Genomic DNA, 72,089 nt, shown 5'->3' with positions numbered 1-72,089 from the left:
ACAAGTACCACAGAAGTCTTAGCTATAATTCTGCACCCACAGAAAAGAGGTGTGGAGTAGCTATAATATACCCATCCTGCCATACCATAACCCCCTACACAAATAAAATTCCATATTTTGCCAACGCTAAAATTACTATAGGTCTATTAAAAATAAACAACCACAAGCCATTATGTGTTTCTGCCCTCTATATTCCCTCTGGTGATAACATCAGTACTCTTGAAAACATCCTCTTCTGGTTTTCCTCCAACATAAAAAATAAAATCTACATCCTCAGGGACACCAACATCAACTGGACCAATATCTACTCCAACACCCCCTCCCGTACTCTAAATCGGGTCTATATTATATCATCGAACGCTTAAAAAAGTGAACGCTGATTGATCGACCTAATTTAAGTGAAAGCTTACAATCTCGAACTGTCAGATCAGCGATTTTTTTCCTAGGGAAAAAATCGCTGATCCAAAACACATACACACAACACAAGCACACCAAACAAACAGAAATCCACACACATACACCTAAAATCTGATACCTAACCCTACTCTAAACTATGCACACACCACTAACTACCCACTTACCTTAACCCAAACCCTAACCCTAGGATCCGTCACCATCGCACACTCACCTCACCCGCTCCCTAACCCTAACTCACTTAAATCCGCCCTAACCCTCATGTCCACTCAATCGCACACGCACCTAACCCGAGCCCTAACCCTAACTCACCTAAATCACCCTAACACTCACATCCACACAATCGCACACTTACCTGAATCCGACCGGTAACTTTCCACCATAACACTGAAAATACCGAAGCAACAGAAACGGACAACCAAATTCTTTCCCTAGGAAAAAAATCGAGTTTCTGCTGCTTTATTATTTTGCAGTTTTGCGAAAATAAGTTTGATCAATCAGCATTTCCTTTTTTAAGCATTCGAGGATATAATATAGACCCTCTAAATCTATACAATTTCACTCAACTAACTCACCCTCCAACCAGAGCAAAAAACATGGTACCTCTGGTACCATGGATGCTTACAACTCACCCAAATCTTATCACCACAACTGGAACCATACCAGATCCTCTCAGTGACCACTTACCAGCTTTTGCCAACTGCTTCCCATCTCCTCTACAAAAACAACACCTCTACATCCAGTCCCAGAACCTTTCCTCTTTCAACCCCCAAAGTTTCTCAGAATGCCTAAGGCATACTGACTGGTCCCTTCTAAAAATCATCCCTCTAAATGATGCCATATCCTATTTCAACCACTCATTTCTAACCCTCCTCAACCAACAAGCCCCCCTGAGAACCAAACAAGTCAAACCCAATCCCTGCCCCTGGTTATCCAAAGAAACTAAACTAGCCATGCATCTAAGAGACAAAAAATGGAAACATTATCAAAATCAAAAACCCCAACTCCCTCCTAGAGTATAAACAGCTTCAAAATGCCACAAAAAAACTAATAAATAAAGGCCACAAAGCACACTTCTCCAAGCTACAGTCCTTGCACTCAATTAATCCCAAAAAATTCTGGGACTCAATCTCATCCATTCTGCACCCTGGTAATAAAGAATGCCCCTGCCCAAATCCCAACCTCTCCGACCTTGACACAGCCATGCAGTTCAACTCCTTTTTCACTGACTGCATTGACAACCTTTCTTCCTCCTTCCCACCCATAACATCCATCCCCAGCCCCTCCCACTCCTCCCACTCCCAGCCCCTCCCACTCCTCCCAGGACCACAGTCTCCTACCTCCCTCCACTCCATTCTGTCTCGAACCCATCCCCACAAGTATTATAAAAGGACTTCTCCTTAAAATTAAATCCTGCCGCAATGCACCTGACAACCTTCCACCCACCTTCCTCAAACAATCAGCAGACATCATTGTACATCCCATCTCTATTCTTATAAATAGATCCATACAAGAGTCATACGTCCCCTCTATCTGGCATCATGACTACATCATCCCCCTCCACAAAGGGGGTAAAAATACAGACACCACCAACTTCAGGCCTATTGCCATCCTTTCCCCCATCTCAAAAATACTAGAAAAAAACATTTGCGCACAACTCATGACACACCTAACCCAAAACAATCTCCTACCCCCAACCCAACACAGCTTCCACCCTGGCCACAGTACCATGACTTCCCTTCTCTCCTTTCTAGAAACTATCAACCTGGAACATGACTCAAGCAAATACATCTCAACACTATTCCTTGATCTTTCAAAAGCTTTTGACACCATCTCCCACACCCTACTCCTATCCCAACTCTCTTCCCTACATCTCACTCCCTCCACCATTGCCTGGTTTTCCAGCTAACTGTCTAATTGCCAACAGGCTGTGCAATGGTAAACCTCAACCTCCCCCTTCCTACCCACTCCCACAGGTGTTCCTAAGGCTCCGTTCTTGACCCTCAACTTTTTAACCTATTCATTAATAACTTCCACCACTCCATCCCAGAATCATCCATGATCCAATATGCAGATGACTCAGCCAGCCTTCTCCCCTTATGGTCTCCTAGCAAAAACCCAGTTAGCCTTCTCCACAACTGAATCCTAGATGAAGTCCAACCATCTAGCTCTAAATGCAAATAAAACTAAACTAATGATTTTTTTCCCCTACCAAAAACTCTGCTATAAACAAAAACTCCTTCACCATACAGTGCCAAAACAACGCCACCCTTGAAATAGTTCCCAATACCAAGCTTCTCGAAATCACCATTGATGAAGAACTAAGTCTGATACCCACATCCTCACTGCAATTAAACAAATCCACCAGAAGTTAGGTCTCCTCTACCAGCACCACCGCTTCCTCACCCCCTGTACTCGACAAACCCTGGCATCCACCTTCCTGCTCCCCTCCTTTTTTGTACAGTGCCCCTCTGTTCACCAGTCTCCAAACTGGCCTACAAACCAAACTTGAAAACTGCTACCACAAAATCTTTCAAATTTGCAACCAATTCTAAGAATTCATCCCACCACTGCCACTCCCTCCGCACCCTGAAATGGCTTGAACTACCCAACTATCTCAGCTACCCACAAGCTCATCTTTAAGCCTTTAGACTGCACATCTCTCACCACCTCCTTAAAAACCTATATACCCAACCGCTCACTCAGATCATTAAACCAAAATCTCCTCCAGGTGCACAAACCATCACGTCCACCAGGCCAACTACTAATGTCCTTCTCCTTAGCTAAAAAGTGGAACTCTCTCCCCCCTCACCTATGCAACCTATCTAACCATACAAAATTCAAATCTCAGCTTTTCTCCCATCTGTCATCTAAATGGAAATGCCCATATCACACTCCAACATAAACCCCTCTAATCCACCTCTCCACCTCACTTATTACTCTCCACTGTAACCAACTATTTTTTTCTGTCCCTTAACCTCTGCTTCTTTTCCATATCTTAACTTTTGATCCCCTTCCACAGTCCAATTTCCCTGTTTAATATCCATCTTACTATGCCTCCTTGCTCATATATTACACTGTTATCCCCTCACAACAAATTTTCACATAAACCTGACAGAACCTAGCAGCCGTATGTTCTACAAACATCCTTGCTAAGTACTCTGACAAAATGTTTTTATATTCTGAAATTTTTCTGTCTACCTAACTACCATGAACTATTAGTCACTGTCAATATGTACACCACGATCTTTGCAAATTGTCTATTCTTATGTGAATATGTCTTTTTTTCTGTACATACTATTGTGTGTTTTGTTTTTGCTATTTCATAATCATTTAAACTGTAAATATTGTAATTGTAAAATATGGAGTTTTCCTCCCCAGGCCTCCACTGAAAATGGGCTCTTTATTGGCCCAGTGGACTACCCCGATCATCAAACTTAAATAAATAAATAAATAAATAATTAAAATGATTTCAGTTTCCCCCAACTCCATTAGGCAGTGGCCTCCTTGCCTAAAAGTTTAACATTCTGATGATTGGCTATGCGCTGAAATTTTTCTCTCTCTATCCATAATAATTTTAAAGTAGAAATTTGATTTGAAAAATATACAAAAGCATTGTGCTCATTTATTTTAGCACAAGCAACTGTCTGAATTTTTTGTATGCCACAATTTGATAATTTGAGTTACTATCATTTTCTGTTTTTTGAAATAATTTTGTTTATTTTCAGATGGTACCATTAGGGATTTATTTTGTTAAAATGCTAGAAAGACAAATGTTTAAGGCAGAGTTCTGCTGCTTCACAAGTTTGGCAGCATGTGTAACAATATAAGCTTAAAAATGTAAGAAAATCTGGTTCATCTGCACTGCACATATGAAAACGACCCATATTTTATTACATGCAGCTGCATAAAATCTGAAATCAGATTCCAAAACAATCTTTGCCCTGGGCAAGATGTACACCAAGTCATAACCATTTCTCAGTGTCTACAAACTCAGCATAGTCCCATGCCCTGAGCAGGTATTATTCTGAAATTCAGGACAAATATCTTAGTGTACTTACAAAGAAGATGCTTCACAAAATGAAGATGACATTTCATCAGAATGAGGACAAAATACACAAATGGAAATTTCAGTTGGAAGCTATTGTTATCTGGTTATGTGTACCATTTCTGAGTGAAAGATGGCTTTCTGTGTAACTAACAAATATGACAGTAAAACCGATACAACCAAAATGATTTTCATGATAAAGAATGTGTGCTTCTTTCTCAGTCAGAATCACAAAAGGAGAATTGATTCAAATACTGATGAATGGTACTGAACTGTCGAGAATATATAAAACATGTAAAAGACCGCGTTGAGAAACACAAAGGATTTTATGTTCTTCAGAAATTGCCTGGTTCTGCATAGAAGTTCCCTGTTGAATAGAAATTACTATGAATGTTCATAGTTTGTTCAGAGTTTCATTTGTAAATACTTTACTTTTAAGGAAGGTATACAGCAAGCACTAGCACTTGAAGTTTTTATAACCTAGTTGTTATTCTATTTAAATATTGTCTAGTCTTTTTAAATGTGCAGCATACATTCTTTTTTTCTGACATCATACAAACAGTGTCCTTCAATAACCTTCAATAAATGTTAGCAACACACACACACACACACACACACACACACACACACACACACACACACACACACACACACACACACACACACACACACTTCACTGCAGCTATTAAATTATTATATTACAGACACATTCCAAAGCAGAGCATGAATGAAGTATGATTATTATCACTATAATCATCCGATAAGTAACACTGGCAATCATTACGAGCAACAACATGTTTCTCTGGAGCCACACACATTTACAAAAAATTACCAGTCACCTGGTATGTTGTGTCTGTACATCAGTTGCAATACCAGTGCCAAAGGGTGAAAGAGAAGAATTACAAATCACAAGCCCATCACCTTGAAATCCATTATCCCCACAAGTTGAAGTAAATACAAGGGACGGACCAGCTTCTATATCTGTTCTATAACCAAGATAAATGAACTAGAATCCCCTGCAGCACAACACAGAGGATTGTGAGAGGGTTGACTATCATAACCAGCTTATTATGAGTTTGAGACATAGATGCCAAGAAATTCACCTCTTGAGAAAATCTTGGAATCCATGTCAAGAACACATATTAAAGGGTTATGATCAGGGACCTGATCATTCTTCTTCATAGTGCATGAAGCTTTGTCTGCTCCACGAGCTACTAGTTACAGGGAAAAAAAAATCACTTAATGCTTTGCCAGCTTTCAAAGTTGTGAAGCATTATGTGAGCGCTGTCAGAAAGATAATGTAAGAGATTATGTTATGTTAGAAAAAGTCAGGGCAACATTATTGGCACAGACAGCAGGCAGAAACAAATCTGTTTTTTTTTTTTTTTTTGTTATAGTGCCTCTGTTATTTGCCGGTCAGTATTATCTGCCTAACACAATACTTGATCTTAAGAACTGAAGCAGGGGATGCTTAACCTTTGTAGAAGTGCTTAATTGATTTGTCTTTTTCCAGATATCAGAGGATAACTTCCCACGCTCCATGCACTTCATAGCTATTATTCTTAGTATTAGTGGAGAATGTCATGATTATGCAAAATGGTTTCTAACAAAGCTCACCAAGATGTTGAAAAGATTCATTTTGATATGTGTGTTATGGCTCAACAAGTCAATGAATGAATAAATGATTTACTGCAGAATGATTTGGCTCACCGGGCAAAGTTAAAAATGCCTGAAAACCACAGTAATCACATAACTTGGAACAGGCAAATACATTTCCACCTATCATATTATGGTTCATATTCATGTGTTTCTTAATATGATTACTGCGTTCACTGCTGTTGATGGGAGGACGAATACAGGTATCACTACTATGAAACTTATATGAGTTGATCACACATTTTTACTCTAATTAGCACAATCTGCGGATGTACTATTAGCATTATTTCTGGTCCTTTCATTTCAGATACAGCTCAAGTATTCGACATGTTCATGAGAGGTAGAAAAGTTCAAATCATCTTTCTGAAATGGACAGTATTTAAAAGTTATAAAATATTAGTCAAGGATCATAGTTGCTATACACTATTAAGTCATTCTCTTAGTACATATTCGGACAGGTCAACACATTTGATATTCTGATACGGAGATGAAATTCTAAAGTTGGTGATATTGTTTAACCAAGCAAGAGTAAAAGGAAATACAGCATCCATATACAGTATGGTGTCCAAACTCATGACCATTAGCTGGTAGAGTAGAGTATCTTGATGATAGGGACATATGTGGTTAGGCTAACCTTCAACAACCAGCTGCACTGTAAAGTGATCGATCCCTGACTATGACCTGTGTTACATGAGTTTGATTAACATCCCCTGCACCTGTTACAGCTGGCATGTAGTACAAAAGGAATGAAGAGGCATAGCCTTACTCATCACTATTCATGAGGAGAGCAGGGGCGATGGATCAGGACACCTTCATAGTTGAATTTCAAATGAAGACCAGGGATGACATACAGGCATTTTTCTACAAGTGAATGATGCTATCTAGTCACATCATGTTATAGAAATGTGCCATAAGGGACCGATGTAGAACAACCCTTTGGATAGTTGCAAGCACGTACAGTGACTGTGAGGCCTTAGTGTCACCATCTATCTGCCTGTCAGTCATCAGTCCCAGACCCTTTGTCATGACCATAGCCTACCAGATCCACTTCCTGATGCTAGGATGATAGTTCATCCTCCACAATCATCTAGATCGGGGCTCTGCCTAGTGAAGGATAGAGCTGGAACTTGTCCCTGATATGAGGTATTCTGGAATATTTGCTATTCTGCTTGGCTTCAGTCCCCACTCAGTAAGGGACAAGGCCAGAATTTGCCTCCGCTTATGAGGGGCAGTGGAAGTAGGATGGAGTTATAGTCTTAGACAAGACTAGTCAGTACAATGCAGTGCTGAAAGCTAGCAAGAAAAAGCTGTGCATAAAAATATGTGTAGCAGAAGGAAAGTGAAACAATACTGTCCACATATCTTACCACGTTTCTTATGTGGAATAAACTAACATATGAGGACAATGTTAAAAGAAGATGCCCTGAAACACTGGCCATACAACTTGGTACATTGAATGCTATCAACATTACTGCTCCACTTTATGCTATTCTTTAAGAATGTAATTACATGTTTGGCAATGGCTGTAAAATCAAATGAGAAAAATGAGATACTAACAACTGCTCAGCTTCTGCTGATTATAAGTTCTCTGATTTTATATGTAGTATTATCTATGCAAAATATTCAGATTGATAGCAACCTACTTCCTCCTCATGTAACATTGTTTAGAGTAAGAATTGTCTAACATAACTCCTATATTGTCATAGAATTTAAGTTGTACAATCTACTTACTATTAGGTTCCTTCCTTGTAGTCAACATTACGATTAAGGTCTGACTTCAGCACTCAGTAAAAGGTGTGATATATGCCAGCTGGAGTAAATCTGCAGTCAGCTGATAACTCTGCAAACTTCAGTTTAAGAAAATATTATTTTCCATCCAAGATATATCCAGATGAAATGGGTTAACTATCTTTACACAATGCCTTGACAAAAAAGGCACTGTAACACAATAAATAGCAGTGAACTTGAGCAAGACTTGCATTTTTAATTAATGCAGTTGTATACACCTCATTAAAATAGTTAGACGTTGGTAGTCATGCTGTTGTAGAAAGTTAACAAAGACCGTACACACTATACATTTACCCAAAACTTAGTTACTGAATTTTTTTCTGGCTTTAAATTAATTAAGGCATTTGCACATTAAGACTGGATGGAGAAATACTGAAGTTGCATTATGAATTCAAATCAATGTTTATTTATTTATTGATTGATTGATTTCAGTTTGATGACTGGAGAAGTCCACTGGGACAAGAAGAGCCCATTTTCAGTGGAGGCCTGGGGAGAAAAGCTACAAAGGCAATTATAGACATACACAAAGCAGTATAATCATTATCGTCAGGTTGAGAATGCAGCATAATACATTTAACGTATAATACAATCATGCAAAGAAATACAGATAATAGGACATCAGTGGAGAATTTCTATGTACAGAGTTAGATACACTTTGATATAAGAAAATCTAACAAGGTTAGATTTGCTCTAAATGCATAGGGGATTCTTTGGATGCATACCCTAAATGCATCCTAAAAAAAGACACAAAATGAAGCAAGTATGTTATGAGCAGCAGAGAAAACAAAGCACTTGTATGTTATTGTATGGTGCCAAAAACAATATCCAGATCATAGGTTCATAGGTTCATAGGTTCATACTAGGCTATCTGCCCTAGGGCATTTATAAGCCTAGCCAGAGTGTGTATGGCTTTCGCCACCCATTTTAAATTAATTTTGCTATGCCCTTTTTCGAGGTTAGTATACTGTGCCTCTGTCTAACAGTGACACAGAAGTGATACCCGGGGTAAACCTACGATCTCCCATCCACTCATCAAGATTCCTCTTGAAGAGAGTCAGTGAGGGACTCTGCCTAACCTGGACTGGGATTTTGTTCCAGAGTGAAGGGAGCCTCTGGGTTATGAATCTGTCCCTCCAGCATATCCTATTTATTTCAGTGCTGAGGTTTAAGTCCCTCGAGCGCGTAGCTCGATGGGATTTGGATTTTCTGAGGTGCAGCATGTCCATTAATTCCGGGTTGGACATGGCTTTATACGTCAGGCACAGATCGCCTCTGAGCAGGCGGTATACCACTGAGTAGAGCTGGAGTTTCTTTAACCGGGCAGCATACGGCATCAGTTTGAGCCCCTTGATCCTCTTGGTGAGGTACTTTTGGGGTCTTTCCAGTTGCTGCAGGTGTCTGGTAAGGTACATCCCAAAAGGGGCATTGTACTCAATTATGGGCCTGATGAGGGATGAGTAAAGAGGCACGATGACCTCCCCTGATCTAGATGTGAATCCCTTCATGATTAGGTGGGCTATATAAAATGTTTTTCTAACCACTTTGGCCACGTGGTTGTCAAATGAGAGATTGCTATCAACTTGGGTCCCCAGGTCCCTAATTACTTCTTCTGTACTTAATGGATTACCACCTATGTGGTAATTTGTGGGCACTTTGTTTTTGCCAAAGGGGATGACTATACACTTTTGGCGTTTAGCTTGAGGCCATGGCTCTGGCACCAGTTGTCTGTTTCTATGAGGCCCTTTTGGAGGATGCTTGTGTCGGCTGGAGAGTCTATTATGGCGCTCAGTTTGCAGTCATCTGCGAACTTGGTCAGCCACAGTCCTTCCATGTTGGCCTGTACCTCCGAGAAATATATACCGAACAAGAGAGGTCCCAAGACTGAGCCTTGTGGGATGCCACTTGTAACTGGTTTGGAGTCTGACATGGCTCCAGCTATTCTAACCATGTGGGTTCTGTCCTTGAGCCAGTTTGCAACCCATCTAGTGACATAGGGGTTTATATTTAAGCTGGTGAGCTTATCTATAATGCCCGAGTGGGGTATTGTATCGAAGGCTTTTGCGAGTTCCATGTAGGCTGTGTGGACCACCTTCCCCTTGTCAATGGCCTTGGTGACTGTTTCAAAGAAATCGACCAGGTTTAAGAGGCAGGATCTGCCCTTAACAAAGTTGAACTGGGTAGGATCCAGTGTCTGTAGGTCCCCAATATCTTTATTTATAAGGTCCATGATGATCCTTTCCATAGCTTTGCAGACCAAGCTAGTGAGACTTATGGGGCGATAGTTTCCAGGATCCGTTGAGGCACCACCTTTGTGGAGAGGGACCACTTTTGCTGTATGCCACTCTTTGGGTACATATCCTGTAGTAAGGCTGAGATTGAACAGTAGTTTTAGGTTTGGGATTAGCTCTTCTTGGAGTTCATGTAGGATGCAGCCCAGGACACCGTCTGGTCCCATTGATGCTGTGTTTCTTGCTTTGGAGAGGGCAGCGCTTACCTGAGCATCTGAGATGTCAGGGGGGCAGCACTCTGCTGGGATAGATATTAGCCCTTTTGGTGGGGAGGGGGGGGAGAAATTTGCGCTGAACCTGTCAGCTAGGATGTTGGCAATGTCTGTGGGTTCAGTGTATTTTTCGTCATTTTGGACTAATTCTGAGCATATCTGGGAATTCCCACCCAGGTTCCTAACATAACTAAAGAAAGCCTTGTGATTATCCTTAGTGTCCTGTGCAATTTTTCTCTCGAAGCTGGCCTTAGACGATTTTATGAGTGCCTGTAGTTTTTTGCTAATACTGATCAGAGATGCCTTCCCTTTTTGGGATTTTGCTCTGTCATGCAGTAGCTTCCTCCTTCTATTGTATAGTTTGTTTATGGCTGGGGTCCACCAGACAGGATGTCTGCCTTTGGAGGATTGGGTCTTGGTTTTATTTGGGATTGCATGATCCATGCATTCCTGAAGGTGTTCATAGAATGCGTTTATAACGGATTTTGTGGTCTGGGCCGTATTATCCACAGGCCCGGGGGCTTTGAAGGATTCCACCTCAGTTTTGAGGAGTGTGAAATTTGCTTTAGAGAAGTTTTTCACTGTGGTTTTCTGGGCATGGGGTGGGGTTGGGATGTGAATATCCAGTGAGATTAGTTTATGGTCTGATCTTACCAGTGAGGGATACACTTCTGGTCTGGAGCATAGAGCCCCCTTGTTGGTTATGATCAGGTCCAGTATGTTTTCCCCTCTTGCGGGAGTGGTAAGAAGTTGTTCCATAGTATTTGAGTTTATAAATTCTAGGAACCTTTGGGCTAGGGTGCTGGAGCTAGAGTAATGCTCCCAGTCTATGGTTGGGTAGTTGAAGTCACCCAATATAATGGTGTTTGGAGAGACCTTCATATTTTCCAGTGTTCTCAGGAAGGCCGAGTGGCGTTCCTGGGTTTGGGAGGGTGGTCTGTAGCAGGCTATAAACTGGAAGGCAGTTTTACCCACTGTTAGTTGCACATGGATAGTCTCTGATGCTTCGTGCTGTGCCACCAACCTGGAGGTGTGTGTATCTTTGACGAATATTGATACTCCCCCTCCTTTTGTGGTTCGGTCCAAGTTTTGGGGCCGAAAAGCATGGTATGAGGTATAACCTGGTAGTGCTGGGGTGCTCTCGAGAGCCTTGAACCAGGTTTCTGTTACTGCACAGATATCGATGTTCTCCATGCTAAGGAGAGTTTCGAGTGTGTGTATCTTGAGGTTTAGACTTCTGGCGTTGAGTAGCATTACTCTTAGATTCTTATCCCTTGTGATACCTATGGAGGTGGGTTTGTCTTTTGAACCTTGCCTAAAGAAGGCACTATGGGGGTAGCAAGAGCCTTTGCCAATATCCGAAAGCCCAGAGGTGACAGATGCAAGCCATCCCTAGCGAAGCATCGTGGCTTGTCGAGCATGTCATCCCAGGCTGACAGGCATTGGATCCCCTTTGAATGACACCAATACTTAAGCCAATTGTTGAAATTGATAATCTTGTCTTCATACTGTGGCATCATTCTTGGTGAGGGTAAGATGCTACTCAAGGTCAGGGTCATACCGGCCTGGGCTACATGCTCAGAGAGCTCCTCTATGTCTCTTTTCATGTAGTCCAGGGAGGTACGTTTCAGGTCATTCACACCAGCATGGACAATGACTGAGTCATATTTGTACTTGCCTTGGAGTGACCTGAGTACTTGTGTTATGTGGCAGATCCTAGCACCTGATAGGCAGTTCACCGTGACCTTCTCCTTGTTCAGCCTGGTGAGTGGGACGTCAGTGTGCCTGATGATAGAGTCACCTATTACAAGTGTATCAGGTGTGTTGTTTAGCCTTAAGGGCCATGACTGTTTGGCACACTGGCTTTGTGAGCTATGTGTTGCACGTTTTTTGTTTTGGGGTAGCTTTTGCTTGGGTGTCTGCTTTGGAGGTCTCTGCTGCTTAGGCAGATTTTTATTTAGAACCTCCAAGTATGTTTTTGTGTGTTTATGTGTTTGGTTTGCTGTTGTGGTAGGTCTATGTGAGACTGGAATTGTAGTGAGTGTGGTTTCCTTCTCCTCCTGACTGGTTACGCCAGTACTGAGTTGAGAGAGCTTAGCCTCCAGTTTGGCTATATGGTTGCAGATCAAGAGAACAACCTTTGTATAAAAAGAACATCAATCATATTTCATATATTGGAAAAATAAAACACGTATTTAGCAGTACACATTATTTAGCACATTGAATGTGGATTGCATTTACTTAAAGCAGCAAATTGCATCACAGTTTGCTAAAACATGAAAATGAATTTATACCAGTGAAAAAATAATGATCTGGACATTTTTAGATCAATACCTCAAGGACAAAGGTGACAAGAAAATCTCAAAGACATAAACGTATTAATAGATTAATAATACCCACAAACAGTTATGAAACATGTATGACAGTGCATTCAGATATTCAGGTAAATAAAAACAAACAATTAAAAATAGATCCTGCACCAGGTAAAATTCCAGAAAGATTTACAGCTCCTTTCATATACAGCTACATATTAATATGGGAAAAAAAATGCCTTTTCCACAACAGTTCTTAACAAAATAAATATCAGATAATGCTAGGCATCTACATGTAACTGAGAGGGATTATATTATGTTGCCATATTCAGACAATCTTGACACTCCTCCACACTAGCCAACTAATCTCAGTAGTAGTCCCCAGGTCATATGGAGTAGAATCATCAAATAAATTGTAGTAGATCCATCAAATAAATGACTGAAGGAAAGGATGAAGGAATGAAGATCTGGGAAGATGGACACATTTGTATTGGTTTTGGCATAGGTGTTCATGGAAGCCCTTTTATCAACACATTAGAAATTCCTGAGAAAGAACTCGGCAGGACTTTCTTCTTTGGGTCAGTGTTAGGGTGCTGGATCCCACTTCAGTACCAACACCTCCATTTGGGAACAGAATATCTGAGGTAAGTCATTATAACAAAGGGGGCTTGGGTAAGATTTTTCATGACAAAATAGGCTTAGAAATTGTTATATTATATATATATATATATATATATATATATATCACCCAGCCACTGGGGATGCACAAGCCAGTGCATTTCTTTGTGCCGGTCCTAAGCCTGGATAAATGGGGAGGGTTGCGTCAGGAAGGGCATCTGCCATAAAATTTTGCCAAATCATACATGCAGACAAAAGTACACATATACATACCGGATTGGTCTATGCCCAGGTTAACAATGACTGTCACCAGTACTGTTGGCCAACAGGGTGCTGGCGGAAATTGGGCTACTGTTGGCCGAAGGAGAAGAAGAGGCGGAAGGCATGGCCGAAGGCAGGTAAAGACTAGGACTGTGATAGTGAGGGTCGGAACTTTGAATGTTGGCAGTATGACTGATATACGGAGAGAGCTATCTAATATGATGGACCGAAGGAAGGTTGGTATATTGTGTATGCAAGAGACCAGATAGAAGAGGAGCAAGGCTAGGTGTATCGGAGGTGGGTTCAAATTGTTTTATCATGGTGTGGATGGGAGGAGAAATGGCATAGTCATTATCCTGAAGGAAAAGTATGCTAAGAGTGTTTCGGAGGTGAAAAGAGTGTTGGATAGAGTGATGTTTATGAAGCTAGAAATTGATGGTGTAATAATGAATGTTGTTAATGCATATGCTCCACAAGTTGGGTGTGCGACGGATGAGAAAGAAAAATTTTGGAGTGAGTTGGATGAATTGGTGATGACTGTACCCAAGGGTGAGAGATTGGTGATTGGAGCAGATTTCAATGGGCATGTTGGTGAAGAGAACAGAAGGGATGAGGAAGTGATGGGTAGGTATGGTGTTAAGCAAAGGAATGCAGAAGGTCAGATTGTAGTGGATTTTGTGAAAAGGATGGACATGGCTGTGTTCAATACGTAATTTAACAAGAGGGAGGAGCATAGGGTGACATACAAGAGTGGAGGAAGATGCATACAGGTGGATTATGTATGGTAGAAGGGCCAATCTGAAGGAGATTGGCAGGGAAAAGTGTAGTTAGGCAGCATAGGATGGTGGTTTGTAGGATGACATTGGTGATCAAGAAGAGGAGGATGAGTGTGAGGGCAGCATCAAGGATCAAATGGTGGAAATTAAAAAATGGTAATTGTGAGGTGATGTTCAGGGAAGAGTTAAGACAGGCACTGGGTGGCAGTGAAGAGTTACCGAATAGCTGGGTAACTACAGCAGAGCCTGTAAGAGAGATGGCTAGAAAGGTGCTTGGTGTGACATCTGGAAAGAAGAAGGAGGACAAGGAGACCTGGTGGTGGAATGAAGAACTACAGGAGAGTATACAGAGAAAGAGGTTGGTGAAGAAGAAGTGGGATTGTCAGAAAGATGAAGAAAGTTGTGTAGAATATGAACAGCCAAAGCATAAGTTTGAGGGAATTAAGTATGTGACAGTCTGTATGTATTAAAATGTACTGTGTACTGTGAACTTTGAATGACCTCTGAGCAATGGAAAAATACTAAAAACAATAGTCTGCTTGAAAGCCGGAAATGTGCCTTATATGGAAGTCTGTCCAATTTTTCTTTATCTGCCTAGAGATATGATGATGTGAACTGCCTCGTGTTTACAGGTAAACCTTTAATTGGTTAATTGCCCTGTATAATGATCTTATTGGTTCATTTTTATATTTTTGTTCTGTCAGCAATATCACCAGTATATAAGCTTGTTTATTCCTTTGTTCTGGGAGTCTCCCTGGTGCTTTCCATGAGGCTCCCACATGTGTGTCCTGTAGTTCATAAATACAGAAAGAACTGTATTTGTTTTCATTTTCAAGGTAATGTGTAACGTAACAATTGGTGCCGTGACTCGGATCTGAATTGCGAACAAGCTGCAGCAGTCAGGAAGTGGACAAAATACTGATAATGAAAGGGCCCATAACATACTTTTCTGTTTCTGTGGTGTTTCTTTCATCTCTCTGTATCTGCCTGCCTTAAAGATTTACATTTTTTTATGCAAAAAATGCTATCATTTCTCTCATTCAGTTGTTTTGAGGTAAGTGGCATGCATTTCTCTTCTGCTATTGAATGTGCATTATGAGTGTGGGTTAATACGAAAATACTGGCGACATACGTATAAAAGGAGGAATGATAGTGGAGTAACAAGATGTTTATATAACGCCTTAGCTAAACCTGTGTTAAACAAGTATAGCTTATTGAGTGAAAATGGGAGCGAGTACAGGAAAAATAAGTGAGTCAGAAAGAGGTACACCAGCTGGTTATATGTTTTACCATGTGTCCCGAGACAGTTGCATGTTTTTAAATCAGTGAATCGCCCTTACTAAAAATGATGGTGACCTTGCTTTTCCCGAAAATGGTAGTTTTAATAAAGATATATTGACTAATTTGCAAAAAAAATTTAAAAAAAAAGGAAAAATACCAGGGTTGTGCTGGGCAGCTTTTAATGATTGGATGTGTGAGGCTAAAGAAAGGGAAAAGGACTCGGTCATCAGTAGCCTTAAGGACAATCAAAAGAAACTAAAAGAGCAGATAAAGGAACTATGGCATACTGTGAGTAATCTCGATATAACAAATGGTAAATGCTTAAGGGAACCACCCTTTAAGGGATTATATCCTGTACAGAAATTAAGTAAATTACAAATAACTGAATAATTTGAGGATGATAACCCCTGGTTCCCCCCACCCCCTACGGCTCCTCCACCGCAATATCAGCCTTCACAGGTTCAAGATGGAGCAGTGAGCTCCACAACAGAGGGCGAAGGCCGGTGGGGAGAAGAGCAGACCGCTCCCGACACTGAAAGCGGAGATCAGGCAATGGGGGGGTCAGCCTAGCAGACCGATTATAGAACAACCTGACCAAACAGATACAGGTAAACCATCACCTAGACTAACCCGTTCTAAGACAAAAAAACAGCAGAAAAAAAAAGCACAAATGCTTTTTAACCCTAGGTCTAGCCAGCCAAAAATATATCATAATAAAAAAGCCGTATAGTTACACAAGGGTAAATATTACAAGCAATTCCCAATTGTGATTGTAGACAATGACGGCTACATTGGTCCGGACAAATCTAATCCAGATTCTGATTCTAAATCGGGCACTAGCCCATCAGATAAAAAAGGAGTATTCCCATTGAGAAAAGTCCCAAACCAGAGCACATGCTAGGGATGCGGGACAACCGGCTACTGTAGTGGTACCTAGGGCATGGTCAGCAGTTGATTTTCAAGCGATCACTAAATCACTCCCACCTATTCGTACTAACCCAGCGAAGTTTCAACTCGTGTTGGCAGGACATATCTGTTTGCAAAATCCTACCATAAAAGAGGTTAGAGCTGTTCTCCAAATACGCTGTCCCAGCTGATCTGATAAAACATATTTGGGATCATGCTAATGTTCCTACCCCAATACCGAAGCACAACATACAAGGGGAAAACTGGATTTGAAGAGGTTAGGCAACGTATAGTTGATACTATCACTGTAATAGTGCCACCTACCCCCAACTGGTCGAAAATTAAATCAGTCATACAAAAAGATGATGAGCCTATAGATGAATACTTAAATCGACTCACTAAAGCCTTTGAGGCATATTCTGGGTACCCAAAACCCACTGAAGGACCAGCACAAAGCGGGCTGTCAGCTGCCTTTGTAGATGGGTTACGCCCTCAGGTGAGGGACAAGTTAAAGAAAGTATGCTTAAACTGGCCTAGTTTGGGCTTACATGAGTTAGTCCAGCAGGTACAATACCTATCTTACCATTTAGCTAAAGAAAAAAATTATTTACAGGAAAAATTAGTAAAAGCACAAATCCAAATGTGTAGCGCTTTTGGTCAGTGGGGTAGAGGACGAGGGCGAGGGAAGGATGGACGCCAAGGAGCAGAAAATCAGAATAGACAAAACTGGCAGGGAACACAGTTGCCCCCCCCCCCCAGAATTCTAGTAATCAGACAGAGTGTTTCAACTGTGGCCAAGCAGGCCATCGGAAAAATGAGTGTCCATATTTGGCTGAGCAACCTGCACCATACACTGATGCGTCACATCAGTGGAATTCCAACTGGATGCCTTCCAATAGACAACAACCACAATGAAGGTTCCCTGAACAGAAACAACAGCAATTGTGTCCTTTTATTCCTGTGGATCAGGATGGACCACATGTTATGTCACTGGTTAAAAATAAACCCTATCCATTTTTAATTGATACCGGAGTGACTAAATCCATGCTAGCTGGCAAAGCAGCCATGAATGTTCCCCTCTCCAACAAAATAACAAGAGGAGTGGGTGTCTCTGGTATACCTATTGAGTATTCCAAAACTGTTCCAGTCCCAGTAACTTTGGGACCTCTGCAGGATAACCATGCATTTTTAGTAGGACCCTCAGCACCTTTAAATTTATTAGAAAGAGACTTGCTTTGCAAAATGGGGGCAGCCAGTTTTTGTACAGCTGATGGAGTTTATCTCCAAGTACCTTCAGACCAACAGGATAGTACCCTGGCAGCTTTAGATGACTCCGTCATTTTACAGATGATGTGTATCCAGCCAAATTCTGACAAAAACAAGTATTTACATTCCTTACCCTCTCACCTGTGGACTACTCATGACAATGATGCAGGGTTTTTGACCTCAGCTACTCCTGTAAAAATAACCCTAAACCAGGAGCAAGGTTACCGCGAGTACAACAGTACTCTTTGACAGCTGTGGCTATATCTGATATTGCCCCTGTTATTTCTGCATTGAAAAAGCAAGAGATCATAGTACCCACCACAAGCCCATGTAACACCCCAATATTACTGGTGAAAAAAACTGGCAAACAAGCTTACAGATTTGTACAAGACTTGTGGGAAGTTAACAAAGCCGTTTTGCCTGTTTTTCTGATTGTAGCAAACCCAGCTACTATTTTGAGCTGTATCCCACCTACTGCAAAATGTTTTATGGTAATAGATATTTCATCAGCTTTTTTCTCTATTCCAGTGCATCCCAACAGTCAGTATTTGTTTGCATTTACCTACAAAGGTCAGCAGTATACTTGGACTCGATTGCCCCGGGGATATGTAGAATCCCCAACCTTATTTTCTAGAGAGATGCATAGACAGTTACAGGATCTACAACTACCATCACGTTCAGTTCTAGTCCAGTATGTGGATGATATTCTTATAGCTTCACCAGACAGTAACTCATGTAGGGAAGATTCCCTTCTAGTGTTAAACGTTTTAGCTACACGAGGGTTTAAAGTAAATAAATCAAAATTACAATTCTGTCAAGAAAAGGTGCAGTATTTGGGACATATTATTGCAATGGGTTCTCATCAAATACTCCCAAATCACATAAGTTCTATTCAAAGTGCTCCACACCCTGTAACCCAGAGGCAGCTTCGAAGATTCCTTGGCCTAGCAGGATGCTGTAGACAGTGGGTGCCTAATTTTTTTGGAAATTTCGCCCCCCCCCCACGTTACAACTCCTAAAAAAGGATATTACAGAACCTTTACCCTGGGCATCATAACACAATGAGGCTTTTCAGGCTATCAAAACAGCCTTGGTAAATCCTCCTGCCTTAGGGTTGCCAGATTATTCCAAACCTTTTGTTTTCTTTTGCTGTGAGAGAAACAAAACTGCCTTGGGTCTCCTAGCCCTGCAATGCTCTGGAGGCTACCGACCTATTGCTTACTATAGCACTCAGCTATATCCGGTTGCCTCTGGTTACCCGGCTTGCTTACGGGCTGTGGCAGCTGCCGCTGTTTTGGTTGATATGGCAGCCCCACTAACCTTGAGACATGATACTATATTAGCAGTCCCACATGCTGTTCAAACGCTACTTCTAAAGACAAAAACACAGTATCTTTCAAATGCACGCCTTACTAAATATAAACTAAGTTTAATAAATAATCCTGCCCTACAAGTCATACGCTGCCCACCACTGAACCCTGCCTCTTTAATACCAACATCGGATGAGGGCAAACCACATGATTGTGTGCTTGTAGTTAACTCTGTTCTTTCTCCTAGGTTACACTTGTATGACACTCCTTTGCAAAATCCTGATTTGGTTCTTTTTGTTGATGGATCCTGCTTACGAACAAACTCTGGAGAATTCCAAGCAGCTTGGTCAGTCTGTACTCCGACTGAAGTTTTAAGGTCAGCACGATTACCCCCAGGCACTTCCGCGCAGGCTGCGTAACTAGTGGCATTATCGAATGCATGCAAAATAGCTAAGGACAACTCTGTTACAATATATACTGACTCCCGTTATGCCCATGGTGTTGTTCATGATTTTGGTATATTGTGAAAGGAACGAGGGTTTTTAACTTCTTCCGGGGCACTCATTAAAAAACATTTTTATATCAATAACTTGCTACAAGACTTATTGTTACCATCTGAACTTGTTGTTGTTAAATGTGCAGCCCATCAATCTAATGACTCTTTTAAAACTAAGGGCAATGATTTAGCTGACTGGGCTGCTAAACAGGCTGCTCTCTCACAAACTGTTCAGGGACATTTTTTGCAGCCTCTGCAACCAATGGTTACTTTTAATACCACAGTGTTAAAAGATTTACAGGATAAAGTTCCAGAATCAGAAAGGAGAACATGGCTGGCTCAAGGTTGTTTTAAACACTCTAATCTCATTTGCCAATATCCAGATGGCAGATTGGTCTGCCCAATGTCCATGTTAAATTCTCTTATTAAAGTGTATCTTTTGCCAGCCCATGTCGGGGTACAAGCATTAATAAAACAAATCCAAAAGGATTGGTTTGCCCCAGAACTTTCTGCTTCTGTACAGCATTTTTTGAGCATGTGCTCCATTTGTCTACAGTATAACATTTCAAAAGACACTATGGCTCCTGCACACCCACTGCCAAAACCATTGGGACCATTTTGTGCTTTGCAATGGGATTTTATTAAACTTCCACCTTGTGCTCATTTCAAATATGTTTTAACTGTTGTTGATGTTTTCTCTGGGTGGTTAGAAGCCTACCCATGTGTCAAAAATTATGCTATTTCAGTTGCTAAGAAACTTTGTTATAAATTGATACCTCATTTTGGTGTTCCCTGTCAAATATATTTGGACTGTGGAACACATTTTACTGCTCAGTTAATTAAATCACTATGTAAAATGTTAGGCGTCACTCTAAAATTTCATTGTCAATATAGACCACAGGCATCAGGTATTATTGGATGCATGAATCAGTCACTGAAAACCAGACTGGCTAAAATTACTACTAAAACAGGCCTCACTTGGGTACAGGCCCTAACTCTAGCCCTACTCTCTATAAGAGCACAAGTACATCCTAATAAAGGTCTTTCTCCTCATAAAATCCTCATGGGCTGCCCTATGCGTATGCCCATGACTCCACCACCACCCTTTTCTAAGTATGATGCATTTGATCATGATATTCTTGTATATTGCACTTCTCTTGTCTCTTTTTTACAGTTTCATCACCGCCAGGTAGCAGCGGCTCAACATATCCCTGATCCTTTCCTGTCCTCTGCACTACAACCAGGAGATTGGGTGTACATCAAGTCATTCTCTCGAAAAACAGCGCTTCAACCATGCTGGATGGGGCCCTTCCTGGTTCTACTGACGACATCATCAGCAGTTCGACTATAAGGCTCACCCACCTAGATTCACATATCGCACGTCAAAAAGGTCATCCCATCTGAAGATCAACAGCCTCTACCTTTTGCTACTCCTAATTCTCCACCTATTGCTACTCGTACTCAAAGCCATACTGTACCAGCACCTGACAATGCCTGACGTTTATCCATTTGGACAGCCTCACCCTCCCGACCCAATACAAGTGCAACCACCATTTCCACAAAAGCACTGCACAACTATTTTGGTGGTTATTCTTGTTGTTTTGTTATTTTTACTGTGGCCATTTTTATTTCCTGCTCCAACTATGCCTCATGCCAAACGAGCTGCATGGCATCCACCTTTCAACACCTACCAAGCCATTAAATACGCTTATGCGTCATCCCTCAATATCTCGGACTGCTGGATTTGCACTGCTATTCCTACTGTTCATGGGGGATTAATGCTAAATATAGTCCCTTTAGGGGTTAATGAAACCTGGATGAATCTGATCTACGATACATCAAATGTTATTTCAGAGGACAAGATAGAATTACAGTTGTCCCTCCGCTAAAACGGAACTGTGTGTTTTCAAAAACTTGGTAAAACTAGAGTAGGGTGGAGCCATTGTAACAAAACAGTGGTATATAACTGCACTGCAGGCAATTTGGGTTGTGTAACAGATTTCTCACCTATAAAAAGACATGTTAAAAACTCTATAGCTAACTTTTCCCAGAAAATAAAAACTGTCAATTGGAAAATATTCCAAGGACTGCAGGATGCCAGGGATTGCTTCAAGTCTATCAACATCACCATTAAAGTAGAAAATTGTTATTTTGTGTGCGGAAGAAAAGCATATAAATGGCTACCAGGAAACTGGTCTGGCAGCTGCTTCCTGGGCTACCTAGACCCAGCTATTCGACATGTATCTGCATTACCTAAAGGAAAAATTCGGAACGTTCGAGAGGTCAAGAAGCCTGCCAATCCAGTAGATCAAGTTGATGCTTCATGGATCTATTACCATGATTTAGCTCATGCTGGCACCAATGGACATTCCCATATGGACTTGGGTGATGACGTCATATCATGGGTTGGTATAATTCCGTCATACGGAGCAGTAAAATCAATTTGGAAACTGAAAGGCTATCTAAATTGCTTGAAATATTAAGCAATGCTACATTTTCTGCCTTAGAACTAGTGACTGATAGTTCAACACGGGCATGGTTAACCAACCTGTTCTCAGGCTGGGGGGGTGGACTGTTGAAGTTAATTTTATTAATTGCAGTATTAGCAATTGTTGCTTTTCTTGTCTTATTCCTAATCAAAGCACTGATCTTAAAATTAATGTCTTCAAAAACTGTGAAGAAAGTGCCTAAGTTTTATATGCCTGCAGCTATAAATGTAGACGATGAAATGACAATGTTTTCCAATGATGAAATGACCAGTAGCCAGGGGCGGCTCGTGGCATAGGGCTGCCGGACTGCAGCCCCCTCAAAAAGAAAAAAAGAAAGAAAAAGAAATGAAAAATAAAAAATATTTTTAAAATTAGACCGAGTCCCGGCTTATCGGTCTATCGCATGCTCAAGCAGCCCGGCCGTCCCATAGGGGACACAAGGCGTCTGTGCACTTTACAGTGCACAGACCCGCCAGGATATGGGGCGTCGGACTGCAAGAGGAGCAGCAGGGACTCGGGACAGTGCCTTAGGGATCTCGTCGGGAAGGAGCATGTGGATCTCGCGGGTCTTCAGTATTGCGCGGGAAGGATGTATGTACGGACGTTAACTCTGGATGTATTCAGGTAAGGTGCCTTTCAATTTACAATGTTTATTTTTCTTTTTATTTGTGTATGGTGCTTGTGCTTTACTGGAGTGTGTGTGTGTGTGTGTGTGTGTGTGAAAATGCCCCAGGTGCTTATGGTGGTGTGGTAGGGAATGCCTCAGGCTTGAACCCTGTACCCTGTATGCAGGTGTTAAAGACTTGAGTTCCCTACCCACCACCATTTGTAAAAATTTCAGATTTTACCTCATATTTGATCTGATCTGTTTCTCATAATATCTGTGGTTTGTAAATGTTGCAATGCTTGATATTTGATGGTGTAGTAGTAGCATTGTTGCCTCACAGCTGCAGGTTCTTGGGTTTGATTCTTGGCTGGGGTTCCTTCTTTGTGGGGTCTGTATCTTCTCCCTGTGTTTGTGTGGGTTTGCTTTTGTGCCTCCCATGTTACAAAGACATGTCTGCATTATTTCTTCCTGGGCCTCCGCTGAAAATTTGTTTATTTGTTCCAAGTCAGACTGTCCTGATTAAAAATGTTAAATAAAATTGATAGGCATTTGAATTTCAGACTTAAGGGTTTCTGAATGTTTAATTCCCTGCGTATTTGATGGTGCAGTGGTAGTATTGTTGCCTCACAGCTATAAGTTTTCTGGTTTGATTCTTGGTTGGGGTGGCTTCTGTGTGGAGTCTGCATCTCCTGCCTGTGTTTGTGTGGATTTGCTCTGGTGCCCTGCCATTTTACAAAGATGTGTCTGCAGTTTTAATCCCTCGTCTCTGCTGAAAATTGTTTTGTTCTGTCCGCAGTAAATTTGACAGGCATTTGAATTTCAGACTTCAGGTTTCTGAATGTTTAATTCCTTGTATAATTGATGGTGCAGTGATAGTATTGTTACCTCACAACTATAGGTTTTCTGGTTTGATTCTTGGTTGGGGTGGCTTCTGTCTGCATCTCCTCCCTGTATTTGTGTGGATTTGCTCTGGTGCCCTGCCATTTTGCAAAGACGTGTCTGCAGTATTAATCCCTGCATCTCTGCTGAAAATTGATTTTGTTCTGTCCGCAGTAAAATTGACAGGCATTTGAATTTCAGACTTCAGGTTTCTGAATGTTTGATTCCTTGCAGATTTGATGGTGCAGTGGTAGTATTGTTGCCTCACAGCTATAGGTTTTCTGGTTTGATTCTTGGTTGGGGTGGCTTCTGTGTGGAGTCTGCATCTCCTCCATGTGTTTGTGTGGATTTGCTCTGGTGCCCTGCCATTTTACAAAGATGTGTCTGCAGTTTTAATCCCTGCTGAAAATTGGTTTTGTTCTGTCCGCAGTAAAATTGACAGGCATTTGAATTTCAGACTTCAGGTTTCTGAATGTTTAATTCCTTGCATAATTGATGGTGCGGTGGTAGTATTGTTGCCTCACAGCTATAGGTTTTCTGGTTTGATTCTTGGTTGGGGTGGCTTCTGTTTGGAGTCTGCATCTCCTGCCTGTGTTTGTGTGGATTTGCTCTGATGCCCTGGCATTTTACAAAGGTGTCTGCAGTATTAATCCCTCGTCTCTGCTGAAAATTGTTTTGTTCTGTCCGCAGTAGAATTGACCGGCATTTGAATTTCAAACTTCATGTTCTTCAAAATACATAGTAGCACAACCTTTTTCTAGCAATTTTCTAAGTTTATAAGATGAATATTTTAAATTTGTCCCTATTTTTGGGACTGTATTCCCCATTATTGGCTTCGTCCAGGTTTTGTGCTAAGGTTGACAGCTATGGCAAGAACTGAATTCACTGAATATGGACTGTAGAATTGTGCATATTTACTGATAAAGGTGCACTGTAGAATTGTGCATATTTACTGATAATGGTGGACTGTAGAATTGTGCATATTTACTAATAATGGTGGACTGTGGAATTGTGCATATTTACTAATAATGGTGGACTGTAGAATTGTGTATATTTACTAATAATGGTGGACTGTGGAAGTCTGAGTAGACTTTTATGATAAATGTTCTCAACTGGGCAGTTTTGCCATTATGGGTGCATATGTTTTGTTTCATTGCTTACTGGAAAAATGTTCAAAACAAATTTAAAACACCCTCTAACAAGTGTACTGTATTGTACAAGGAATATAATTTTTAGTACAATGAGGAAGGTGTATCAAAGAGCACATGTATGTTTCATATGCAAGGGGCCTATGATTGAAAACAGCCCAAAATTAATCTTTATCTGCCACTGGCAAAATGTATTTTCTTTGAATGTGGGTTTCAATGCTGTTTCAATGAATGTGAGTTTCAAGGGCAGAGAAGTTTTAATGCTAAGTTTTCATTGTGAGACTGCATTGCTTTGTTTAACAGATTACTTAATGTTTGTGCTGTAAAATACAAAATAAAACTTTCAAATGAAGTCCAATCATTGAAGTAAAGCAGTATGCACATTAGTGTTTATGGTAAATGGAGTGAAATAGCCAAGTAATGGTTAATTGGAATGGCTGCAGAGGCTCCAGTTCAACCATTATTTTGTCAGGGGCAGCAAACTCAGACAGGCCCAGCTGAACTATACCTCCCAACTGTCCAGATTTTCAAAGAATGAATAGATTTTTGCTTCTTATTTTGGTTTGTTGTTCATAAAATTTGTAGTTTTAATTCCTAAATGATTTGCCAGAAGTCACTAAATAATAAGTTTCAGACTTCATAACCTTCATAAAAATGCATGTTAAAGTAAGAGCCGTTCTATCAACTGTCTCAATTTATACAAGAGCAATTTTAGTACTGTTTATATGTGCCCCAATATATTTGGCCTTGTTCAGATTTACTGCATTAACAGGTTGAGAGGTACATGCAAATAAATTGCTTTATAGAATTAGGCATAGCCAACCTCTCAACTGTCCCCAATTTTTGGCTCAAAATGTTGCTCTTCCCCTAATAATCCCTCCAAAAATAGCAATTTTGGAAGAAAACATGGAGGGTTTACAATTAAGAAATAACTGTAATAATCAAAGTTATAGATTACTTGAAATGCATGTAGATTCTTTTATTTTGTCAGCTGCTCAAGGTAGCAGTACTAATATTAAAGTGTCCCTTCTTTGACAGGTAGAAGCTGTATTGTGTGTCTATTTTATATTTTTGCATCACATTTTTGGTCCATTTTTCATAAAATTGTGTTTTTGGCAAATTAGTGACAAATCACTAAAGACTGAAGTTAGAAAATGACAGACATTTGAGTTTCAGATTTTATACCCTTCAGAAAATTCATACTAATGCAAGACCTATTCTATTATCTTTCTAAGTTTATTAGAGCAATATTTAAAAATTGTCCTTCTTGTTGTGCCTTTGTCCCACTTCTGTGTATGGCTTTGTCCAGATTTCTTGCTCTTGAAGTTGAGAGGTATGACAAATGTGTCAGGGCCATCACAGTCAGCCAGAGAGATTTCAAATTGTGACATGCTTGTTGCACCCCACTCCCCTATGTAGTGACTCTGGATGTGTCCAAGCAAGGCAAGGAGTAGTTGTATCTACCTTGGATGGGGAGGACACACTGCATAAGTACTACAGTGGCTTTTCATCTGTCCTTGATTTTGCAGAATGGTCTGGTTTCTGTCATATTTTTGTACTGTTGATTTATGCTTATTACTCAAAGTGCCTGTTGCTCTGTGTTTAAGTAGCAATGCTTTAATGACCATAAGGTAAGCTTGTCTGACATCGTAAGATGCAAGTAAGCTTTAATAAGCATACTGTTAAAGAATTGCCAACATTGAAAGCCTTTCTGTTGTTGCCATGCAGAGAATACTTGACTAGATAATGTATAAGCCTTGGGTATTAAAGGACAGGATTCCATTATTTTAAAAGCTCATTACACTTGTTGGAGACTTCCAGTCATCTCTACAGGCTTTACCCGTAAACTAAACAGAATGCCAATCATGTGTGGTCCATAACCTGTACAGTAATCCTTTAAGCAATGTATCTTGAGCTTGTTTCTTGTTTGCTTTTCATTTTTACTTTTATCATGTTTTCCCATGAAACGTTGTCAGGCAGCAGGTCTTTTTGGATAAGAAACATTTTTACAAGTGGGGCATCACATAGATTTCTACTTTCAGCATGTTGCTTGGTACTTTAATAAAGCTGAATATATTATAATTAGAACTGCAGTGCAAGGAGAAGTAGTTTGAGTTGAGTGCTTCTGGTTTTCTTATACTTGATTTTGACTGGCATTCCAGTAATGTATTTAAAAAGTAATTTATTTTTTCATGCCTCACAACCTTTTGTTTCCATCTAGATATTAAGTAAGCTGTCATGCAGCCAATGCATTGAAATATTTTTATTCTTCTACACTTATTTTTGTCTTGATTGGACTTTCATAATGATGGTTTGCCACCCAGGGCAGCGTATTTAATTAAAGTTAGTTTTTTTGTGGTTTTGTGCATAGCTCCTCCCCTTTATGGTTGACCACACCCCTTCCCTTTGACCCCGCCCATTCAGCGTCTCCTGCAGCCCCCCTGTGATTTGAAGTCACCAGCCGCCACTGCCAGTAGCATGGTTATGTTAGATTTGGGGCAAATGTATGATAGGTTAAATTGTGATCCTTTCACAGCATCAAATGGGGGATTGTAGAATATGAACAGCCAAAGCATGTGTTTGAGGGAATTGAGTATGTGACAGTCTGCATGTATTAAAATGTACTGTGTACTGTGAACTTTGAATGAACTCTGAGCAATGGAAAAATACTACAAACAAGAGTCTGCTTGAAAGCAGGAAATGTGCCTTTTATGGAAATGCATCCAATTTTCTTTCTCTGCCTAGAGATATGATGATGTGAACTGCCTCATGTTTATGGGTAAACCTTTAATTGGTTAATTGCCCTGTATAATGATCTAACTGGTTCATTTTTATATTTTTGTACTGTCAGCAATATCACCAGTATATAAGCTTGTTTATTCCTTTGTTCTGGGAGTCTCCCTGGTGCTTTCCATGAGGCTCCCACACGTGTGTACTGTAGTTAATAAATACCACTGAAAGAGAAAAAGAACTGTATCTGTTTTCATTTTCAAGGTAATGTGTAACGTAACAGTAGACAAGAGTATAAGGAGATGAGGTGCATGGCAAAGAGAGAGGTGGCGAAGGTTAAGGACAAGGTGTATGACGAGTTGTATAAATGATTGGTCACTAAGGAGAGAGAAAAGGACCTGTACCGATTGGCTAGACAGAGGAACCAAGCTAGTAAAGATGTGCAGCAGTTAAGGTTGATAAAGGATAATGAGGGAAACTTACTCACAAGCGAGGAGAGTGTGTTGAGCAGATGGAAAAAGTACTTTGAGGGCTGATGAATGAAGAGAATGAGAGGGAGAGAAGGTTGGATGATGTGCGGATAGTGACTCATGAAGTGCAGTGGATTAGCAAGGAGGAAGTAAGGATAGCTATGAAGAGGATGAAGAACAGAAAGGCTGTTGGTCTAGATGACATACCTGTGGAAGCATGGAGATGTTTAGGTGAAATGGCAGTGGAGTTTTTAACTAGATTATTTAATGAAATCTTGGAAAGTGAGAGGATGCCTGAAGAATGGAGAAAAAGTGTTTTGGTACCGATTTTTAAGAATAAGGGTGATGTGCAGAGCTGTAGTAACTACAGAAGTATTAAACTGATCAGTCACAGCATGAAGTTATGGGAAAGAGTAGTGGAAGCTAGGTTAAGAAAGGAGGTGATGATTAGTGATCAGCAGTATGGTTTCATGCCAGGAAAGAGCACTACAGATGCCATGTTTGCTTTGAGAGTGTTGATGGAGAAGTACAGAGAATGTCAGAAGGAGCTGCATTGTGTCTTTGTGGATTTAGAGAAAGCATATGATAGGGTGCCTAGAGAGGAGTTGTGGTATTGTATGAGGAAGTCGGGAGTGTCAGAGAAGTATGTAAGAGTGGTACAGGATATGTACGAGGGCAGTGTGACAGCGGTGAGGTCTGAGGTGGGAGTGACGGATGTGTTTAAGGTGGAGGTGAGATTACATCAAGGTTCAGCTCTGAGCCCTTTCTTATTTGTAATGGTGATGGACAGGTTGACAGCTGTGATCAGACAGGAGTCCCCATGGACTATGATGTTTGCAGATGACATTGTGATCTGTTGTGAGGGGAACAGGTGGAGGAGACCCTGGAGAGGTGGAGATATGCTCTAGAGAGAAGAGGAATGAAGGTCAGCAAGACAAAGACAAAATATGTGTGTGTGAATGAGAGGGAGGATAGAGGAATGGTGAGGATGCAGGGAGTAGAGGTGGTGAAGGTGGATGAGTTTAAATACTTGGGATCAACAGTTCAGAGTAATGGTGAATGTGGAAGAGAGGTGAAGAAGAGAGTACAGGCAGGATGGAGTGGGTGGAGAAGAGTGTCAGGAGTGATTTATGACAGCTGGGTACCAGTAAGAGTGAAAGGGAAGGTCTACAAGAGGGTAGTGAGACCAGCTATGTTATATGGGTTGGAGACAGTGGTATTGACAAAAAGTCAGAAGTCAGAGCTTGGCGTGGCAGAGTTGAAGATGTTAAAATTTGCACTGGGTGTGACGAGGATGGACAGGATTAGGAATAAGTATATTAGAGGGTCAGCCCAGGTTGGAAGGTTTGGAGACAAAGCCAAAGAGGCAAGATTACGTTGGTTTGGACATGTGCTGAGGAGGGATACAGAGTATATTGGGAAAAAGATGCTAAGGATGAAGCTGCCAGGTAAAAGGAAAAGAGGAAGGCCTAAAATAAGGTTTATGGATGTGGTGAGAGAGGACATGCAGGTGGTTGGTGTGACAGAGCAAGATACAGAGGACAGGAAGAAATGGAAACAGTTGATCTGCTGTGGCGACCCCTGATGGGAACAGCCGAAAGAAGAAGAAGAAGATATATATATATATATATATATATATATATATATATATATATATATATATATATATATATATATATATATCTATATATATATATATTTATATACTAGTAAACTCTCCCTCTCTTTCTATCTCTCTCTCTATATATATATATATATATATATATATATATATATATATATATTAGTAAACTCCCTCTGTCTGTCTATATATATATATATATATATATATATATATATATATATATACATTACTAATATATATAGATATATATAATAGTATATACATATATCAATATATTAATATTCTTATTCATATTATACTATGTATAATATTATATATTATATAATAGATAAATTATATATTTTCTAATGGAAATTTGAAAAAATGAATTGGCCTAAAAATATAGCCAACATTAACAGCATGATGGCTATTGTGTTATTCTGCCTGACCTTTGTCCTTGCCTAGATGAACAAATGGATCGTGAATGGATTATTCATGGTGTTGGGCGTATCCAGATTGTCAGCTTTGCTAGAAAGGGTCTGCATAAGTAAAAGTATATTAAAATATACTGGAATTTCAAAGTTAAGATACACAGCAAACAAGACAGAGTAGTCGTGTAAGTTTCACCATCTGCAAGAGAGAGTGGACATGTATGTTTTACCATCTGCCAACAAGTAGTAGTCATGTATGTTTCAAAATCTGCCAGTGTCTTCCCATTCCTCATGTGCCAACAACACGTAGGCAGTCAGTGCTGGATTGCTGTGCTGCATACTGCATGATGTAGCTTTTCACATGAGAATATAAGTGCACTGTTGTAATGTTGTTTATCCTTCAGACATGCTGTCCTCCAAACAATCTCCAAGTGTGGCTTTAAGCACTGCAACCTGCAGTCAATATTTATGCGTACCTCTAAAGAGTGTTGATCTCAGCAGAAACACCTACTGCAGTATAATATAGCAGAGTGTCCCTTAAGCAGAAGGTGTTGCATGTACAAGATGCAGAGTGCTCCTGCACTGTGTACCCCCACAGCAATGCTATTCCCAAACAAAGTTTCAGTCTATGGTGTTCAGTGCAACACTGCAGTCTGAATTCTAGAATGCCAGCTGATGGGCACATGGTTATGTATCTGAAATACTCACTTACCACAACCAAAGCCTAGCCGTTGCCAAATATATGGTTAATATACAACACATATTACATGTCAGAATCTAGTTAGCGGATCAAATGCTAGATTACAAAAAAACTCAAAGTCAGTCATATGTGTGAAACAATAGATTTTTTAAAGTTTCAAAACGTTTGCTTAATCTTGGACAGAGCCATGTTCATACTGCCTTTCTGATATCTTTAAATGTCGCAAAAGCATCACAGTTGTGAACACATCACTCCATAACCACCTACATCATTCAAACCACATTGCAATTATAACGAAGTCTGTGTAACTTCTATTCCCATATAAGCAGTTGCTCTTCATTTTCTTGTTCATGTGACCATTTAATCTTCTGCTTTTTCAGGCAAATGTCATTTTGCCCTGCATTTTGTTCATGGTTTCACACGAATTTCAACTGAATATATAGTTGGAAATATTTACTTATTTAAGCTTATTTGCTTTATTCCTCTCTTGTAGTTACTCTTTTTGTATTTTTCATATTAATTCCAGTAAGGAATGCACCTCCCACATTGCAACCTTGTCTCTTTTAAACTTACAATACTTCTAATGGGTGGTAACATCTCCAGAATTGGGTCTCAGGATTTGACTTATAAATGCTCTCCCTCAGGAGCTAATGAATGAGACAGCAGCTACCTTTTGATCTCTGGCTAACTCAACAACAAACACTGAATAATCAAATAAAATCATAGTGCCCGAAAAATGTACCATGGTTCCTTTGACCCTCAAATTCACTACACTTGAACAACCTTAAAAGTAAAACTGACCTCAAGGAATGAACAGCAAGACCAGAAGACCTCTCCTACAGATCTCCAGCATGACACCTCCTTGCTGTTGAAGTGCCTTTATTGGAACCCAGGATACGGGACAATAAACAGGTCAAATCTGAGTAAAACAAGCATCCAGCTCCACCTTTAACAGTATTTTCAGCTATAAAGACAGACATTTTTTTAAGACCCGTCAAACAGATGCAGAAAAGCATGTTAAACGCAAGACACTTGAAGTGGCCACATGATGGAAATGGAGCCTGATAAACTGAGTTTGTTTCTTTAACTCATGCATGATTTCTTAACGATGTATCACTGCTCACGGATTGCCCTATTACAATAGGTTATAGGACTGGATTCATGAACGGATAATCTCTGTGCTGCTATCATGTGTGTATCATGGATAGCTCACTATTTTGTAGTCATTAATCATGTCTACACATGGTGTAGAGCTGCCAAACAAAGGTAAACAGTACAGTATGCTAATGAAAGCGTAATCACCTGAACTGCATGTTAATTAACCAATTCAAGATGGCAGAGGCATTCAGGAAGGTATAAAGTAATCATGTAGCATTGGTGTGGCTTTTTGCCATGAACTCCAAAACCTACTGGAATTCAAATGCCATCACACTTAAAAAAACAGTGTTGGGGCTGCTGCTGTTCTCTTGCATGTGCATGTGCAACAGGCTCTGATCTATGCTGCTGCTGCTGACAGACCACATCCAAACATGTTTGGACCCCAATTACCCTATCATGGACAGCAAGATATTGAAATGTTATAGTGACCCAGGAACTATGCAACCTCTGCTGACCCCACCTCAGACCCAGGGGATATTGAGGAAAACCTATACCAGTGGAAACTATATGTGTAGCATTAAGGGTGTTAAATACTGGCATGGTACATTCCAGAGACCCAAAGGGGATATACTAGGGGTGTCAAAGGCCTCAGCCTCCAGAATATTGCACCAGTGTCTTAATGCTTTGCTAGAACATGTAAGGGAGATGCACACCAGAGGAGAGAGCAAGAACAATGCAGGAATGTTATGCTGTAGCACACTTCCTTGGAGTTTTGGGGTCCACAGGTTGCACTCACATAGAAATAAAAGCCCCATCTGGTGAACAGGGAAGGACATGCATCAACAGGAAGGCGTTCCACTCAATCCACTGCCACAATGTCTGTAATGCATGAGGGATTATCCTCAATGTGCGTGCAAGCAACCCAGGCAGCTGCCATGACACACACATATGGCACACCTCACAGCTTTACACAACAGCCGCTAGGGGTGATATTACACAAGGGCAACAAGTGGGTGCTGCAGGTCACGCACACACACACACACACACATGCATGCACACATGCACACACACACGCACACACACACACACACACACACACACACACACACACACACAAACACAAACGCACACGCACAGACACACACATACATGCACACACAGAAGAAGGATACAATGATACTTATGCTCAAACATGCTGAAGTCATGGTTCTGCTGTCTAGACATATCAGGAAGCTCCCTGCAGTACAACTCAGGCAGCTGCACAGAAATTTTCACAGTCTGTACCATTTTGCACAATATCATCTTCAGGAAATAGCTACAACAGGGACAGCAAGGGCCAGGACCACACATTCCTGGACGACAAGCATGGCCTCCAGCTGCAGAGGGAGCCAGCAGGTGTAGCTGTACACAATATGCCTTTGCTCTGGCTAAGTGGCAAAGGACAGCATACAGACTCACCGGTAGAGTAATACATATAACTACCTAAGCACATACAAATGTTAAAAGTGATGCTATCTGATGTCCACAAACTTTACTTTCTCGTGTAATGACTGTGTACAGAGAGCTTCAGAAAGAGACAGCATCTAAGCACAGAACTCATAACTGTAGTAATATCAGGGTAAATGTGAAACCTGTAGTATGCAAACAAATGTGTAAAAAGATAAACATAAATGATATACCTGCATACTGTTCGTCATAAATGTACTCAATCAAAACCTGGGTGAGTTGTCCACAAATGGCATTCTCGACTTACAGGTATAATATTTTCAATATACAGCTATGCATTTTGCACAATAATTGATATCAAGCCAGTCACTTACCCACTATGCACAAAACAGTTAGCTGGACAATTGTATCAACAGTTTCACAAGTAGTACAATAAGCAGGAATGTAATATCAGTGGTTTGAATGCATGACTTACAATTCTAACTTAAAAAAAGTCTTCTGAAATGAGAAGGTACAAAACATCCCAAATCCTGTTATGTAATAAATATGCATAAAATCAACAAAGTGAGAAAGACTCTGATAGATATCCAGTCTGAGCATCAGAGATATATGCAACCCTAAGTCAATCTCAAATGAACAAAGGGCATGGCACAGTCATCATCATTTGTACAGCTGTGTGTGTGTGTGTGTGTGTGTGTGTGTGTGTGTGTGTGTGTGTGTGTGTGTGTGTGTGTGTGTGTGTGTGTGTGTGTGTTGGTGGTAGAGGGACAGTAGGCTACAGGTGTCACAAAGTAATGAGTGTGTGTGACTAAAAAACACAGAACATTCAGTAAAGTAGGAAATATCTCAGGACCACTAACAGGTGATACACCCAAATCAACATTAGGGTTTTCTTAGCTTGTATGTGTGTGGGTTGGTGTGAAGCCAGAGGTGCTGCCAAGCTAAAAGTAAATGTTTGTGAAATCTGTTTATGCTAGGTTGAAGCAAGCAAAATATATTCCTTTTGTAGTTTTTTATCTTCTGTTTCTGGCATGTTGATTTGCAATGTTTATGTTACCTAGTAAACCCTTTTTTGTCCAGATGTAGGACAGAGTGAGGGGCTTGTTCACAGACATGATGGGACCTTCTCCTAAGATAACAGAATAGGATAAAACAGCATTAGAATGCAATGGTCACTGAAACTGTTTAAGGCCCATTTGAGATGCAATTAAAGAAGAAACAGATGTGAAGTCATTGGGACAAACTCTCACTGTTGTGATGAGTGAGGGGCTAGCTGGTTTATGACCAGTCTTTGTAGCAAAAATGAAATCACACAAGGGCTTTGGATATGTAATTATGACTTAATGAAACTGAGAAACAAGTGTGAACCTACTGTAAGAACATCCTATCTGTGAAAATGATCTAGTATTTTAAGGTATGGTACTCCTCGTAGCAGCCAGCTAGGAAACTTAGATAGCTGGAGTTAGATTTTTCTGCATGCATTCTGTCTATGTTTATTGTACTTTACTTTAATCTTCTTTCTGTGCCAACCTATATACATATTTATTTGGTATTTGGGCTATTTTCTTTATTATTTAAGTAAAATCCAGTTTAATTTTCTTTAAGCTAATGTGGTGGGTACTTATTTATGCACTGTTGCTTAATTGAGAAGTAGATAACCATTTACGCTGGGAATAACAAACTGTAAGGGTCACGACTTCAAGGCTTTGGTCTACTACCTGTAAAACAGATGTCAGGTGGCACAATCAGAGCATACAGGTAACTGGAAGTCTCTAACTTTCTTCAAAGAAGTGGCAGTACTACCAGGTCCAGGAAGAAAGCTTTGTGCAATTGGAGGATTCAACAGCCTTGCCTGGGAATTTTGTACATGTGTGTGTGTATGTGAAAAATAATAGTTTGAGTAAAAGACATTTACTGTGGATAAAGGGGCACTGGAAGAGATTGGTTATTAGAGAAAATGGTGTGGCTGTGTAGGTGAACAGCGTGCAGTCTAATTTGGGTATGGAGGTTGGAGACCTCTATGCTCTTAGTGCCAAGATTGTGTTTTGTGGATTATTCATTGAAACAGACTGGATAACAGCATCTACTTCACATTTAGGGCCACTGGTTGCTGCAAAGTCTTCAGACTTGGTGTCCAATGACGTGGAAACTAGAAACTAAGTTATTCATCCTAAAGCAGTTGTTTTACCAAAGATGTGTGTTAACCTTCTCAGCCACAAGGTAATACATTTATAGAGGTCTGATTGTGTATAGCATTATTTTATTTCCTAGTCAGTTTAGTTAGCAACAGGCAGAAGATGAGTTTGGCTGACAAGTATGGTAAAATATCAGTGTCTCAGCTGGCAAAAAGGAAGTCCAAGAAGCAAATATGTCCAAAGAGGAGATGGTTGCAGCTTTGTGCACAATGCAACATTGAGAGGATCTGCAGGAGTGTGTGCAGCAAAGAAAGAATCTGCAGAGACTCAAGCCAGGACAATCTGTGCTATCTCAGGAGGGCTTGGCAGCCCAGCTAGTTTTATATAGACAGGCACTGGAAATGAAGTGCATGAAACTTGAAGCAGCTGAGCGAATGTGACAATTGGAAGCTGAGGCTGTGGTGAAAATGTGACAAGTGGAAGAAGAGGCAGCAAATCAAATGCAACAGCTGGAAGCAAAAAAGAGAAAATCAACATCAGCATGAAAAGGAGATGATCCTTTAAAACCAGAAGCATGTGAGGCATGGGGAGGGAGAAAGTCTCACCCAAAACGCCCAGGTCAGTAGTCAACATTTTCCTCAATATAAGGAGGGTTAGTGGCCTCTGAGAGGGTGTGTATTCAGCACCAACTTGACCAAGGGCAGTGGGGGAAGTTTTTATTTCCCTTGTTTGTGGGTAAAGCAAAGAATGCAGTTTCCAAACTCAATGATGTTGACTCTGTAAATAATAGCAAAGTTAAAGAATGTTTGCTAGCTTGTTAACAGCTAACTCCAGAACTGTACAGAAAAAACATTTTGAGAATATAGAAGAAAGGCAGACAAAAGTATGGCTGAGTATATTGCAGAAATCAGCACTTATTTTCACAAATGGTTGAGTGGATGTAATGTAACCACATTCGAAAAGCTTGCAAATCATTTGGTCAGGGAACAACCCTTAACACTATGCTGGCAGTGTTATACTGTATCTACTTCACATCTACTTCACACTTAGGTGCATTGGTTGCCACAAGGTTGACACAGTTGGTATGGTCAGTTTTATGAAATGTATGTGTATGTCTGCATAAACACAATCAAGCGCTGTGCTAGCATTATGTCCTGCCATGTTGGCCAACTTTGAGCCCTGCATGGTAGAGTTGTCAATTTAGTGTCTGCTCTCCTGACCACACAATCTGCATCTGCTAGTAGTTGCACTGCCACTTTCACATCCCCAGTTCTAAGTGAGAGAGCTACTTGAAGGTGAGAGATGTCTGCTGGATGAGCTCTCTTCCTGACTACATCCAGGACCATGAACTCATGGCCTACCACATCTGGTTGTGGACATTTCAATCACTGATGAAGTATTTGAAGTAGTGTCACTATGGGAGCAGGATCTTGCATGGCAATGTTGACTAACACCAGCAGGTGTTGCGGAACTATTGACACATGGATGATGGCCCTCCACCAGCAGACATTCTATCACAGACACTGTCTGATCCAGTCCCCACTCATCCTATCCAATAAGTAACCTAAATGGTTGAGACAGTCAGACATGTCAGAACGTGCCACGTTTAGGACTTGCACAAGCTTTTCTGAGGCCCTGTGCCTCCACAATGGTCCTATACATATGTCTGTTGGTACATAATGACACACCAGCATCAGGCAAGGGTGGGCAGTAGGCCTCTTCAAGCACCTCTAATAACCCTCCTGTGTGGTACCACACCCTCACGATGGCTACGGGCAGACTCAGCCAGTTCTGCAACTGGAGTAACCACTCCACCCAGATCAACCTAGTCATCCTCAATCTGTCTTATATCTGAGAGTTTAGTGGCATGGGTATTCATAGGCATATTCACTGTGTCTGAAATAAGGTCAATGGATGTATGAGACACAACCTCAGTGTCATACTGAACCTCTGCACCCCCTGACTGTGTCTCTGTATCACCAGCACCATCATTATTAGTGGCTACAGATACTCTGACATCAGGTGATATGAGTTGTACACTGCCGCTTTCAGGGTCACCTGTGATAATAAGAAATAAACACAAAAAGGAGAGAAATAGTGAGTGGAAATGAAAAAAAAAACTGTGTTCTAAACACTCATGTTAAACAATTTTAGAAGCTAAAGGAATACAATAATTTTACTCTGGCATCAAACTTACATTTAGTAAGGGTTATTACAAACCAAAGAAAGTTTGCACTTACCATGTGCAGGTGTTCTTTCAAATGGTAATTCTGATGTCCCTGGAACATGGGGAAGGCAGTGTAAAGAAGGTTAAAAAGCAATGCAATTAACACAAGGACAAGGGAATAATGCACTGCCTATCTTTTTCTTAAGAAATATCTCAGAAACAATCAGAGTGACCATTCCCCCTGAACACAATCTCTGTTGGACTCCTGTCTCTTCTAAGGCACACATCTCAGTATTTATAGATGTACAAGTAGTAACACATAAAGATGTCTATAATGACAGTAAATGTCATATATATATATATATATATATATATATATATATATATATATATATATATATGTATATATCATCATCTTCTTTCGGCTGTTCCCATTAGGGGTCGCCACAGTGGATCACCTGTTTCCATTTCTTCCTGTCCTCTGCATCTTGCTCTGTCACACCAATCACCTGCATGTCCTCTCTCACTACATCCATAAACCTTATCTTAGGCCTTCCTCTTTTCCTGTTACCTGGTAGCTTCATGCTTAACATCTTTTTCCCAATATACTTCACATTCCTTCCCAGCACATGTCCAAACCAATGTAATCTTGCCTCTCTGGCTTTGTCTCCAAACCTTCCAACCTGGGCTGACCCTCTAATATACTTATTCCTAATCCTGTCCACCCTCGTTACACCCAGTGCAAATCTTAACATCTTTAACTTTGCCACATCCAGCTCAAACTCCTGCCTTTTTGTCAATGCCACTGTCTCCAACCCATATAACATAGATAGTCTCACTACTTTCTTGTAGACCTTCCCTTTCACTCTTACAGGTACTCGTCTGTCACAAATCACCCCTGACACTCTTCTCCACCCACTCCATCCTACCTGTACTCTCTTCTTCACCTCTCTTCCACACTCACCGTTACTCTGAACTATTGACCCCAAGTATTTAAACTCATCTACCTTCGCCACCTCTACTCCTTGCAACCTCACCATTCCTCTATCCTCCCTCTCATTCGCACACATATATTCTGTCTTAGTCCTGCTGACCTTTATTCCTCTTCTCTCTAGAGCATATCTCCATCTCTCCAGGGTCTCCCCCACCTGTTCCCTACTCTCACTACAGATCACAATGTCATCTGCAAACATCATAGTCCATGGGGACTCATGTCTGATCTCGTCTGTCAACCTGTCCATCACCATTGCAAATAAGAAAGGGCTCAGAGCTGATCCTTGATGTAACCCCATCTCCACCGTAAACGCATCCGTCACTCCCACCGCAGACCTCACCGTTGTCACACTACCCTCGTACATATAGTGTACCACTCTTACATACTTCTCTGACACTCCTGACTTCCTCATACAATACCACAACTCCTCTCTAGGCACCCAGTCATATGCTTTCTCCAAATCTACAAAAACACAGTGCAACTCCTTCTGACATTCTCTGTACTTCTCCATCAACACTCTCAGAGCAAACATTGCATCTGTAGTGCTCTTTCCTGGCATGAAACCATACTACTGTTTACTAATCATCCCATCCCTTCTTAACCTAGCTTCCACTACTCTTTCCCATAACTTCATGCTGTGACTGATCAATTTAATCCCTCTGTAGTTATTACAGCTCTGCACATCACCCTTATTCTTAAAAATCGGTACCAAAACACTTTTTCTTCATTCCTCAGGCATCCTCTCACTTTCCAAGATTTCATTAAACAATCTGGTTAAAAACTCTACTGCCATTTCACGTAAACACCTCCATGCTTCCACAGGTATGTCATCTGGGCCAACAGCCTTTCCATTCTTCATTCTCTTCATAGCTATCCTTACTTCCTCCTTGCTAATCCATTGTACTTCATGATTCACTATCCCTACATCATCCAACCTTCTCTCCCTCTCATTCTCTTCATTCATCAACCCCTCAAAGTACTCTTTCCATCTCCTTAATACACTGTCCTCACTTGTGAGTATGTTTCCCTCATTATCCTTTATCACCTTTACCTGCTGCACATCTTTCCTAGATCGGCCCCTCTGTCTAGCCAATCGGTACATGTCCTTTTCTCCCTCCTTAGTGTCCAACCTTTCATACAACTCTTCATATGCCTTATTCTTAGCCTTTGCCACCTCTCTCTTTGCCATGCACCTCATCTCCTTATACTCCTGTCTACTTTCTTCATCTCTCTGACAATCCCACTTCTTCTTTGCCAACCTCTTTGTCTGTATACTCTTCTGTACTTCCTCATTCCACCACCATGTCTCCTTGTTGTCCTTCCTCTGTCCTGATGTGACACCAAGCACCTTTCTAGCCATCTCCCTTACTAGCTCTGCTGTAGTTACCCAGCTATTTGGTAACTCTTCACTGCCACCCAGTGCCTGTCTTAACTCATCCCTGAACTCCACCTCACAATTACCCTTTTTCAATTTCCACCATTTGATCCTTGGTGCTGCCCTCACACTCCTCCTCCTCTTCTTTATCACCAGCGTCATCCTACAAACCACCAGCCTATGCTGCCTAACTACACTTTCTCCGGCCACCACTTTACAGTCTCCAATCTCCTTCAAACTGGCCTTCCTACATAAGATATAATCCACCTGTGTGCATCTTCCTCCACTCTTGTATGTCACCTATGCTCCTTCCTCTTGTTAAAATACATATTCACCACAGCAATATCTATCCTTTTCGCAAAATCCACTACCATCTGACCTTCTGCATTCCTTTGTTTAACACCATACCTACCCATCACTTCCTCATCCCCACTGTTCCCTTCACCAACATGCCCATTTAAATCTGCTCCAATCACCACTCTCTCACCCTTGTGTACATTCATCACCACTTCATCCAATTCACTCCAAAATTTTTCTTTCTCATCCATTGCACACCCAACTTGTGGAGCATATGCACTAGCAACATTAATCATTACACCATCAATTTCCAGCTTTATAAACATCACTCTATCAGACACCCTTTTCACCTCCAAAACACTCTTCGCGTACTGTTCCTTCAGAATAACTCCTACACCATTTCTCCTCCCATCCACACCATGACAAAACAATTTGAACCCACCTCTGACACACCTAGCCTTACTCCCCTTCCATCTGATCTCTTGCACACACAATATACCAATCTTCCTTCTGTCCATCATATCAGCTAGCTCTCTCCCCATACCAGTCATACTGCCAGCATTCAAAGTTCTGACCTTCACTACCACAGTCATAGCCTTTCTCCTCTCTTCCTGCCTTCGGCCATGCCTTCTGCCTCTTTTCCTCCTTTGGCCAACAGTAGCCCAATTTCTGCCAGCACCCTGTTGGCTAACAGTACTGGTGGCGGTCATTGTTAACCTGGGCCTCGACCGATCCGGTATGGAAATATTAACTGGTGACTGCATGAAAAGATTTGGTGAAGTTTTACGCCAGATGCCCTTCCTGACACAACCCTCCCCATTTATCCAGGCTTTGGACTGGCACAAAGAAATGCACTGGCTTGTGCATCCCCAGTGTATTCAATACCTGGAATTTCTTCTTGTGATATGCTTGGCTTGTTGTCCACTCAGCACCAACATCAAGGAGTCTGTGTGAACCCTATGTTCAGCTGTCTGGATCTCTAACAGTGGAAAGAAAATGCTCATTTTTTTTTTCAGTGAGTGGTGGTTCTGTAATAAGAACCCCCATAGGGATCTGTTCTCATGCTACCAAAGTTGTCCCCCTGCATGCCGCTGTAGTAATATCAGTAGCATAGTGCCACAGCTGATTATAATTTCTAGCATGGCCACTGTGTTTATGTCAGCGACCACCTTCGCCATACACATTTTTCTGGCAGAAATATCACCACTGCATCTGTCAAACAGGTAAGATCCATGCCAGCATAAGTATTAATGATGACCTCATTCTCTACATAACTGAATGGTGACTAGTTTGGAACAGATGGTCTGGGTGCCATAATCCTGTATGACATGAAACAGAAAAAACTCAAAACACATCTGTAACACATACATAAATAATTTTCCTTAAAATAAAATTGTGTACCCATCCTCAACATGAAACAATTGAACAGGTAATGCTCCTTTCAGACTACACACAAGCTAAGGGATCCCACCCTAAAAAAGAAACATTGTAATACATTAGTGTTCCATCCATTCTGTTAACGGTTCTGTAATGAGGACAGCAGTTGAGTAACTGACTACTGGATGGCAGGATTATCAATAACTAGGCAAGAAATGCAAAGTTGAACTGCCCAGACAAGTTATTTTGGTGTCTCCACTGTTGTGGGGCTTGCTACTGGACCTCTGAGAAGCCCAACACATCCATTAGCTACACGTGTACACCCCTTGAAGTTGGTAATAAACACAATACAGTTGTCTGCATTAACTGGTGAAATTCCAAGAGCAAATGGTAACACAATACTGTGATATGACTATACCATTTGTTGACTAACTTGGAAAGCACAGCTAGAACTGGCATATATGTAGTATACAAGCAGTGAATAAAAATGTATATTTATCAAAATTGTTTTTCTATTGTATATTGAAATATATTCAAATATGAAAATGTAAGCCAATTCTAAAGATGACATACATACCTTATGAAATATTGCAGTAATATATAGAAAGACTTTCTCCAAGTAACTAGCACTAATGGTCTGCCTCTATCCAATCAGTGTCCCCCCTTCCACTTCCATAGCTACGCCATTACCTTTATACAGTGTAAATTCAGCCCTCTGAGCACTGTGAATATGCAAATGAGCTGTGAAATCATTAGCATTCCTGAACATCAAAAAAAAAAAATCACTTGGTGTAGGGGATGTAAACATTGTGTAAGTAGCTACATTATTGCATACACATGCCCTAGGACTGCAGGGAGGAACAAAGAAATTTATTAGCTGCTAATGGCTTGTATTATAACAACAAGCAATACTGAACATACTCTTCTCTTTGAAGTGTGTGCATCATGCAGAGTAGACTTAAAATAAAAAGTGGAAGAATCTTGAGTGCTATGAGAACAACCATAACAACAATGGTATTTTTATACTAATAGCACACAGTCCAGCTTCTGCCTAAAGATCTTTCTGAAATGCTGATCAGCTGTATTCCATATTGAAACAAAGAAGAACATGACATTACATTTTTGTAATAAAGTTGAGAGGAGGAGAAGATGTTCAGAAAATAAAGAGAAGAAATGGTATGGGTTATTATTAGCCTCGGCTATTTCTCTGGGTTCTCCTGTTCGATTCACGGCTGGAGTGCCTTCTGTGAGGAGTCTGCATGTCCTCCCCGTGGTCAAGTGGCCTCCGAAAGACATGTGTGACTGGGCTGCCTTCGCTGAAGGTTGGGTGTCGGGCTGGCAACTCAACACCATAAAAAATCGACTGCCAATCATTAGCAGACCAGAGATCCGCTGTGGAGAGCCCTAACCAGGAAAAGCCGAAAAGACAAATAAAGACAAACATTTAAGACAGTATGTATTCTGAAGTATGTATGTACAGTACCCCAATCTATATTACTCAGCTCATAAAAGTCTATCCATCTGCCATACATTTCAAAGGACTTGTTAAAGTCACACACATACAGACCCATCTGAAGTATAGCTCCATTTATACTGAATGCAGTTGCATGTAATGATGAGGGTTGAAAGGGAGTTCTCCTGCAATGTCTTTCGGCTTTTCCCCATTAGGGGTCACCACAGTGGAACTCCGGTCTGCTAATGATTGGTAGTTGATTTTTACGTGCCAAGTTACCAGCCCTGACTGACGCACAACCTTCAATGAAGGTATGCCCATTCACACATGTCTCCACACAAAAGACGCTCTAGCTGAGAATCGAACCAGACAGCGTCTTACTATGAGGTGACAACGCTACTGCAGCTCCTGCAGTACTGACAAATAATAATCTTACTTAATATGTATGCATTATTTCTTCCTTAGGTTTGATTCCCACATTGAACAACTAACTTTTTACAGTGTGTAATTCCAGAAAGTTATGTGCCAAGTCATCCTATTTAACCTCCAAAACACCAAGTATAACAAATCAAGCCATTAAGCATGTCAGTGTTGACCATCTGAAAAAGTGTGAATAGGTTGAGTATCACAAATGACAAATCTCATTGCTATGTTTCACACCTTTATTGCTGTTTGATAAAATACCTTCCTCTTTGTCTGCCAATGCTCCTGTCTGCTTTCCATTGTACAAATGCACTTGGCATGGTTGTGTATGTTTTCACACTAGCTGTTAAATGCAAAATTGGGATTAGCACCAATTCAGACATACTGTTCTTGCTTCACTTTTGCAGCATGGCTAGTGTGGGAGATGATAGAGCAGAGAGGTTGGGTTTTGAGGAGACTAGGATTTTTGTGGCACTCCATCTGAAGTGATACAGTTAGTGCAACAGGCATCCCTCTCACTGGAGAGAACTGTGGCCATCACCACTATAGTGACCTGAAATGGCACAGGATGATCCCCTTAGACAATAGGAAGATTAGTTTAGAAGTGCTGACACCCCTCAGTTGCATAAGTATGCACACCCATCAGCATTAAATGATATAAAATGCTGGACACAGCCAAAAACGCTATTCATTATGCTTTTATGTCTCTTCTTCTCTAATGTACAGTTGCTGAAGGTGTTGTGGTGAACAGGGAGGCACATCAAGAGAGGTTGAATTGCCTCAGAGCAGCAAGGGGTATGTATGCATTAGGTCTTCTTGTAAGCCTAATCATTATTGTAGTTACATGCAATATGGAAATACTGAAATAAATAGTTGCATCTATGATATCATAGCAGTGCATTTGATAAATGGTACAATGGAGGAAGAACTTCTCATCATACTTTGATGTGACAAAGGTATATAAATTGGTTAATCAAAAATTAATATTTTCTGGAAGTATATAGTTCATAGGTACATAGTTGTGTACTAGGCTAATGGCCCTGGAGCCTTTACAAGCCTAGCCCATAGGATAACCCTGGCATTGTGCCACCTGACCTTAGTTCCCAGTGCCTTTGTTGAGTAAAGCCACTGGAGTGATCCCTAGGGTGAATTTTCTATTTCCATCCACTCATCAAGATTTCTCTTGAAGAGGGCAAGTGAGCCATGTCATATGCCATGGATCTAATTCTCTATCCCTCCCTTTTTTTGTCTCAGCTCACCTCTTCTCACTCCTTTTTTTTTCCTTTTTTTTTGACTATTTAAATGGCTTAAAATGTTCGTTTGTCCTATATTTATATTTACCAAAATGGATCTGCAGCACAGAGAGGTAGTCTGACCACTGCAGCTCAGCCCGCTATTCCTCCACAGGTAGTATCACTGACACTAAGCACTTCAGTGTCCCAACCTGTCAGTACTGCTTCAACAACCCCTGCCCTACATGTTCCATATATATCAGGTAGTTTTGCCCTGGCAGCTGTTGCAATGGTACCCTCTAGGAGTAGTAGTAGTAGTGAAGGTGGTAATTTTGTCACCCACCAACAGCTGACAGGTTTCTGGAGTGTATCATGCAAAGGAGATTCACAGCCCAAATCGGCTGTGTAGAAAAGGATCTTTGTCATATTACCAAGATGATGCCATGTTGAGCACTGACACAGGAAACTGAGACAGGAGACTGTGATGACAGTTTTGAAGGTGAGGACTAGATTGTCACTGTTTTAAGGCTTGACATAGATCCCCAATCATGGTGTCACCCAACCTTTTGTATTTATCAGCAACCTTGTCACCATCCCTGTCTGTATTTCTTGTCTTGTACATTTGTGCCTGCTTCCTCACCTAACCTACCAACCTGACCCTCACATTCCCAAGCCCCATCCTCAACATTCCTTTATCTTTGAAAGTAAAAAAAACTAAAATAAAATGGGCACCTGTCCCACAAAAAATGCTAAAGACCCATACATAGCTCTCCATTTCACCTATGTATCATCTTGACACACTTGATTTGGTACAATTGGCTTGGTGTGGTGACAGTCCAAGATCACCAAATTCTGTCTACACTTTTGCATTTATGTTGTGAATGAGTTGATAGCTATGATTCTCTCCCCTTCCTTCCTGCAAATTCCTCTGTTCTCTTCCCTGTGTCCTCCCCTTTGCTTGACTCCCCTCCTCCATTTCACCACTTTTCTGTCAACTCCTTTTTGACATGTTTAATCTGGTAAATTAATAGAATCCTATAAAACACATATGGCCAAAATAGCCTATAAGAAAGCCTTCACTTTTCTCCCCTCAGTATCTGCTCTGACATTGATGTTACATACCAATGCCAGCTTTCAGTGAATGGCTGTTCATGTCCTATGATAAAACCTGTTCAGTTGTTGTCATCACCTGCCATAGTCCAGTTATCCTCACTCAAATGTGTTTAGGCATACTGTGCTACTGAAATATAGAGAAAAGGCAGAATAAAGGAAATCATTTGTAACAGTCACTCTAACAGTTGTTGACTATTGGATGTAGCCAAGTGCAACTTCCTTTGTGAAGTGTTGCCATAAATCAGTTGTCTGAAGATTTATTTTTGACCATGGCCTCAAAGGTTCAATTCTACATGTATGTCACAGTATTTCTTATTGTGATGTATTTCTATGATGTGTTTCATGACACATATCTTAATGTTTATTCAGTTATTACCTTTAATTAACAGATTTTGAATAATATTGCTAAAACATTTGCAAACACATCCATGGCCATAATGAAGATTTAGTAAACCACCCTTATTCTACTCTTGTCTTCATCAGGTTTTGCCAGTCCTACAGCATCTTGATCCCCTGAGCCATCAGTTAATGATACAGAGCATGGCAGAGGAACACTGAGGGCATGCTATAAATATGTGAAATAATGACCCACAACACCACCCTTTCATTTGTGTCTGCCCATCTGTCTCTGTTTTCACCCCTTTTCTCTCACCACTTTGTACTGTTGACTGTTCATTGTGCTTATGGATATAAATGTCATCTTATGACATTGTCATACTGTCATCACTTTGCTGAAGAATAATACCTACATCTTCCATTGGTTGAACAAGTTATCACTGTTCCTTCAAAGGTGTGATTTTGAAATGTGTCAAGTGTACTTTCCTTTGTGGTGTGCTGAGGTAATGATCAAGTCTATAAGCTTATTATTCATCTTCACAATGGTTCAAATCCAGCATTAGATAAAACTTTTACTGCCTGTTTTTAAAAGTGCCTTTGTTGTGATGTGTTGTCTATGTATGTGTCTAACTCTTGCTGTTTTATAAGTTGTAGCCCTCAGCATTTGCATGAGGTCTGGTAACAAGCAAGTGTAGCATGTGATGCAAAATGGTATTTCAAGGGTTATTGCAAAATGTGGTGATTTTTTTGCCTTACACTGCTTTGTACAACCAATTAACTTGGGATTTCCCTTGAAGCATGTGTAAGACATAGTAGATATAAAAGATTACTTCATGAGGCATTACTGACACAGTTTGGACAATCAACATATTTAGGATAATCATTGCTATGTATTCTTAAAATCATGATCTAAATTAATTATGAAAATCAAATTCTGACACCCTTTGGAAAATGATTTGCATACTAGATTTAAACCCTGCTTCAACTTTGTTTTTCATTTAGTTCACTGAGCTTACACCTTGTGCCACAGAGAAAGTTGGGTTGATTCAACACTGTCAGACTGCCAAAAGACCACACATCTTTCCAATGTTTGCTCCCCTCCTAAGGTCATGCAAACAGGGAAGACAAGCACACTTGTTTATTTTTTAATTAAGCTTTTTGCCCTAACATGGAAAAGTATAATACAACATGTGAAGCATATGTATGTAACATGCTAAGATAAAACAGGCCTGTTCTAAATTTAATCAGAACAACATTTCTTCTCTGGTGTGAACTTGTGCAAAGGTTGGCATGGAGCACCACTGAACACTACTAAACACTGTTACTTCACAGTCCCAGTTCAACACATCAAAGTATAATCACATATGCACTAACACTTTCCCACCATCTGCACAAATGCATTTCTCAGCATTGCACTTTAGGAAGAGGTTTTGAATAAAACTAAGTATAGTTACTAGATTATATTTCTTCATTACATGGAAACTGCTTAATGTACTCATGTAAAATGCAGTGAACTTTGTGGATTAATGGGCACTTCCTTCTGGACAGTAAGATCTGCACTGCAGCACTGTCTGAAGCACACAACACAGGTACATGTCAGTCTCTGTTCTGCAATATACATTAATGACAACACAACTGACCTAAATCAGCAGTATATATGCATTATTGATCATAACATTGCACTTACTCCATCATATCAACAAATACAGATTGAACATAACCTTCAACATCACAATATCTTCTCTGACACAGAATGAGAAGCTACTCCTATCTATACTGTGAGAAGATACTCCTATCTATACTGTACTGTCATAGTGTAACAGTCAGACTTTTCTAGTGGCTCTTGCATTAAGTACTGTGTCCTCTAGATTGTGCAGTTGGATATATCAGATGCTCCACTCTAAAAGCAGTCAACTTGTGTATGTGTGTATAGAGTTATGTAAATATGACCTTAACTACTGCTGGCCTCAATAAAATAATAACCTGGAGTTACTTTTACACCACAGGGTGAGTCTGCATCGGTGTCAGACCCTACTGCCAACATCATCTTCTCTGCATCACAGTGTTAATGTCATCCTCTATAAAGTGCACTATCACAATATAGAAATCACATTTCTGTGTTGTTGCCTGTGTTATGTATTGTATCTTCTGAATTGTATACCTAAATAAGTAGGAGGTTTAATCTCACAAGAAGCAACATGTGTGATCATGGGTCCATAGTGTCACTGGAAGATTAATTTAACAGCTATGCTCATTTGGCTCCCAATTGTGTGAAAATTTTACATTGTCAGATCAATCCCACATCCCTTTTCAGTCTGTCCACAAATGCATACTGTCTGCAATGCACTGATGGGTTCATTAGTTTAATAATGTACTCTCATACCACTACAGTAAAACCTCTCCTGTGGTACATTCCTATAATACACTTGTTTATAGATTGTGTCGGTCAGTAGGTAGGGAGTTTAAATACAACAGTGAGACTCTCCTGACTGTGTAGGTGTGAATGCAAATGGATACAAAAGTGTGGTGCATCTCTTAGTACTGACAACAAGTAAAATTTAACATAGCTGTAAAAGTCATTTTTGCACACACACATATCCTTTGCATGACACAGCTGATGTCATTCATTTAAAGATGGAGTATGGCTCACATGCAGTCAGACTTCTCCTGTGGCATGTGCATATAAGTACACTTGTATGTAGAATGTGTCAGTCCATAGCTAGGGAGTTCAAATGCAGCAGTGAGGCTCTCCTGACTCTGTGTGTGAGTCACATGCAGTCAGACTTCTCCTGTGGTGTGACAGTGTAATACACTTGCATGTAAATTGCTTCATAGCACATAGGTTGGTAGTTCAAATACAGGAAAGACTGTGCTTCTGCACTGCAAATACATATATGAGGTATATAGTGTGCTGTGCAACCACATTATAGCAGAAGCATGAAGGTAATACATAATGGTGATGTCATCCATTGAAATGTGCAGTGTCACAGTTATCAAATAAATCTGTAGTTCTGCTTATGTTTCAGCAAATCTTAATTAACTTGTGATGTTAGGCATATACTTCAAATTCAGATGTCACTGCTTACAGTCAGTGTACATGTTGGTAACAGTGGTGCCATTTACATGTACAATGTTCATATGTAGATGTTGCTTTCTCTTACAAGAGTTTATTCTGTTTGTCCTTTGGAAAGGCTGCATTGAAGACTGATGCTGTAATTTGAATAGATTTTTATCACATGACAGTTGTAGTGAGACACCTCCTCAGCACTGAGGACATGAGATGATGTAATGTATGTTGTTGCCTAAGTAAGTCATGTGTTCCAATATGGGATTATATCCACACTGTACAGAACTGCTGTTCTGTCTTCACAGTTACAACAGCAGGGGGCCACTTATGTGGTTGGGTACACCTATCAGCAGGCAATGTTGTCAAACATACAGCAGGATTCTTTCCAAGTAATTACAGGGGCATATATCCCTGGGTTCATACACATGATGTAATGCTTTCACATAACCACACACATGATGACTGGCAATGCATTTATACCATGGCACATTCATTGATCCCACTATGTTGTTAATTTTCTCAGTGCTTAGGCAAGTGTTCCAACACAGCACTGAGTGATTGTAAGCATTTCTGTCATTTAATGTTCAGCAAGAAAAACATCCCCCAAATTATGCTGTGTACGTATAGTGTTCAGAGGCCGCCCTCCTCCATTTTAGTCAATAAAAATTATGGGTAAATAAAGTAGAGCTGATTGAATGACATCACAGAGGTGGAGATCAACTGTTGTGATAGCAGTTCCACTGTGGAGGATATGATTAACAGCCATATTGTAGTAGGAATTGTACACCTTGATGTTCATTCTAGCATAGGGATTAATTTTATGTGAACATACTGACATAATACAACCACACGTAGTGGTATTACATATGTCACAATGTGCAGCAACATTTGTAACACCACACACACATCCTTACAGGATGCATAACCATTAGAATATTGAAGTGCATAATTCCCTTCAAGGGTGATCCTCCTCATATATGTGTTAAGCCTATTTCTGTGGTGAAAGCAGCTAATACTCAAGTCAGTGATAACATTGATGAGATGAGGTTGATTCTTGCAAAAGGAGATTTTGGCTTGTAACCCATATATATTTTGCAGTGTTACATTAATGAAATGCATACTATGCAAATATCCCATAATGTATGTACTATTCTTGCTAACTGTCATCTCAACTCAGCATGTTAATGATCTCCGTATATCAAGTAATCCCCTCTGTTACAATGCAACAGATAACATCATGTAACAGATAATATCATGTCTCTTTTTATTTATCTATATTTGCTCAGTAAGGGTGACTACCATTAATTGTTATGGCATATGTATTGCACAATTTTTATATTTAGAAGAGTGAATGTGCCACTGTACCACAGGTGTTATAAGTGTGTGAGACATTTTGGTCTTTGAAGCCATGACTTCATTTTATTTCTACAAGGGATATGTGTGCCTGTCATTTTTGGCTTAAAAATGGCTCACAAGGGCAGTTAGTTTAGTACTAAACTATGAACTATGAACCTATGAACTATATATATATATATATATATATATATATATATATATATATATATATATATATATATATATATATATATATATCTGTCTATCTATCTATCTATTTATCTATCAATATATCTATTTCTCTCTCTCTCTCTCTATATATATATATATATATATATGTATACAGATATATATATATATATATATATATATATATATATATATATATATATATATACTTGTGTTTGTGTTTCTCACACAGTATTGACTGCTGCTAGGTATACCCAGATGTATGTGATGTGTAATGTAGTTGTCTTTGTGACTGGAGAATGGCAATAAGGCACAATGTGCAGAGTACTGTGCATTTGAACATATGCCTTACTTAATCACCAGCATTCAGGAACATAGTCTCATGTCCTCATGCCACAGGAAAAGCCTTAGTAGTTCTCATGGGAAAGTGATATGTCATCCCATGGCATCATCATTATCAAATAAAGCATTTATGTGAAAAAGTAGCAGAAATCATTGTACTAGGAACTTCCATCCATACATGCACTCAGCATATAGCTGCATGACAACATCATCACCTACCGGCACATTCACAGACAGTGACACAAGTGAGTCTAAGGAGTAATGGATGGATTTGAAAAGACTACCTAAGATCTCAAGTTACAGCACACTGCATGAATCACACGTCACACCAGATGTTCTTTTACAATTGTGACAGTACACATTTGAATAGATGACATCACCATTTTTTCATACATTGGTATTCTTCTAAAGATGTTTGAAAGTGATTAATGTGCATATTAACACTACACAGTTACACATACTGCATGCATTAGAAGCCTTCAATACACAGCATGACAGGCAAACACCCACGGACAGTAGTCAGTCATTTGTGGATTCAAACCTCCTCCCTCTGTACCTACACAGTCAGGAGAGCACAGTATCAACAGACAGTGCCACAGGGTAACTCATACACATGCACACTTTGATATGGTTAATTTTGATAGCATGTTGTAAGAATTGTGTCCAGAACTGTTTATTGCCTGATGGCAATACAAATCTATAGACTAATCCTCCGTTAGAGAAAATGCATCTCCTAAGTGGAAGTTTACATAAGGGGTCTTGTCATGGACAAAATTGTACATGACAGTGCACACATTGACATTAGATGCATAATGTTGGATTTGAACCCTCTACCTATTTACACAATCTGTGCAACACAGAGTTAACCATCATAGGAAAATTCTAAGTGGTATGTAGAGAAGCTGTTTGTGGTAAAAGTGGAATAGGGAGATAGGGGCATCCTCTCCAGTGTTAAAATCTTCCATTGACTAGAAGTTGATACAGCATATCTTTTCAGAAAGATATACATAACTGTCATTAAATCCACACACACACACACACACACACACACACACACACACACACACACACACACACAAGTTCCTCACTGTGAAATTTTAACGTCCTACCTATTTAGTTATGCAACCTAAACAACACAGTATTTGTTGCATGCACTACAGAACAAGTGTAACTCTTAAGGGGAGAGAGTGCACTTTCAATAGGATGACATCATCACTGTTTTGCAGATAAGAGGTTTGTGTTAAAAGTGAAATAAACTGCAGATGGAGCTGTGTACAAAGATAAAGCAAAAGTGGAATAAACTGCAGATGGAGCTGTGTCCAAAGATAAAGTAAAGTTGGAATAAACTGCAGATGGAGCTGTGTCCAAAGATAAAGTTTTCTCCTGAGTGGGCACCCAAGTTCATGTCTGTCAGATCTGAACCACCTACTTAATGAGTTACACAATCTAGACATTGGAGTATTAGTCACAAGAAACACAGAAAAAGTCTGACTCTTACATGTAAAGAGAGCACATTTTTGACAGGATGACCTCATTACTGTGTTGCTTTGAATATGTTTATGGTAAAACTGGGACAAGAGGATGGTGAAATACATCCCAGGTTAAAATATCCCCCTAACAAAATGTTGATATAGCACAGCACATCTGTTTAAAAAGGTATATGTACTTGATATTGCAGCCACACACACACACACACACACACACACACACACACACACACACACACACACACGCACACACACGCACACACACGCACACACACACACACACACACACACACACACACACACACACACACACACACAATTCCCCATGTTGAAAACTGAATCTCCTACCTATCTAGTTACCCAATTTAGAGAAAAAATATTAGTCACAAGCACCACAGGAAAAGTCTTACTCTTAAGGGGCAAAAGTGTGCATTGAACAGGATGTCAGTGTTGCAGAGAGGATATTTCTGATAAATGTGGGCTAATGTGCATATGGAGCTGTGTTCAAAGTTAAATGCATTTTCATCAGTGGAACTGAGCACAGCATATTTGATATAGAGGTCTTACTTATGTATCATTTGACCCCCCACCCTTAACATATACAAAGAAGAGTTCCCCTGGTGAGAACTGAACCTCCTATCTAGTTAGACAATCTACAGAGCACAGTATTAGTTGTAAGCACTACAGGAGAAGACTGAATGCATTCATGTGAAAAAGCATATTTTAGTTAGTACAAATTTATTGTTTGGAACAGCTGCTACTGTGCATCACAGGTTTTGGGACAAATGCATGTGTATGGACATGCCAATGTAATGGCACTATGCTTGCCCAGGTAATGATATTCTTCTCTGCTAAGATTTATATACTGTCCTTCATGTATATTCCATTACTGTAAGGGACATTTACCTGTTTTACAGCATGGGATGCCAATGACAATCACAGCTGAAAATCAGCTGATTATCAATCAAGCATTGCTGCCGCTTCATTCTTGGATAATTGCACATAAATAATAAACATGTATAGTGTTACTATTATTTGTCTTGTCTCATGCTTGTACAATGTGCACTTGGAATACAAACAGGAATTTCCTAAATATGACAGTACATTGCCGAAAAACAGTGATGAATTGTGTGGGAACAGGTTACCAAACAAACATTGTTGCAATTATAAGTGTAACCATTGAACTGCAGACATAATTAACAAACTGACTATACCGAGTCATCATCACTCTGAAATCCAGATATCTTGTCCAAATTCAATAGAGATATACAGCTGTTGTGCAACCTAAACAAATAATTCTTTTTTCAAATTGTTTTACTCTCTGCCTGAAGCATGGCACTGCCAAGCTCAATTCTGCTGCTGATGCCAAAGTATTAGACCAACATAACCATATCTTGAAATATTGGACTTAGAATATGAATTAGCAATAGTCTATACTGCACCATGCTGACTTTCATGCAGATAAGTAGTATATACATAGATTACTAGATTATATTACTACTAGGCTAACTGATCTTGTGGGCCATTTTAAGCCACAACCATGTCTGAATCTGACAGAATATAGAACAGATATGTGTTACGGTCATGTTTCAGGTGTCATGATTTACACGTCTGTGATGTCAGCTGTGGTTATTCCATCCTTATATGAATGCTACAGATATATTGTGTAACACATGAGTCAACAACCATGCTATTGCTAGTGGAAACATAGTTTATGGAAACAAGTTTGGAATCAAGGAGGCTTACTGGATGACCCAGAAAGAGTAGGAAGATGTGGATAGCTGATGCCAGGAATGCACATACAGACATACTAACAGATTAGCTTATGTTCATTTCTGCACATATTTGTGTAGTGTTACTGTTTGCTTTATCGTCATAATTATTCATGCAAGATCTGTACAAGACCGGCTTCACAATAGGCAGCAAGTACATTAATACAGCAGTAGGATAATGGTGTGTTAAGAAAAGGTGTAGCCAACATTTACACATACACATGCGCGAGCAAGCCATAAAAAAGCATTCAAAAACATTTAAGCATTTATCTGGATTTAACACTTCAGAGTATTCCAATAAAAATCCATACGCATAAGTAGTACTGAAAACACACCACATAGGGACTCCTACTTTACATAGTTCCCATGTGACATTAAATTGCAAAAAAGGTGACTGTATGTTTTACTCTTCATTACCTTCATGGCAACTGCATGCTGTACATTCAGCTCTTCACAATGTTCAAAAATAGATTAACCTGGTTATACATAGCCATGCACAGTTAGTGTAAAGGGTGCTAGAATACTGCAGCCAAAGGCAAAAACTCACAAGTTTTGCCATAAGCTGTGTACTTCAATTTAGCCTTGGTTGTAGTTAGTGCTCAGCACCAAATATTACACTAATTTAGAGTAGGAAGACTAATGATACAGAAGGGAGAGGATACATACACAGGGGAGAGGAAGGCAAGGAACAAGTACCTTATGACAGAAGTAGCATAATATACTGAACTAAGGTTGGTGACTAGGCGAAGCAAGCTTTTAAAACCAAAGTATATAACTACATATGTGAAAAGAAGTAAAAAGATAAACCATTTTATTGCTCCACAAAAGTTAAAAGATAAGTGTTTTTGTCTAAATTATTAGATTTCATCGGATGATTATTTTAAAAAGTCATATGACCTTTATATACTCCCTGCTAGAAACAACATAGCTAAATGTTATGCAATGGAGACACTGTAGTTATATAGCATACTCGTATATTGTACACTATTGATCAAAGCTATCAATTATTATATAAATGAATACAAATTTATGTGAAATATTAAACAAATGAATATAGCAACCTAAATGCGGTAATGAATTGTATGAAATAGATATGAATGTAAAACAAAACAAAGGAATGATTGTGAATTACAAATAAACATGAAATATAAAAAAATGAAATTGCAGATGAGAATAAAATATCACTTCTTGTATGCTTTCATCTTCCATAAGCTTGTGTTACTTATTATTTCACTGAGTTCTGGTGATGCAGTAGCATTCAATTAAATTTGCCACCATAGTACATATTACTGAAGAATGATAGACCAGGGACCCCCTCTTGGGTTTTGTTCTGCCTTTTCAAGAAGAGAAAACAAAAACTGGTGATTATTAAAAATAGAAATATGTTTGTAAAGGGTATTGGTAGATTTTTCCTTTTTTATATTGTAGGTATGTTCATATATACAGAGTTTCAGTTTTGGTTCAGGCTTTCCAGTGTAATTTGCTGGGTGTTGATTGGATAAATAGACTACAACTTGTGTATGATAATTGTAGTGCTCTTTTACTTTTATTGTCTTGTTACGTACATTAATGGTATTTCTGATCTGGACACACTGGTATTGACTGCATGTGCCACATTTCAACATTTTTCCTGTGGTGTGTTTATTATTGCCGTAGGCAATATTATCAAAAATGTTTTTAAAACTGGTCCCACATTTGTATACTATTTTAGGCCGGGCACCAAGTTTCTCATATATAATGTTATCATTTTGATTAATTGACATTTTTTGTTATAATATTAGAAATAAGAATACTATGTGTGTTGAAAGCAGTGATAAATGAATGACTATTCTCAGATTTATCCCATTCACTGTTATCCCCATTAATTTTATTTAATGCATTCTCATGAGTATTAAACAAGATAGGAGACTGTAAAATTTTTGGAGAAGGTACTTCAGAGTTCATATACAATAATGGAGCATATACATCCAATTCCCTTTAATGTATCACTTCTTGCTTGATGGATGATATCAGTATTTCAGGGTAGCCTCTGTTTTTAAACTTGTCACCCAATGTATTACATTCAGTGATAAATTCCTCAAATTTGGTTACCATATGCGCTGGTCTTACCATTTGGCCTTTTATGACAGCCCATTTTGATGGTAGGGGTAATTACTGCTGAAATGTAAAAAAGTATTAGAATATGTAAACTTTCTGTAAATACTTGATGGCCATATGTTATATGTGTAATCCTTGGATAGACTGGCATCCAGGTACGTGATAGTATCTTAACCAATAGTATGGGTAAATCTGAGGAAAGAAGCCTTGTTACCAAGCTTAGTTCAGTATATTTTCAGTTATAGACTGGAGTTTCTTTGTGTGTCAGAATTAGGATAATGTTGGCTTCTAGCAATATGTATGCTCCAGCTACACATAAAACAGTGTACTAAAAACAGAAAGGTAACACTTTGCTAGTGCCTGGCTTAGCACTTTTGAACATATCCAAAAATCTGTCTGCAGATCTGAGTATTATTTCATCAAGCCACAAAGGAAATCTAACTTCCCAGACTTTAAATCACACAGATGAAGGACAGTGAAAACTTACTGAAGTAGAATGGGTAAACAGAGAGAGAGAGGTGGAGAAAGAAATGCCAACAGGTTTGTTTATGGTACATTTTGGACCATCTTTATGGTGTGTTACTTTAAGTTTTTCATCATTATTAATATGTCATGCTCTATACAATAAAGCACTTGTAAGACATCAATAATTAGAACAAAATTAATGTGCATATAATACCCATGTAGGTGCATTCTGCATTAAAAATCATTATTGTCATGTTTAACATAATGTATACACATTATATTGGGCTTCTATAGCAAGAAGTAATGACACATTTCTTGCAATAAACATAGGTATGATACTGATGTGCATTTAATGTGACATTTCTAAGCAAAATATGGTGACAAATAGCATTCTGAATCCCTCTGTAAAAAGCATCTTTCAACTGGATTTGAATGATACATGAATTTTCATTGCTTGTTATGATCACTACACTTGTACATTGTACCACAGGTGTAGTTACCCAACAAAGTAAATTTATTCACTGACTACTGTCAAGAGTGTTGTCAAGAGTACTGGCAGTTACACACCATAGCCAGGCTTATTTGAGCTACAGAAAGAAGCCTAAATTAAAATTTTACTTTTTTCTTAGAATGTGAACTGTAGTTGACTGCTAGTAACCGGTGCCTGTCCAGAGTGTGCAGTGCTAAATGGCATGCAAATGATGAAAAGAAAAGAGAAAAAAATAAAGGTACTGAAATGCAGGAGAAGTGAAACAAGTAGTTAACATATACAGTTCTGATATTTCCTCAACTTGGTAGTGTTTCAACATAAACATATGCTTATTAAACATGTTTATGTTCACACAAACACTGTCATCTCTGGATTAGAAACCCAGGGCACCATAGCACTGAAAAGACACATTTCAGATTCTTATCACTAGATGACTCACACTCTATATGTGGAATATCATCAACTGACATTGCAGGTGTAACAGAAAAAAAAATCTAACCTTTTTCCTGTGCAATTTGAAGTTGGATGTGTAGATGGCTGTGATATTGGCAAGAGGGAAAGTAATCCTTTCTTGAACTATATAAAATAAAACATTTGAGCACGTCACCTCTTTACTTGTCTTTATAGTGTGCATTTTCATTCCCAGATCTGTACTTCCCTAACAAGATTGCTATGCGCTTTGACTTACAGTTGATATATGTTTCAATGAGTAATCTACTTCCTTAGAATAGCAGACACAATTGCATTGAGAGGCAGAAACTATTGTCATAAAAAATTCATATCAATGTTAGGAATGCTGATCTCTTATGTTAATCAATGGTAGTCACAAAATCTCTTGTAAGTCTTTTCTCCTTGACACATCCTGATTGATACTACAGCCAGAGAAATCAATCACACTTGCAATCCCTTGGCAGGTAACACTTTTCAATGCTAGTCCTTGCAGAGGCAGGGCTTGTTCATGCAATTTTGTAGGTTCTTACACCATGTTTACATTCCCTGCACTTAGTGCAGATTTTGGAATTCATGAATGCTAATGAGTTCACACCTCATTTGTTCACAGTTCTGAATCTGAACTATATAAACGTTATCATGTAGGAACAGAAATGTGTATCCTGGTAGAGGAGACTGCTTATCCAGACACCTACATGCTGCTAATTGCTTGCAAAACATGTTTCTAGTATCATAACTAACTTGTTGCAAAGATAAGTTGCTATTTTTTACAAAATGCCATATTTCATCCTTACTGATGTATTACATTTCACAATACACCTATTGCTTAGTGTATGCATTGCTTGCCCTTTGCTGGTGGCATAGGCATGGCTATCAGTATATTACAAATGTTTAACATGACATCATGGAGCATTTTCTATTCCCATCTGGCAAGTTATTGCAGAAGATCATTGTATCACTTTCTAGCAAGGTCAGGAGTTTTGACATTTGCAGCCCACAAATGTGTTAAGCCTTTGATGTATAACTAACTGCCCTCCACACAATGGGCATCCAAAAACACTTTTAGCCATTTGTAATAGAAAAGTATAGATTGCTTTTGTTAGTGCTGTAATGTACTATTCATTTACACAGATGTTGTTCTCCTTGCATGATCCTGTACATTTGCTTTTCCTTTCCTTTCCTTTCCTTTCATTTCCTTTTTTTTGGGGAGAGGCCTGTATTTACTTATGTGTACTAATATGGTGCTTTAACTTTTTTTAAATATTTTGTACAAAATGGATGCATACATTCATCCATACATGTGTCTTCATTGTGTATTATACATTTCTTTTATTTTTCAGCTCAAACAGGGCTATTGTGCCCAAGACATCTGCACACTGTAAAATGCCATGCAGTGCTGCAGATAATGAAGTTATCATCCAGGCACTGTGTCAACACAGATCCTTCCTCTTAGAAAGAGGCAAAGGTGACAAGTAGTCCTGTGACCATACCTGTGGACAGATGTTCAACTATGTAAACAGTGTTGGAGTCATTGTCCATACATATCAGTAAATCTGACAAAGCGCTCAGGTAAAAAAATGTATGTGGGGCATGTGAATTTGGCTGGGAGCATATGGCTCTGGGGCAGCTGTTAACAAAACACCACTGACTGAAAATGCCCACTGTCAAAGACCACTGACACCTAAGTAAAGGATTCACACAGAATCATTGATGCTGTTTCTGACATGGAGAACAATACCAGTGTGTATACTTCAAAACTTTCAACTAGGCAATACCCTTCAATAATTCACACTCACGTCTTTGGTGTTAGGCTTGCCTTCATGCATTCTTCCCTATCACCACACTGTGCCAATGATATTGACTGTGCACTGGCCTTTGCACATTTTTAATGTATTTATGGTTCCATATATGTATGAGAAAGTAAAATGCTTGATGCACATTATTTTGCATAGTCCACAGGTGGATATTGAGATATCACAGTCATACAGTGTTGCTGACAATACTGTATACAGAACAGATGTCTCACCTTAGGGATATATAACTGCTTGCATATGGGACTAAGCAGTTATCTAATTTTTTTTTTCAAACAGGTTCCAGACTTACCTTGGGCCGCAGATGAGGGTGGAAGAGATTGCATATTTACTATACTGTTTTTTTATGTCTACCATGTTTTGCTGTGCAATTTTCTGTGTCATGTAGTCCATACTAAGCCTAAAAAACATTCTTATTCTTGGCAGAGGTCTGGCAGCAGTAGCAACTTTAATGAAGCCTTTTGCACATATAGCTTTCTAATGGCTTTCTAAAGTCAGCAGCAACTCTAACATGTTTTTTTCTAAGTGTAATTGTGGTTGTAATCCAAAGACATTTGGATTTCAGAGAAAATGGCTACACTGAGTGTGCACATTTGCTTTTTTATCTTCATGAATAGCTGTGCCATGTTGGATTGGTTAATTAGCATGTAATTTGGCTACTTATGCTTTCATTAGCATATTCGGCCATTTAATTTTGCTTGGCGTTTCTAGACTAAGTATACAGTTGTTTAATGAATACAAAATAGAGTGCTATCATGTTTGCAGAACACCACACAGTGTACACAGTAACTGCACTTTGTGTAGCTGTTAATGAATGCAGCCAATTTTATCTTACACCTGAGCAATACTATCTTGTCTATTAGGCATCCTATTGACTTTGAACATAAAATACTGTCCATCGAGAACATTTGGCCAAATAAACTATCACTTTTATTCTACACATGGCAAAGTGTTTCACATTAAAAATCTGTTGAGTACATGAATGTTTATGCTCCATGGTGCTGTATATATATATATATATATATATATATATATATATATATATATATATATATGTATAAGATTACATCTTAAGGTTTGACATCTTTATTTACTAATTTTATTATCTGATGATGTGTTGGGCATGAAATCTCATGAAATTTTTGTTGTGAGATGCTAATAAAATATTCCTTTATTCTTTTGTTTGTTTCTATTTTGTTGTACTTTATTTCAAAAGTATTGATTTTTTTTGTTTGTTTTTTGTTCATGGGCCTGACTTATATGATTTTTGAGTTTCTGAATCTGTCATCTGTCCCATACCTTCATGAATTCCAGATTATATGCATCACTAAAGCTATGGCAGATAATGAGGTACATGCAGACATAAGTCATATACCAGGAAGTAAAGCCACAGCTCTTAAAAACCTAGATATGGAGCTTTATTGACAGTTCAAATATATAATTTCTCTTAGTCTTTTGTCATTATATAGGTAGGTTCACTGAGAGGGGCAAATTAACCTTTCCCCCTCAGCATGTACCATTATATTCTACCAAGTAAGGGACAGATGCTACAATATTTATTAATTCCTAGTAAATTTAACTTATAGACCTAGTTTTGAACATTTATGCCAGGATTTTATCTATATCTGGCCCACAAATAGAAAGCTGGAGTGCCATACAACCACCAAGGTTTCAGTCCCTGGGTCACTCTTCTTCTCTTTTGACCTGTCCTGAAAAATAGCATGTGTCAAAATCATGGAGTAAAATTAAATGCCAAGAAGTGTACTGCCACATCCTTTGACAAGAATGTCTTGCAATTATCACATTGACAATGCACCCCTGAAAATGTATCCTATAGTTAGGCATCTGGGAATCTATATCAACAAAGGGTTTTTCTTCAAACATCACTTATCAACTCTTGTAATGAAGTCCTTTTTCACCACAGAGCTTATATCAACAGTGAGAGGGGCAGGTAAAATGTTTCTCCTCAGCATGTACCATTATATACTACCACATAAGGGACAGATGTTACAGTGTTTACTAATTCCAGTAAATTTGACTTATAAACCTAGGTCTGAACATTTATGCCAGGATTTTATCTATATCTGGCCCACAAATAGAACCTAGGAAGTTAGGGTGGACAGCCATAAAACCACCAAGGATTCAATCCTTGGGCCTCTCCTCTTTTTGTCTGTGCTGAAAAAAATAGCTTGTATCAAAATCATGGTCTAAAATTAAACGCCAAGAAATGTACAATCACATCCTTTGACAAGAATGTCTTGCAATTATGACATTGACGATTCAGTACCTGAAAATCTAGTTAGGGATCTGGGACTCTATCAACAATGAATTGTCCTTCAATCAACACTTATCCACATTTGTAATGAAGTCCCTTTTTACCACATAACTTATATCTACAGGTATTGTATCCAGATCCAGAGATGCAATCATTCCACTCTACTTAGCACTCATTTAGGTGATCATTGTGTATAGTGCTGCTGTCAGTATGTACCTGTCCAAACACTTGTCACAACTGGAATGATCACACACTAAAACAATTAAGGTTATAAATTGTAAAAATTATGCATACCATCTCAAAGCTTTGTCCCTCTTCTTTGCATCATACAGGCTTCAGAAAGGCAACCTCTGCTTCATGTCCAGAGCTTCAGCAACCACTATTTTGACAGATCTTCTAGACATGTTATCATTAACAGACATTCAAGGGGTCTCAGTTTCTTTTGCAAACTGAATAGAACATGTTGGAGGGACAGGCTTGTATCAAAGAGAATGCCATTTCTATGGAGCCATCTTCTTTAGTTCCATATTAAAGTGATGGCACTCAAAATGCTGAGTGCTTATGTGCCAAAAAAGGGAGAATTCCAGGAGAACAGTGAATCTTGAACATTTTGTTTCTTCTTTAAAATTCTTTTTAGAGGGGGGCAAGACATCCTGCATCCCCCCAACATGGAGAGTAATGTGTGTATTTCAACTCTGTGATCATAATACCACATATGAAAGGGAATATTCTGGGAAATGGCTATCTCAGACTTAGTATGTATAAGTCCATTTTTTCTGCCATTCAGTCTCTGTGTTTCGGGATTCACTCCAGTAGGTCCCAACATTTTGAATGGTTAATATTTTCCACATCATTTAAAGCAAAGTACTTCTTTTATTTTATTTAAATGTAATTTGAATGAGTGGATGGATAATCACAACCCCCCCCCCTGTATAGCATTATTGTACTTCATGGATAGGGGAAATATTTAAATGTCCAAATGTATCCTTGTTTGGCCTATCACTGGGTTATTCATACAGAAAACATAGTGGTTAAAAACTACCATGTGAATGCAAGGCTAATCTACCTAAGATCTTCACAGATCAATAGCCTAGTAAGTACCTATGAACTTATGCCCTTATGTATCTATGAAGCTAGAATTTTGAAATCATTATTGCTCTCTTAATAAATGAGTAGTTTTTGTATATATGTGGTTAAGTGCATACAATTTATGCACTTTGATAATGTACTAGGATAACTTAATGAGCATTTCTAAGAATACTGCAGCAGTTTTGGTGGATGTAAAAAAAAATACTCCTTATAACTGGCCATGTAAAGAGAAAAATGTGAGTACATCAAGGTCTTACTTTCCCATCTTTTAGCTGCTCATGCTCTGTATAGTGCTTCAGCAACTGTTATGCTTACTACCATCTGTCTGGTGGTAGAGTATAAGGTTATGAGGTGCAGCTTCTGTGGTACAGGGTTTGATTCTCTTAGCCCTCATTTGCCTCCTATATGACCTTGAACAAGTCGCTTAAACAGAGTTTGCTTCCAGCTCTTCCCTGCAAAGGGGCTATGTGTGCAGTGGGATTATATGCTTAATAATTAGGATTATTATCGTATGCTTTTCACCTTCTTTTTTCCTACAGGCCACTGAATCCCCTACGTTTAGGTTTGAGTTCTTTACATAATCTTAGAAGTAACATAATAGTCAGCATATGTCATTAATACCAGACCCAGAAAACAAAACTCTCTCTCTCTCTCTCTCTCCATATATATATATATATATATATATATATATATATATATATATATATATATATATATACACCATACAGATTTATAGATGTCTCTGATCTGAAGGTTAATGTTAGAAAGACATGCATTTTTCAGGGGTACCTTTCATCTAAACATCTCAGGAATGCAGATGCCCATCTAAATGTTGGGTGGAGCAAATTGTTACCTAAATATTTAGTTATTTACATACAGTAAATTCTAACCCGTATAGTATTAAAACCAAGGCAATTGAGACAAAACTTTCTTTGGGTACATACGTAGGGAGGTAAAACATTTGCTACTTGGATTGCAGCCATCAAAAATCCATAACCCCTTTCTAAAACTTTACATTTATGCTACATCCCTCCTCTTTTCAGCAACATTGCTAAAGTAATCAAACTAATTTGCAATGAATGTACATTCTGAATGTCACAAATGCTTTACCTTGAATATCAAGCTATTCTACTGTAAATGTCTTTTCTGTGTTTCATACTACAAAACTGTATGCCATTTTAACTGTTATTGTTAAAATTACAATACCAGTTATTGTAAATTGATTATACTGTATAATGTATACCAGGGTCATAGCTGAAAAGGATCAGTAGAGCAGTCCACCTACCTAGTTATCGAATTATAAATAAATAAATGAATATGCACATACATATATACCTACATGCAAGTGCTTGTGCATACCCACACATTAATTATTTAATTGATTAAACTGTCTGCATCAAAGGGAAGGTAAAAGAAGAAGAGTTTATGAAGAAGCTTTTCAGTCATAGTCTTCCTTTTTGTGTATGGCGATTGCTGGCGAGGGAGATGCAATAAGGCTTTTCATTTCCAGTCACCTTTTTAATGTAAACTCTTTTATGTTGCAACATGAATGAAGTAGAAGTCAAGTATTTTATGAGTCAACACTCCTTGACCAGTATAACTGGTATGTTTCTATGCTACCACAGCATCTAAAAAACTGGCATGTTAATAGTGCGACACTCAAAGTATTGTATAAACAGCTTCCCAGTCATTTAGTTGGCTGCCAGGTATTTTTAAATGAAAGACCGTCAAATAGCAAGAGAATGAATAGAAGTCTCTTGGAGTGCATTGGAGATGAAAGTGCATTGAACAGTTTCATGACCTGAGTGAAACAGATCAGGGTGAAAATGTTTTTGCTTCTTTTAAGTTTTTAACACAAAAGTAGAATGTTTATTTGAGCAGCCAGTAGAAGCACTTTCAAATTAGACATGCAGTGACGCATTAAGATTTCACGGACTGTCCAAAACATCCTTTTTATTTTTTTCCTTTGCTGAAATTTCCTGTAATGGAAGACAATGTAAATAAAATGTTTGATCATCTAAGAGCATCTGTTGTATTTTTGGTTCTATCAGATGCTGCCAAAGCTACAATTAAGTGACAACTCCTTAAACTCTTTGGTACCATAACAGCAAATATCAGTGATCCAGTCATGGATTATGTAATGCTAGCAATCAAAATACTACATGGTCTTCCTTTGTATTTGAGAAAAGGCTCTTGTTTCTTCATAAATGGCACTTGCCTCGGAATGGGCCATCATATTCAAAGACATACCCTAGATTTAATAAAATCCATGTAGGCATAGTGTAGATTCTAAACGGAATGTTACCATGTCCATATACATGGTTCCCTCTCGGCAACGCACCATACATGTTTATCATGGAGAATTGCAAATGGAGAGCCATGGAACATGGTTATTGAATCAGTGCAGGGAGTGTGGTGCTGTGTCTGCAGATGAGTAACACAATCCCTGCACTGTCCAATTGTATTATAGCAATATAATTTAATTTTTTCAAAAGCATGTTTGCACGGCGCAGAGCGGAGCAGTGCTAAGCGGTGCCAAGACACCTGCCAGACATCTAAAAATAGAAACTGGATATATTTAATTAGTTCTGTAAAGGCCAAGTTTAAACATAGCTGAGCAGGTTTGCCTGGTGAGCCGTGGTGCTCAGCACTGTTTAAAGGTAGCTCAGAGGTATATGTAAAGGTATAGTAAAATTCCACATATCCACATAGCTAAACGGGTAGAGTTATGGCCTCATGTGCAGTAGGTGCAGGGTTTAAATACATGGAAAAGCAAGTTAGTATTTTTGTGTGAAATAGAAATTATGCAAATTATTTTTAAATACTAGCCTGCTGTGCTCAACTAAGCTCTGCTAAGACCTGCTAAGACATGCTAAGCACTGCATAAACAAAATAGTGGCTGACAATGTTTATGCACTGCTTGGCACCACTTGGCTGATTTTCACTGCTTAGCATTGCCAAGCATTCAGTTTATTCCAGTTTTCACACTGCTTATCTCAGCCACCCTGGTTTGCTCACTGCTAATCGATGTGCTGCATTTTTAAATATTGCCCAATGGCATGTAAGGGCAGGAAAACAGGCTATATTAAGTGTTCACACTTTCGGGCACAGCTTTGGGGCATTCAGGATTACAGGGTCATGGTTGAACTCTTTGCCAAAAACCATGACAGTTGGTTGATGCAGGGAGGTTACCAGGGCTCAGAGTGCAAGCCAGAGGCCTGCGACTGGCTGGCAAGGGACTATACCAGTGCAACTGGTATCCCCCGCACAGGTGATCAATGTCATCACCACCATGATGAACTGAAAAGATGGAAGGGTGCTCTCTTGGACAACTGGGTCCAAGAATTCTGGGCAGGGAATGTCCCACATGTATGTAAGTACTATAACCTCTGTATCACCAATATCTAATCTTGAATGTCTGCTAAAATGGTATGCATAATGGTGTGCTCCTCTACCAACAGCTGCAGAGGAGACGGCTCGCAACTTTGAGGTGCATGCCAGGTGCTTGGCCAGGTTGCACCATGAGTGTGGTGAGTACAGATGTATTATGCTATCTATAGTCAAATACACAAGAAAGAGTAAAGCAGTAACTGTAAATAGGTATATACAGTACAAAATTGTATTGCAATGAATGTGGACTTACAATCTGTACTGCAAGAAGTGCACACTGACAATTGTATTGCCATAAGCAGGGAAGACTAAAGCATTAACTATAATAAAGTATATGCAATAAAGTTTGTAGTGCAATAACTGTGGAATTACAGCTTGTATTGCAATACCTGCATAATGACAACTGTTGTGCAATAAAAACTTGAAATTATACCAATAACTGATTGAAGGTATCTCTAATATAAGTATGTTGTGCAATGACTGTGGAAGTAGAGCTATTTTGCAAGAAATAAATTATTACAACTATTCTGCAATAAAAACATGAAATAATATCAACACTTGCATGAAGGTATATCTAACAGAGTCTGCTGTGCAAGAAGTGTGGAAGTGGGGTTGTTTTGCAAGAAATTAATTATTACAACTTTTCTGCAATAAAAGCATGAACTAATATGGACGGTGCAGTGATGCAGCAGTAGCATTGTCACCTCACAGCAAGAGGTTCTCCGGTTCGATTCTTGGCGGGGTGCCTTCTGTGTGGAGTTTGCGTGTCATCCCTGTGTTTGTGTGGGTTTCGTCTGGGTGCTCCAGTTTCATCCCACGTTACAAATACATGCATCTGGAGCTTTTCACCCTGGGCCTCTGCTGAAAATTGGCTTTGTTCCAAGTTGGATTTTCCCAGTTAACAAATGTTAAATAAATAACATATCAGTACCTGCATGAAGGTATATCTAATAAAGTCTGCTGTGCAATAAGTGTAGGTTCAGAGTTGTTTTGTAAGAAATTAATTATGACAACTGGTCTGCAATGACACGTGGACCAATAGCAATAACACCAAGGTAAATTGTGTACATCAGGATTGTCTTGTTTTGACCATTGCTTGTCAGCTACAAGCATTCAGGCTGTAAGGTACGGTGCTACAGTCAGGTATAGCAGTATACTAGTTGTAGACTGCAAATAATAATTCATAATCAGATATTGTTTGTTGACTTCACAGAAATTTCAACACACTAATGATATATTGTGTATACCTGCATTCTATGCAGTAATGTATAGGTTACCTAGTATATCTGCCATGCTTGAATGTCATGCATGTGTGTTCAACTGTCACTACAGTCAAATATAAAACTATACCACTAATACCAGGTCATATTTTGGTGCCAGATGAGCTCTAATCAAATATGAGTCAGTCAATAATTAGCAGTGTCTCAGTAGCTCAGTTTGCTAAATGCTATGTATGAAGTACATTTTTGCCAAACACAGATGAGGGTTCGAATCCAGTGCTATGTAGATCTAAATATTACAGTATCAGCCACATAATGTTTACAGATATTCTCTCTACAGGAGCTACAGGTAAATAGTTGAGGTATGCCATATTATGAGTAAATTATTGCGTGTTTAGATGTCACAGACTGTTCCAATCATTACCAGGAATGTGAAAATACAGCATAAACTAAAGGAAATAAGTATAATAATAATAATAAAAGAAAAGAAATAAAATATGTAAACTCTGGTATGGCTGCATGCCTGGAGTGTCTGTTAAAGGTTGCTGCAGTCAATACATTTGATGCAGATGTCCTCTGCATTCACTGCTATTGGGATCTATCTCCATGCCTGCCAAGCAAGACATGATAGTTGTTTACTCTCTGTACTGTACACATACATGTCTCTCAAGTGTCACTCTGTCATGGAATATAATTACTGTTGCATAATCCCTCTGTCACAGATGTATCATTGACATGATTATGTAAATAGCAAAGTAACACTACATCAGCCCACAGTACACCTTGGTGGTTATATAGGTACACTTGATGTGCAAGTGTTCTGTGTAGTTGTGTACCTGCTGTTGTTACTCCTTGGCCCATACTGTCCCATGCAGATAGCTTGAAAGGTATGCATGTGCTACAGCAGCTATAGGGCACTTTTACTTACAAATAAAGGACAGACATATAGAGTAGATAGCATTACTGTTGGCAACTACATAGCCTATAATGGTATTGATGGACTGCATTTTTCTCTCTCCCTATCCCTTATCTTCAAATGTTTATTGTTATTCATTGCTTATGGTTTACTGTTAACATATGTTGTTCTATAAACTTTATTTTGTGGTATGTGTTTTATTATTGTCATGTATTACAATGGTTGCATATTAACAAATCTTGTTGAATTACCTATTCTGTTGGTGTTATGCTGTAACTGTTAGTGACATGCTGTTAATGTACTAACTGTTCTGTTATTTATTGTTGTAGTTCACATAATATGCATTGAAATGTAATTGGGCTATTTCCAATGTTCTGGCATGCTGTCATTACTAACACTGGTTTTGTTCATAACTAACCTATATGTATTGATTTACCTCCATAACCAGAGCATGGCAGGGTAGGATGGTTCCTGCTGATCCACCTACCCTACCTCAGCCCGCTATGGCACTGGGTCCTAGCACATCTGGGACTGAAGCCAGTGTTGCCCCCTCTGCTGGCCCTGCACCACATTTGGGTGGAACCACCTCAGGGGACAGGGCCCTTCCCCCCCGATGGTAGAGGAGGGGCAGTAGTCACCTAGGAACAACTACCGGCCATGGTGCACAGGACTGTTCATAGGAGCTATGAATGTCACTTGCACTGGATTGAGGGCAGACTGGACAACCGGGTTGCACTTCAATTACATTGTTGTGAACACAGCAAGTAATGACTGAGTCATGCAATTTTAATCTCCATAGGTTACAGCTATTGAATTATCTGGTACCCAGTTTTGCAAGTCAAAGCCATTCAGGTAGGGACACACTGCACATATTCATTTAGGCTAACTATATGTCACCTATTACTCTGTTACTGGCACTGTTGCATAACAGATGTATCTTAAGCTCATACTTCAATTGGACTGTAACAGGTACCCTTACCTTGGCTCTGCTGTAACAACAGGGCTGACACAGCTACCACAGTTACAAGTACAGCTTGCTGGCCTCCAAAGTGTTCACACTCCCCCCATGTGTCCTAGGCTACACCCCCCCATGTGTCCTAGGCTGCAGCAGCAGCTGCAGTCTGCAGCATACATAACTGTGTGTTACGGTAACTGCTACAGACCGACCATACTTCCAACCCCCATATAACAAGGGATCCAGACACAAACATACATGGGGGAGCAAAGGCCCAGAAATAGGTACATGTTTCACAGTTTGGCCCTACAAAGATAATAAGTTGATAGAATAGCAGCTACTCCATTAGCATACATATTCTGATGGGTATGAATTGTGACACTCACATGTTTCTCTCCCCTTTCTGACCTCAACCCTCAATGTCTGCCATTGAACTGCCAGATGACCACACTGTCATGAGACACTGACTAAACATATGAGGCAAAACTGCGGACATACTTCATACATCTCTACAGTGGACAGTATTTGTACTTACTCTCTGCGATGCTGTAGTCTCCACACCTCAATAATGTCCATCTGAAAGACTAAGAATGGGGCCAAGGCCTTATATATATATATATATATATATATATATATATATATATATATATATATATATATATATATGGTGCCATGTCATTGGCTAATGATAGTGCAACTCAACTGTTTTGGATGTAATTAGCTATTCTTAGCCACAGATTGGTGCAGAGGCAATTACCTGTTAATGTGCATTACAAAAAGCAAGCGACTGCTTATGGGGAACAGGTCTGTACATAGTTTTACTCACACAGACAGTGTATGTGCAAAGCAATTGCAGAGGACACATCAAAAAAGGAATGCATCTCTCTATCAGGTATGTACTACATTTCCCCATAAAACAGGATGTAGATAGGAGGATGGAGGTATAGGGAACAGGGATTAAAACAGTAGGCTTGTAGTAGATCTATGATATTGACGTGTCAATGACACTTTGCTGTCCAACACCTACAGGCATGCCTCTCAACTGTCCCTGCTTTGAATAACATCTCTGCTCTGTCCCTGTCCAAACCTCCTACAACAGTCAGCTGTTGTATTAAAGATAATGGATTACACGTAAGACATAGTGACACTAAGTAAGGGTGTACACTCCTGTAACATCATACAATGTACTGTAATTCACCTCCTCTCAATCTGTCAATGTTGCACATAAACAGTACTAACATTGTAAAAGTGTCCCTTATGTTCTTTGTCTGAGTCCCTGTTTTGTGGACATTCATCCTTGTCTGTTTGTGAGCTATGCCTAACATACCTCTCGAACTCCTACAGTAAGAAATCAGGACAAAGCCATATTTAATGGGGGAACAAAGGCCCAAACTCAGCGACAGAGTACACATATTGGCCAAACAAAGTAAGAATGTAAATAGACTAACAGATATTACTGTAGCATAAGTGTTTTCTGAGGGGTCTGATGGGTGACAGATTCTGTTTTAATTTTCTGACAGCAACCATCAGTCATTGAACAACCACTTGTCAGACATCCACAGGTTTGTGCAAAAAGGACCACATCTATGAGGCAAAGATGGTGACATTCTGAAATCATCCATATAGTTGAGAGTTATGATGCCTACAGGTAACATATACTACAGCAGGTTTGCATTTCTGTCTGTCATTGTGGCACACTAGTGTTGCTGGACTGTCCCATATAGTTGTAATAGCACACTGCTATTTGTCCAACAGTGGCCATATGACATATTAGTGGGATTTGGCCATAGGGGACACACCACAGTACACTACAGCAATGGGTGTAGAGACATACAGCAGAATCTGACATTGCATACAGGGACATTACCCAGCATTGTTACTATATTGGTGATTCCCACACATGTAGAGTACTGCCAAACTGTGGGGTATGACGTGGGAGGGAGCAGTGCATAATGCAGGCCATTATGGGTGTGTACATAGTGGACATCCATGTATCTGGTCCTGTAATGTGTTCCCCTTTTGTTGTCTTGCTGGAATGATGTACTGATGGAGACATCCTCCATTTTTGTCTGCAGAGAATGACACTATACTGGATGCCCTCAGACTCAGCCATCTCATCCTGCTTTCAAGGGGTCACCACAATAATGAATAGTAGGCAGCATTATGGGCTGACCTTGTGAAGGCTGTTAATCATATTGGCCAACAGGGCAGGACCTACAAACAGGTCTGACACCAGGTCACAGATATGGTCAATGCCACACATCAAATGGCAGCTGCTGTTTCCAGGGATCGTGCTGCCACCAGTGGAGAGACAGGAACAGAACAACCACTGTCAGCCAGAGAGGAATTCTTGGTGAACCTAGGATCAACCAACAGCTCCCAGGGATCCATCACACCATACAGCCTGAAGGTGGGTGTCATAGCATCCATGTCAGAGGAGCATCCAGGTAAGCTTCCTGTGTTTACCAGTATAATGCACTAGCAGTCATTGTGGCAGGATCTACAGAACAGTACATGGGTGTCGGGTCTATCTACTTTTGGAGGTTGGCTTTTACCCACAGCTGTGCACACCTACTCTGAATATCAGCAATACAGCCAGTATCA

Source organism: Protopterus annectens, chromosome 6.part0 (assembly GCF_019279795.1).
Source record: "Protopterus annectens isolate FY-2018-M chromosome 6.part0, PAN1.0, whole genome shotgun sequence".
In the NCBI taxonomy this organism is placed as follows: domain Eukaryota; kingdom Metazoa; phylum Chordata; order Ceratodontiformes; family Protopteridae; genus Protopterus; species Protopterus annectens.
Note: the sequence above shows the minus strand (reverse complement) of the source record.